Here is a 66,523-nt window from a genome sequence, read left to right on the forward strand (position 1 = left end):
CATACTAGGATTAATTGTAATCTTGCTTGCCTAGCAAAAAGAGTATTAGCTTTGCAATTAGCGTAGTTAACTTTGGGAGACTGTGTTGAATAGCATTTACTGCTAGTTTTGCTCCCTATAGCAACTATACTAACGGATTACAGTAGGAAGAATCCATAAGAAGCTTGAATAAACTGTAGTAGATGTTTGAAAAGTGAGCTGTTTTTAAGCTAACGTTTTCTATTATCTAGGCATTAATAATAGTTTTCAATAATAACACTTTCAAGCATTATCCAAGTAGGAAAAAAATAAATTAATACAATTACTCGATAGATAATAAGACAACAAAGGATAATTTAGATCTTCTTGGCAACTTTATCTTTCAGTCTACTTAAGATGATGTTTTCGTATCGCACTACTATAGCAAAATCGTTAAAGGAAAAATTGATTTAGGGATTTTTTTTATTGAATTGAGCTTGTGCTTAATCGGAAGCGGATAAGGAAGACAAGTATAATTAAGTATAACTTATTTTATAGACTCAACTAATCTAGATTAATTGATGAATGCCGATAGAGTACCATCACACTCATTACGTCAAATAACTTTTTATTTCATGTCATATCGACAATTTCAACGACAAACTGTTGCTTTAACAACTTAGTTAGACTAACATTGAAAATTCCTAGAAATGTTGATCCTAATTATTATTTCGCTACTCATTGCTGATGATGACGTATAAAGATAAATGTATATAATTATAATACTATTGACCGATTACAATAATCCTATTTTAACCAGGATAACAAAGCAGTCTTTTAGTAGGATAATAGTGAGTGAGATTTGTGTTACATTTTGAAATACTAATCAGACGTTATAAATAACTCTGTTCAACTGCTCGTTGTTACTACTATACACGTATAACAATAATTGTATCTCAACTGAAAGGTGGCAGCATTGCTAGTAGTACATCATTGCTGTTGCGCCAATGTTCAATTTATTTAATAGAATGTTTGTTGTGATCTCCAAGTAGTGCTAAACTTAAAATAATCCTCTAGGAAAATTAGATCAGACCAATGCTTTGCTTACTGGCCTTATGGTAGGCATGAATGGATAAACGTATTTATTTCTGTTTAAATTTTTCAGAATTTAAAAATTTAGTAACTTTCTATTTATCTTCCGCTTTATGATCGTTAGCCACGGTATACACAAATACTGTATGAATGGTATTTTTGTAATGTACAGTATGTCGTTCCGTTATTATCTTGATCGATTAGACATTAATTTTAAATTTATAAAATCATGCTATCTAGCTCGATTTTAAATGTGAAATCACTCGCTGATATTTCTACTAATTTATTCTTGCTAGATATTGTAAGATAGGACGGAACAGTCAATTATATCGGTTTCGAGGTCTACGCTGTTACTGTAATAGGATAGCCAACTATACCGTTAATTAGTTCGATATATCACGTAATAAATAGTAATAATAAATGAAATGTACGATCATGATTAAATTTTTTATCTTAGCGATCAATTAAAGCTAAGATTTAATTTCATTATAGTAATGTTTCGCTATTATTCAGGGTTATTGAAAAGTTATTTATTCAAAATTATAAATTAAATCTGGATATAATTCGATATAATCAACTAGAATTATTCGGCGTAATATACCGGTACTGTAAATATTCCTTACAGTAAGTACCGTAAAATACAAATACAGTAGTACAAAATAGTTATGTGTTATTATTGTTGTTTTCATATTACGTAGTGAGTCAACAAAACATGCAGCATCAAACTGATATACGAGTATTTACACGTAACCTATGCATTTTACAAAGTCACAGGTAGTAGAATGAATCTGATCCGGCCTAATATATAGCTGTATCATAGACTGTTAGAAACCAAAAATTTCGAATAGTCTGTGGCTATTCTGTCTTTGTATAACAGTGATTTGTAGATAGGACAGAATAGACCACTGTGCACAATTACCGTATATGAGTTAAAGAATTGTTGTAATTGATAGGCAATTGATATTTTTTAGTCTTTTCATTTATCCAAGAAGGTATAGTTGAATTACTTATTAGAAGTATTAGGTTTAGTAACGCAAATCTAGACACTGTAAAATCTTAAGAGATGCTACTGTATCTTTTAAATTAGGTACATTTACACGATGGGCATTTTTTAAGCGCATTGGTTATTTCCTAGCTATGGAAAGCAAGGAGAATATTATAATTCGTATAGTAACAGCATGCCAGTTTAAAGGCTGATTCCGTTTAAGTGCATGTATTTGTGTACATTAACTTGCATGGTCTAGCACGAAACTTAATATAAGAAAACATACGCATAAGTGATTATAGAAGTTGCGAAACGAATCAACACCGAATTTTGTTTGTAACCGACTATACGATCGTACAGGGTTTCTTTGTCCTTGCGTTACGAAAATTGATAAGTATGTTTTCGTCAGCAGATTCGGTCCGCAGCGACTATTTCATAGTGGCAGCTACAGTGGACAGTATGATAAGTGTATACTTGAAATTTGACGACCATACCTAGCTAGCTGTGCTCTTAACAAAAAATATGCGCTGTTTTTCCCAAATTCGTAGCGTTCATATGCCTCGATATTTGTAAGTCAAATTGCCAAATGTTAAGAACACAACGTAACGAATTTAGTTACAAAAGTTTAGAATAAATGAACAGCGGTGGGAAATAACAAAAATTAAAACAACACTTTAATAGGTTTATTGCCAATTACGTACTTATAAGAAAACGTGACGCAAAGCATCTCTACCAAAGGTTGCTGAAACACAAACGAGAGGCGACAAGTTGGTAGAATTGAATCACAATCAGTTATCCGCAACATTCGTTCATTATGGACTTTAACTTTTTACGATATTTATCACATTAGTATATCATAATGCAGGGCAGGAAAATAAGTGCTATTTATTAATTCCGTCAGTTAATAAAAAGCGCCACACTTTCCCGATTGCAATAGCTAAGCTATTATTCAAGTATATTTTATACATTAAATTTTTATCCTTAACAATATGCATCTATGGACGCCATACAATTAATTTAATCGCCTAGCGGGTAATAATTTTTATCTACGCCATAAAGAGTCTTTAGTAAGTGGTCTACTTTAAGGCTTTCTGATAAATCACTTTCTTTAAATGGTCACTAGAACCAGTACATTAGAGCACAACAGCAAGCATCAGACTCTAAAAACACACCTGCGGTGCAAAAGGCTTTAGAAAGAAAGAATTCAATGCAGAACAGATCCCAAATCTATCACTTAGCACAGTTAGATTGTAAGCATACTTAAAATCAGCAAGCTAAAAATATTTGCGAATCAGTCCAAACAATGGCAGAGTACTATACCATACATTTAATGTCAATGTAGTTATAACTGATTGAAAGTATCCAGCAATGATTTACTAATTTTAGTAATATTACAGTTATTTTGGTGACTAGTGTACATACAATTTTTCTAAAGAATGTAATGCAGAAGCTTAATGTCAATTACATGTTGAGTTACAAAAGTTTTCTATCTTAACGAATCTCAATAACTAATAAAGATAAGCAATCTAAGTGCGAAAATCGCATACCTGCATGTATTGCTAATCTATTAGAGGTAAAGGACACCCTGTTTGAACATACGCGAATGCTCAAGACAGAGTGCTTTTCCATAGAGGTATTTAATAGACGATATAAAGACATGGCAAAGTCTGCTAGTGAAAGTCTTACAGTAAGATTGGCTACTAAAATGCACCACATCAATAAACGCAGTTATGATAAAGGACTACGGAAGTGCAACCACGACTTCAACATAAGTTGTTGGAAAGTAACCAGTTTGTCCATTACATGTACCCTCCATCCAATTTTCGTCGATGCGATTGATTAAGTAAATCAGATCTCCTTCATGGAAGCCAAGTTCACCTTCATTTTCAGGAGAAAAGTCATATAATGCCTTTGCACATGGCTTACCACCTCCAGGTTTGTTTGAGTGATTATTGTATATGGCATAGTCGTTATTTGCTGCCATTGCATAGGTATCATCATCATCATCATCTGGATTTACTTCATCATAACTTGGAGGCAGTGAAGTTGGTTTAATAATTGGTCTTTCAGTACGCGGTTTAGCTACTGCTTCATCCATTCTAATGATTTTAAAGCAATTTAATATTATCTTGCGTGTTATTGCCAAAAAAGTAAAAATATCGTATGCTTTAATAAAGACTAAATAAACTCGTATAAAAAATCTAATTAGATTCACGTTTAAAAATTAATATCGGCGTTAAATTTGCACTAACTTCTGTTGTACAACGTGAGTCAAGTTACCCAGTAACTCTGCGCCTTGGGCATAATATTGCATAAGCCCCTTAATTAATTCCAACAGCTGCCCAATTTGATCACTCTAAGAATAGATTGTATAGGTTAACGCTGTAATTTATCTAAATTATCGTAATGAATCTTGAATGAAACTCTACTACAAATTATAGAATAGTTAAAAGGTTTGAATCCGATAATTATTGTTATAGGCGTAAGTTAATAGCTCACTTCATTATCAAACAGATTAATCATTCCACTTTCAGCAAGTTCTTTCGATTCCAAGAATTTTTCTTCCGCTATTTTCAAATCGTCATCGCTTACGTTACTGCCTGAAAAGCATAAAGTAATAGATGTTTATATAAATTTAACATGGCTACTTGTATCTTAGGCTATTTTACTGTGCTACTCATATTTATATGAAAGGTTCTATAGCGGGGTGCCGCTCAGCAATACCATAAATTTGTATGCTGATATTACCTCTATCCTTTTTTCGTCTTTTGCAGTCATAGTCTAAGCGACGGCCACTAAGCTTCTTACGGTGATGCTGCATGTAGTTATTATTATATAGGGATTGAAGTACAGTATATTAGTCATCTCGGATTATATAACATAGGTAAATCAGTGACGTTACAGTTAAGTTTATTATTGCATCCTAACCATGACTTCCTTTAAATCTTTGGTTTGCAGCAAAGTTAAAGGTTCTAGGAAATTTTGCTTAATATTTGCATCCTAAGAGTAAAGTTTGCCAAAGTTAGCTACAGGTATTATGTAAATTATTATGAAATCAAGTCGAATTTATTAATACTTTAATAATTTATAATTTACAGATGGTATTATTTACCAAAGCATCTTTAGCATCCGCTATCTGTTTCATACATTCACCAACGTCCACTAAAGTTTGACCTATGATCAAATAAATAATTCAATAAATCATTGAAGCAATACGAAGTATAATAATTAAAGTTAAATATTTGAATGTTATCGTCTTACTGAGAATTAGATCTTCTCCAAGTTCAGTAGAAGATTTTATCATAACTTCGCCCAATACAAATTCAGGTTGTGGATATTTAACATTTTTCGCACTACCAGTTATTTTCTGATATGCGCCTTGCGTATGTAGTTTGAATCTGGCAGCAGGATTCGGTTGTAGAACTTCAATAGTCCTGCTTTTTATATTTTCAACCGATGCCGCTAGAGCGTCAGTTTGCTACGTAGAATTAAAAGAATTTAAATCTCAAGTAACTGACTGTAGACATATATGTTACGAGCTATGTATGGTCTAATTAGATCATCATCTGCAAACAATGCCTATAAAAATTGTAATATTACTGTAGCAAAATTAACAGATTAACGTATTCACAATTATTAATTAAATCATCCTTGTTATCAGTAATACGTAGTACTATCTATTGCTATTTAATGATATAGCAAAGTAAATATGTTAAAATACTCTAAACACTTGATTGAACGATTTCTCTCTAATCACAACACAAAATATCATAATTTCGCAGTAGTAGGTTATCTCATTCATTTTCATTGAAAACTACCGTAATACTACAAGTACTTAAAGATGACCTAACTGTTTTTCACAAGTAACTAACTGCAAGAAGTTAGTTGTCTATCACTAAGTAAAATCAGTAAAAATATCTTTTGGTCTAAAAGTAATATCGTTATTAATTTATAATCGATAAAACGGATAGAGATGATGTTCTTGTTTTCAATCATAAGGTTGCCATACTGATAAATATCCCGGTCTTATATCTAGTAAACTGTACGTGTGTTACGGTACATACCTTTTCTAATTCCAAGAATTGATCATCTAACTTGGTCCCTTGGGCGCCACCAACTTTCTCGCTAACATACTATATTAGAAATTAGAAATTAAATTATCAGTAAATTTTACCACGACAAAAAAATACAATAAAAATTTCGAACTGATAAAAATCTAAAAGCGATAACTTGTTTTTAATTAGAATTGGAGAACTACTTATAAGCAATCTATTTATTGATGTATTTTTTTACTATTTTGTCATTCGTAATCTGTTACAAAGTATAACAGCACCGTCTGTCCATCTTGAACAGTGTTGGCAATGGCGTCCTCACTTAACACGTTATAATGTCATAGGTATATTGTATATTCTTTACGTGTATCATTTTATTAGCGTTATAACAACGCACGTATATTCAGAACAAGGGTTACTAGTAGAGAGTTTTTTTACAGTAGTGCTTGATTTAGATCACAATACAGTAATTCAGTAAGCTTCTGTACAAAACTATTAGAATTGATGTAATGCGTACAATGAAGTAACGAATTAACAAGCTGCCTAACTTTATAAACAAGGCACAGAATAGAAATTATGCAGCAAAATGACCCTATGCTGATATATATATTTACAAGTTAAATTAATTAGCTGGAGGAGCTGAGCTGATTCGAAACAAAACGAGTAATGTAGAAATATCGTACCGCACGGATGAAATTGAATATGTCTAGCGAGGAGGAGGTAATAGAAAGCGCCTTCGGTAATATAGAGCACTACTGTATGCTACTAACTAATTCTATGCCTATCTACCAATCTAAAATTATAATTCATTATTAATATAATTAAGTATGAGACCAAAAATCGGATAACTAATTAGTATTACAGTTTCAAAAATAAGTAATTATCAATTGACTACTCGATTATTATCGACAATCAGCTTCCGTCGTTAATGTTAATAGCGATGAATTTGTACTGACAGTGAGAATATTCTTAACATACGTATCACCAATTCACGATAGCAGTTTTTATAACACAGCAACGAACAGTAAACTGAAATTACGATGGCTTATATAATCGTTTATCTAATCAATTTAGTAACGGATTGTACTGTAGGCACGTGGCTATTATAATAAGATATTAGTAATTCAGTATTATAAATTCAAGAAGTTGGATATTTGTAATTAGGCACTAATTACTAAAGTGGTTTAGTTTACCGTACACCAACTAGTTCGGTTAGAGTCATTACGTAAATGTAGTCAACGCCAGTAATAAGGTGTAATTATAACTGTCGCCGCTGATTGTAATTTAAATCTGTGGAAGCGTCAATATTCCATCGCATCATTAAATGCTTTGTATATCTATAATCGAAAAGTGTAAATTGTCCAAACTGTCGGAAGACAGCATCATAGGCACGAAATATTGTTGCACATGTATTTGAATTTTGTCGTTAAGTAAATAGCAAGTCATGGTGTTTAATACACTGTATGATTGCATACTGAGGTATGAAGAGAATTCTATGCCTACAGCTAGTCTACAGGCAATAAATGCTGTTTTAGTCAGTGTATACCGATTACCGTATGCTTCTTAATTGTGGTAATATGACAGTGATTATAATTATTAACATGTACTAAATTCTTAGTTTGCTTACAGGATTTCGATTGTCAATGAAGTATATTCATATTGTACAATGCAGTACAGTGAGGCAATTTAAATTTCTGAGACGATTACTATTTGACATACTATAATATACTATAGGATGAAGTTACCAATACGAATTTTGAATAGAGTACTAGAATCATTCCAGATCATCCACAAACGAGGAGAGACGCAAGCTAGCCTATTCTGCTGCTACCTCACTTGTACAGATGTTTTAAGTATTAAGCCAGTTCTATTATTATTTACTCGTTCACATCAGGTCATTTCTAGGTAATCTAAATATCCATTGCTGAACTGTACTATTGTTGGCTGCTGTAACTATCTTCTACGTTTAGCTTGTGTCGTCAGTACAGTAGGCAAAATTATGGATAATTTATAACATCAGTCATATTTGGATACTGTTTATACAAGATCAAAAATTCGAAAGAGATGCAAACGGTTACGAGTATTTAACAGAAACATACGAGTGTATAGTATCGAATTATATCACAGTTGTTGTTAATTCATTATGTAGTGTAAGATACTGCAATTCCTATGGAAGTATACTATGTATAATTGAATTATTTTATCCGTATACAATAAGATAGTCTAGTAGATAACCCTTAAAATTAGATACATTTTTATTTCATAGCCCAAGATAAGATTAAGATTAATAATGTAATCAATACTAATATGCGTAGAAACAGCTGCGAAAGGATTCCCTATAACGTTAATCAAATACTGTACTAAAAACTTGGAAATTCTATTTCACACGGCAAGGATGGAAATAGAGCAATTTCAATGATGTTATGATTTTGAACAGTATCCAATGAAATAAAGTGTCTTTGGTCCCTTTTCCGCATACCGAGCGGTCGGCAGATAGGTAAGTATACGTACATTGGTGTACAAACATACGGATCGAAAGGATAAAAATTGGCCACGGTATGGAGTATTGAAGAAGTCGCGATCTCTCATGCCATACTGTTGAGCGGCATGAATTGAATACGTAATCGGTGTTGGATGCACTGTCAATCGATCAATGTATGGTTATTGTAAAAATTCGAGTTGTCGAGTTATGTGTGATATATATTACGAGTACAGTATATGTATGTGTCTATGCAGAAGAAAAAAGCTATTAGATGGACGAGTCAATTTTCCCGTTCACCATGACTATTGGAATATACGTGTCTATGCAGTAGAAAAAAGCTATAGATGAACGAGTCAATTTTTCCGTTCCCCATGACTATTGATAAAGGATTCTTTCAAACACAATCTATTATAGGTTGACTAGACTACACGAGTTACTACTCGGTGTCCATGAACACTATGCACACTCATCGTAGTAAATTGATGATGGTGAAAAAACAGCTAAGATTATCTACGCCTAATTGACACAATGTGGTTCATTGCTGCTGGTCAATGCTGAGCCAGTTCAAACCGACTATCCTATAGTGGCTATACATTCACAATTTTCGAACGCTATAAGGCTTTTGCAGTCTTGTTATTAAAAGATTCAACTCTAGACGTTGCTTATTTTTAACACTAGACAAGATTAAATTTACGACGAGCATTAAAATAGCGTTAAAATGTTCAATCAATTCTTCTATCAGACAACTGTGGGCCATTGGGATAACATCGATGGAAGTACAGTACTCTAGTCACTATAGAGTTTCAGTGATCCATCGTCATCGTTGCACTACGGTCAATTGGTACTGCCAACTGCAATACTTACTTGGTTGGCTTTATTGATTTGTTTTTTCAATCCAGCGAAAGACATCTCGTTTAATTTGAAATAATATTAAATGGAGGGAAACGAATCGTCAGTCTCTACGTTCTTCCACAATCCGAATAACGCGATAGTTATTGTACAATATTCACGAGCAGTTACCAAAAGGTGATGCAAAAATAGTCTCCCACTTTGTGAAAGGAACCAACTATAAAAAAGAAGAGCAATGACTTGAGGTACTGAGCGTACTATCAGCAGTGTACTCCGTTTTGTAAGCAGCACGCTGCTCAGCGTTCACTGTACACTGTACACTCTACACTGTGGACAGTACAGTACTATCCACGCTGACCTTTCCATTGGTTTGACTGGGCTTTACAGTACACAGTACTGTACTACTGGATCTCCTGCTAAGTACTGTACTATACTTGGACATCACCAAAATTGGACGACAAAGAAAGAAATTTCATCCTGGCCCATACTATTATATAATTATCTAAAAATAAACAATTACAATGTGCAATGGCTTCTTTTTCCTCTATTTTCTACATACAGTCTACTACACAGTCGGTAAACAGGAGCAAGATGAGAGGAGACAGTCTATTTCGCTCAATGTTCTATTACTGTAGACTGGTGGCTGAGTTTGAAAACTGCTTTTACTGTTCAGAGAGCTAAGGTCTTAATCAAGCAAGCCTGCGTTTATCTGAGACGATCCATTTCAAAATACTTCCTTTTGGTGCTTCATTGATTTCTATGGCTAGAAAGAATGATGGCGATTGATACACAACGGTATACTGTACACTGTACAGTGTACAGTATAGAATTGATGGCAATGTAACATTGAAACATTATACTGTACACAAAAAAGGCAAGATAAAAGTAATGTTTACACTTATACTTGGAGAGAGAGAGAGAGAGTTTCTTCCATGATTGCCAAATATGGTAATCGTTCCAGGACATCTATATTAATGAAGGCAATGGGCTGGACTGAAAGTCGCCGAAAATGATGATGTCATTGGCTTGGAGCGCGTTGCTTACAGTACACTCATACAGTACAGTAAAGGAGGCGTTACCATGCTAAACCCTTTTTTTTCTTGGTACTGTGGCCGTACACGACGGTAGAACTTCAATTATGAAGAACTTAGACTTCCTACGTATATTCTGTCAACGGATTCTTGTAATTTAACTCTTCCTCTATCGATTGACTTGTATTTTATTGAAAATCGACAGAAACTTTATTATTTTATTGTCAAAGTTTTTCGGGAAAATGGACTGTGACAAACGGTACAGCAGAGACCCTCTATGATAGTATCCACAAATCCCGTGATTGTGATTGTCGGAACTGATTACTGTTTTCTGCAACAGGGCTTGTAGCTACTATACAGTGTACACTGTGCAGAACAGTGCACCATATTTGCATATTCTTTTAACATCTCCGATTACAGCTAACCTACTGTATAACTTACTCATATACCAGCACTTGCACGATAAAGATCGATATTATTGTGGCATTGACAATATTAAAACTTCAAAACGTGTAATAAGCATACTGTACCTTACCATTATATCATAAGATACTTGACCCACGCGAATCATTTCTATACTCTACAAGTGTACATGGTGTCGCAATGAGGGATGATTACGTCTGGTGCTATTCTGCAGAGGGATTTCACAAAGTCTACTACCGCCAGTGGGGAGAAAGCAATGGAAATAATGTCATCGTATGTTGTCACGGTGTTATGCGGAATTTACATGATTTCGACTATATTGGAAAGACACTAGCAGATCAAGGCTACTGTGCCGTTTGTCCTGATGTTGTTGGACGAGGCGAAAGCGATCATTTTCGAGATGCTAAAAATTATTCTTATTATCAGTACATCCTAGATATTACTGCAATTGTTGCCAAGGTCGGAGCTAAGACAGTAGATTGGCTGGGTACCTCAATGGGTGGATTGATGGGGATGATGATTGCTTCACAACCAAATACGATCATTCGCCGCCTGATAATGAATGACATCGGTCCAATCGTGTTACTAGCTGCCTTGAAACGGATCCAGGCTTATGCAGGTAAAGAAGCATATTTTAATAATTTCGACGAAGCTTGCCAGGCGATGCGTAAGAACTACGCACCTTTTGGAATAAAGAACGATGAGCACTGGATGCATATTTTCAAGCATACCGTTAAACAGCTACAAGATGGTCGATGGACCATCAAAGCGGATTCTCGTTGTATGACGCAAGGTCTTGATCCTAGCCATCAGGAAAGCGATGCACTACCAGATATTGATGAAGATGGAAATATTATTTTTTGGAAATATTGGGAAAAAATTTCTTGCCCAGTTTTACTGACCCATGGTGCAAACTCTGATTTGGTAACAGCTGAAGTTGTTAAAACAATGAAGCAGTATCCCATACAGCTAGAGTCCTATTCATTTCAAGATGTAGGTCATGCCCCAGCATTAATGGAGCCTGATCAGATCAGTATAATTACTGCTTGGCTTAAGAAAACAACTTTATAGATCCAATCTCTCTAACTTTGAAATATTAACATAGAATAATAATACGTATAATGCTATTCAGTAGTACACAACTGTATAACCGAAAAGGCTATTAATTACTGCTCAAAATTGATATACTGTACATAATTATCCTAGAATAGAACACATATTCCAGCTACATCAATATTTATACCGCCTACTATTTCAATTTTCTGTAATATCAAATTATAGCTGCATGATAATAAGAATTCATTATCATTGGCTAAAGTTGTGCAAACGCTCTGTAATAAATATCATTAATCTATACTGATGCAAGTTATAACCTTCAGCCATTATACATATACTGTACATTGTACAGTATATACCTGTAATTTTGATGACAATTTTAGAGCAAATGAAGGAATCATGAATTGAAAAGAGTGATAAGGAGTGTGTGAATATACAACTTCAGTAGTATTATTTTATTTGGATAGTCATGATAATATTCTAACCGACAGCTCTTGTAAACGATAGCAAAAATCTTCATTTAATTAATTGATTTTAGAGGAGTTTTGTTTATTGTCAATGGTTTTGATATTTTGTTAAAACTATGAAAACTATTGACAAAACACAAAATTCCCTTTAATTTTATTCGATGCACGGTGTACAAGTGATATAATTGCACTGCATTAAATGATGGCTATCCACTACATTTAAAATGGGAAAGATCATAATGTCATCACACTATCGCTCATGACATCGTAGATGTACTAAATCTACAGTATTACAATATCTGTACTTCGATTCGAATGCACAAATCGCTGCGAAAACTGTAGTAATAGCTCAATGCCGGGTGGAAAGCAACCCGAGAACATGTGTAACAACTTTATTACTTTACAGTTATTAATATGTCCTGTATACCGATCTATAATATCAAGTTTGTAGCCTCTCGTTTAACTCTTTTAAATGTAGATTTCACACGTTTCGAATGGCAGCTGCTAACTGTGTTCGGTAGTTCTGTTCAGTACAGTAAAAAGTACTGTAAGCACTGTACTATACACTGTACACTACAGTAGTGTACAACAATTTGCACATTGCCTAAAACCATAGCCTGAAGCTTATACTGTAGATGATAACGGTTTGAACCGAACCGAACCTTTCTCAGGTCTACAGTGAAACCTAACTCAAGGCGTTTTTCTTCGGTATCTAGGCTACGCGCGTATCTACGTTACTGCCCAATCAGCTACTGCACGCAATCATCGACACAGTAATAGCGGTTAAATTCATATTTCATATCTAATGAGATGCGCTTTAGTTTCTTCAGTATCGAGTTTTACAACCTTCATCAGGATTGATAATACAGTAAATTGACGGTAAAGTATAGGGGCATAATTGTGGTAGACAGCTTTCTTGCCCAAATTATTGAACAAATTTCTACTTTGACGTTGAGAAACTGCAAATTTCAACCGGTTATCTGTAAGAGTTTGGAGCCCACGATGACGACAGTACGAGAATGTGTTCTACTTGCCTTTGCCTTTTGCCGCATTGGGTTATATACGGTAGGAAATTTTTTCAAAACCCCTTGAAGTGCATTCTATTCCTATTTTATAGTATTCTATTGATAGCACTCAGCCATATCGTAACCAATGTTCGATCTCGTTCACGCGAAATGAGTTGGTATATTTTCCCATTTATATACACGTATCTACAAAATGGATATTATATAGCTTATTATAAGGTTATTATTTACATTTATCTATGCTCTATTTACAGTACTGTATCTATAATATCTATATTCTAGTATACGTTACTCTTTATAGTGTAAGCGTTGTATTGTGAACTAAAGACTGTTCAGTAAAAGTAGAAAAATGTTATCGCCTATCTACAGTATATAAGATTGGTAGCAGTTTAGTATGCCATTCTCCTGTATGGAAATGATTTTACTGGATATTCGATGTATTTGCTGTAACATCTATTGAAACCATCTTACAGATAACCTCCTTGACTATGCTTGGCAAAAGTTAGTTACTTTATATCACTCTAGTCGCATATAAAATTGCAATAATCCAGAGTAATTTTATTAATGGTTCATAAAATATTTCACCAAATAATAATTAACAGATAATTAATAACTTGACAGTCCAATTTTAAATACGCACATGTGGCGGTTAAGTATACACACTGATCATGATAACACCATCATAATTCATTAAATCGCATTTACTAATTTAGTTTAGATGGGAACTGACATACAATATACTGTATTATTATACCTTCAGATGCTATTTCGTTAAGATACCTACTCAAATCTATACAATGAGTTGCGTAACTATTGTGGGTTTAGTATTAATTTTTCTACAAAGCCATAATGTAGAAAAGAAGATGTATTGATTTTAAGTATTTATTTAAATCTAAAATGATAACAAATAAGTACTTCTAACTGAATGAGTAAACGACTAATCGTTTGATGAATTGCCAAATGTGTAAGTAATCTTAGCTCGTGGGCCTTTGCGCGCTAACAATCAGTCGGCCAGTGGCTTATCATCTTATAGTTAACAATCTTTATGGTCTAGCATCAATTGCCCAATTTTACTAATGAAAGCAGCATTTTTTAGTAAACAATACTTATTCATCTTTAATTAATGAGATAGCATGTACCACAGCATCTTCGCTACGTAGAGGATAACAATTATAATTATTGTTAAACAATAATATTGCGGTTTATATAAAATTAAGTACGATAAGCCTTTCCATTTTATCTAATAAAAAATTTATAGCTGTTTCCTTTAGAGTGTAGTCAAGTTTTAATTTAATATCTGCAGTGCTACAGGAGAATTTTCTATGGACCTCCCCCTCCCCCAAGGCCGGGCTTTTCAGCAATTTGCATTGGAATAACTGGAGCTGGAAAGTCCAAAGTTCTTGCTGTTTTATGCAGTGAAAAGGATGAAATCATACCTACCCAAGGTAATAATTTCATTCCATCAGGTTAAGCCTTATCAAAAATTGATCTCATAGAAAAATTATAATCATATAAATACTCCAGGGTTTTCAATTAAGGATGTTCCTTTTGAAAATGCCATACTTCATGTAAAAGAAATTGGAGGTAATTTGACAAATTTGTCTATCTAAAAAGGTATACGTGTATATAGCTATATTACCGATAATTCTACACCTTTATCAGCAATGAAATCACCTATATCAGAATTATCGTGTAATAAAATATACCTGCCTAATAATACTCTAGTTCATATTAATTCCATATTAGATGCTCAATTCTATATTTACACATAGCAGTATGCATTCGTAACTACTTATCTGAAGGGTTTGCGTAACTTAATTCATTTTAGGTAGTGAAATGCTTCGAAAATACTGGAAAAAATACTACCGTGGGGTACAAGGAATTGTAAGCAATGCGTAGCTTGTGCATACTGCACAGATAGTTGATATGGTTATTGTTATCTACTCATACAGAAAGCTATTCGGTTAATAAATTCTTGTCATCACATAGATAAACAGTATTGTATATGCTAACACTATTTTTTTAATTTTTTAGATATTTGTTGTAGATAGTTCTTGCGATGAAGACACACTAAAAATAGCGTCGGAAGAATTTTGTAAAGCAATTATGGATCCTGATTTGGCTGGGTTGCCGTTACTCGTTCTTCTTAATTCGATAGACCAATCGAAAGCCCGTAGCATTGAAGAAGTTAGTATTCTGCTGCTTTTAACATAAGATACGACCCTGAGACTATCTCAAATATTGATCAATTAAATTCATTTTATAACGCTGTCATGATATTGACAATATTTCATTTCTAGATAACTGATGCTTTTAACATTAATGAATTGTGCTCTGAGAGAAAGTGGTCCATTCGGAATTGTTATGCCTGTGATGCTGATTCGGCAAGGTCCGCTTTTAAACCTTTCATAGAAAATATGCTGGAACAGTATGGCCATTCTAATGATAATAATAGGCTATAATCACGCTATAGTATCTACTTCCTCTATTTTACCCCTATCAGATAATTGAAGTAACGTAGTAATGCTGCTTTTCAGTATTACAATATAAATTTTCTTCGATTTCCTTGTATAATTACCTGCCATAAGAAAGAGCATCGTCGTTAAGAACATATTTTAGATTTTTTTGAAGATAAAATTGCTAACCCTTCGCCTTATATTATAGGTTTAGTAATCTTTTTAAGTGTAAATTAATAATATACGTGTATAATGAAAAAATATGCATAGGTATCATTAATATATACTGATGATGAAGGTAGTACTACGATGATACTGTATAAAGTGAAGTGCATCAAATTCATGTTTATATTACTATAACTACTCGATAAATGAACTTATGCTAATATGTTGTACATTTGTTATCAAATCTTGCTAGTTAAACTTGATGTAAAAATTTTTACTTCAGTTTTTTAGCTTTAATTCTTGCTAGTTAAATACAGCATAAAATCCAACTTGTAGTTAATTAATACCATGACATGTCATCTATGATTTCAGCAATTTTTACATATTTGCTTCTTCACTCTTTGTTAATTACGTAAAATCTATCACGTCTTCAGTACCGCAGTCGTGAATATAGTTATTTATCCAATTCCCGCTGCCAATGACAACTTGGTAAGAGTAAATCAACGTTATTATCAGATACTAGTTATTTAAGCATATACTATTTCATCAAGCCCGACACGTTTGGATAGTTATAAAAAATTTGAATCTATAGATATACCATTTAAAAATATTGCTTTCACATGATTGTTTTCATACCATGAATAAAAGATAGTAAATCTCTACTTATACATTAAGCTGGAGTATTACGTGACTTCGACTGGATACAAATAATGAGACACTATGATCTGCCAATAGAACTGACAGCGTCAGAAAAATTAATAAGGAGTAACTAGGTCAACAAAATTTGACACAAATAGCAGACATAAATTTATTACGTAATACAAGCTACCTCCAAAATTAGATAAACATTATATACCATACTTTGCAATAGATATCAATTATAGGTGGTAAGTTATAAAATCTACTTTCAACATTCATTAATTTACAGTATCCGTGCCGCTATTCTCGTACTATAGCGATATTTATGCAACGATAGAAATTCTAGCATATCATACAATGGTGCCCAGTTACTTCCGCTGTAGTAACATATTGACAGAAATCATAAATATAAAATATCATTTCAAAGCATTGTCTCTTTGTATATTCTTCAGCTAACAGAATAAGCGAGATGTAAGTAAAAATTGGCACAACGTAAGTATACGCTAGCGACTTGATAATCATATAAACTAGAATTATTTAGTAGACACTCTGGTTTTCTTATTCCATGAGAAGTTTGCACCGTATGTCTTGGGTACCATTGTTGGTAATTGGGGCGAATCAACAGTATAAGTCCAACCTATTACAATGAATGATGATAAGTGTAAAATTAGCACGATTACTGCATATAAAATCACAAATTTCTCGATATTCCATTAATGACATACAGAGCATTATAATGTAGCGTAATATCAATTAATAAAAATAACATCCATTCACACAATTTTATGTAGTAGCATTATAACTTGCAGAAAAGAACCGCATTAATACCAATACGAAATTACTTTGTCTAATAAAATGTGCAAATTTTTAGTTTATTCCTTAGTACAATCATACCGTTTTTCTCTGCGAATGCAATAGCCTCTTCTTTACTATCGAATTGTACATAAACGTTCGACACCGGATCAGCACTGTCAAAAATGAACAATTACATTAATTTTATTCATTATCGTAATCATTCAGTTTTTTCTGTAGTTATTAATATGGTTGGACATAGTTCGCGTTTTCAACTAATTAAATCCTTGGAAGTTCGAAATATTCCAAGATCGACATTTTAATTAACGGACGTAGATTATAGTGTTCTAATACAGTAACAAAAATTGGTTCTAAATAAATCAGTTAAAGTAGTGACAGCTATGGCTTGGATACAGTAACATTAATTGCATGTTATAAATACCAATGTAGTGCCTAGCAATTGAAATTTCTCAGTACTAACATCAAATCCATTAAAAAGAACACAGTATTACCTGGAAGCCCAGCCCATCAGTGGATTTTCCCATCTTTCTTGGTTATCAAAATCTAAGATCCACAGACGTGTAGCATAAGTACCAGACTGCATAGCGTTACGTGCAGGCTTATAGATACGAACTATCCGAGTAGCCATTTCATCCATTGGAACTCCAGTAACTTCAGATATATCTTTCTGTAAGGTCAAAATGTCAATTAGCAAACTCTTGAAATGAGTACAAACAATTTACTGGTACAGCAGTCGACGAATCTACTAGCATAAGTAATATACATAATTCTATGCACACAAGTTTATCCATAGATGATGCGCGTATGATCGCAGTAAAATCTAGGGTATAATGTTGAACGCTTTTTTTCTCGAATATAAGTTCTGCAATAGGATAATATTTACAGCATACGCTTAAAATACCTGCTACGATTGTAGCATTTGTAAGAATAGAGATCAATTTGTAGGTAAAATTAAAAAAAGTATCGCAATAAAAGAGGGAAATCATTTCCCGAACAAACATGTGGTATGATTTTAATATCCCAACACCGAGCGTGAAGCAATGCGATGCTTGGAGGAATGGAAAAGGTTATTGCTGTACTGTACGTGTTGACTCTAGCTACATTGATCACTATACTGTACTTAGTATACTGTTGTACAGTATACTATCTGGAAATGCGAGGCACCGTCAATATACTGTATAGTTAAACGTTTCAAAAATAAGTAGCATATCTTCCAGTTGATCGATTTAAGAGTACTATATCGTGAAAGGTTTTATCGCTTGCAATAAATATACTGTATAATCGGATAAAGGTGATATTACACACCACGCTTTATACTAGTAGTACGAGTTTATTTTATTTTTCCAAGATTAACGGCAAGCTGCTGAAATTAGAATAGTAGTATATGTCTTTTACCTCCACATTTTTATATAAATCAATTTTCTTGTCCTTCTCACCAACTGTTACTTCATTGAACTTTATTGCCGAACTAGAAAGACCACGCCATACAGTTCTATTTCGTCCTAGAGAGACAGTTCTACTAGCGACTCGCATCCAATTCGCCATGTTGAATTTTCTCACCAGCGCAAAAATCTGCTGTGAGAACCAGTGACAACAGTAGCTAGAGTACAGTGTACAGTACGTACTAGCCTACAGTACATGACTACCGTACGAGTACTGTAGTAGTAAGGTAAATGTTGTCTCTATCGCCACTACAGTTGTTAGAGTACAGTATGCAAGCCAGTGTTGTGATTAAAAACTCTATGGAAAAGTAAGGTAGGCAAACCTCAACAGCTTGAGCAGCTTGCCAACCTCGCCGACCTGACAGCTGTAGACTCTAGTAAGAAATCTCTTCACAGCAACACCGACACAACTTGCCTCCATACTGTTTGATGGATATTTAATACCGACATGTTAGCGAATTTATCAAATATCTTCCGTCGAATCTCAACCAACATCATTACGCAAAGACAAAACCTTGTCTTAAGTCTATCACAATGGTAAGAGCTTAGCAAGAGACCAATGTCAAATGATTGAAGGCCTTGACTTAATTATTATTATCGACTAATCGATCGCTCGCTCGTGTACCATGGACTACTAAAAAATGAAATTTTAAATTTTAAAAATAGCTCATGCTTGTACCTTTTACTTGTACTTTACATTATCACCGACTCACTGCACACTAAGCATATTTAATATTTACAATCTAAAACTGGTGCTCATGACTCAATTTTTGTAGAAATGGATGATGTACTGTGCGTGCGTACTTGTTTAGAGTTCTGCATGAAATGACATATACGAGTTGGTATGCTCATAGGTCTTACAAAAGTGACTAATCAATAGACAGCAGCGTTACTATCTATTTAGCCATACACTCCTAAAGTACGTAATTACCATACCAAATAGCATAAAAGTCCTATTTAGATTGCGTCTTTTTAAGTGTCGTAGTTTGGAAATTTTCCTCTGCGATGTCTAGGATTACGGATAAAGATAAACATACGCGTAAATAGGATCATTTTGAGCTCTTGAGAGTACTTCATGTAAAATCTGCGCAAGAATATCAATCCAAGTTGATATAGAAACTATGCCTTTATTGTCTGTTACTTAACTTTACAAATTACTGAAATATGCTCTACTAGTGCTAATGACATTGATCTAATTTGGTTCATCAGCTGTAGAGAAATGGCTACCTATGGTCGTGAATATCAGCCTAATAATTTACAGCGCAAGAGAAAGCATGGATATCTAGCTAGATTGAGAACTGCAGGGGGACGAAAAATTCTGGCTAGAAGACGAAAGAAAGGCCGTAAATACTTAACACATTAGACTCGTTTTAATCAATAACAAGTTGTTAAAATGCAATTTTAATGACATTAAACTGTGGCGCAGCATTTCACATTAGCGTCGTCATCTTATTGATTATATCATTGCAAAGTGCAATACAGTTGCCCATTGAAGTAATCAGAGGTTATGACGCTTCAATATTTAATCTAAATTTTGATTTTTAGATACTGCAATAATACGGTAATCTTCCTGTTTATCTTTGAATTTGTTAATATATAAAAATACTAGTTACTTCTGCAGATATAGCCATGATCAACATGTACAGTATAATATTATTACCATTTTATCGAGGTAGTCATATGGTAGATGTCTTATCTGTACAAGATTTTTTAATGTTATTTTGCATTCAGAAGGCATTGATTTTCGTGAATAAAATTTTACAGTAATAATTCTCTTATGCTATATCAACAAATTTAATAATCGTCAATCTATCTTATAGCATATTTGCCGCTTGTTGCTTACGGTACGGTATACACGGTAATTATTATACTGTACAACTGTACTGTAGTTGTTAGCGAGCTTGCATTCGAAAACATACTGTACGTAGAAATTGAAGATACATCAATGGATATGCGGTCTATCACAATATGTTCAGGCGAAAAATTTCGTCTTGATGCTCTTTATATTCCTATTGACCTATTTACTGTATTACCTCACGTGTTCTATGTTCACTTTTCAACAGCGTTTTGAGTTAAATGATAATTATGTGCTGTACATTGGTTCTATAGAGCCAGTAACACTTCTGATACAGTAGAGTTTAAAGAGAACTGTTTTCCTTCAATTAAAAAGATAATTAACCTGCACGGTACCCCGCCATTTATAGCTCTAAGATTAAGAGTTCGAAAGACATAAGATTTTGCCAAAGTTAGCGGAGACCTCTTTTATTAAAAAAAATTCAAAACCTTTTCTTGAGCACAAGTGCTATCAAACATAGAACCATAATAAACACTAAGTGGCAAACATATAATACTTAAGGCTATAAATTACAAAATATAACAATGTAACGCAATTATTGCTCCATTTCTAAAATATGACAATTATGCTACGATAATAAAAGAATATAAAAGGGTCATTTGCAGAAGTCTACATCACATTTGGGTTACAGTCGAATAGCTAGTTAGGTAAATTGTATCTTATAATATAAAACGTTAATACCTGAATAAAATCGTTTCATACATTTTTACATTTAATCAAATTAGGATAAAATCTATGTAGATTCATATTACAGTCACTAAGTCGTCTGAGTATTAACAATTGTCATTACTTTTAATCAATAATAATTATCACCGAAGTTGGAACGGACTTATCCATTGCTGCTTGAATTACTATTTTCTCGAAGTTGATTCTCTAATTCTGTTTGTACATTGTCTAAGTCTCTCTCGAATTCAGGTGCAACAGCGCTACAGCGAGAGCCAATAAATTGACGCATGTGGATCTTTGTCCATTAATTATAATTAGTGTTCGAGAATATTTATTAGTAAATTTGTACCGTATAATGACAAAGTATTAAAATACTATCTGAAACTAATCCATGTCTTACCTGAATATATAAGTTGACCTCTACGCTACGACTCAAATACGGAAAATTCCCTCCGTCTTTTAAATGAGCCCTTCGGCTGTTAGGATAGCATTTATACATTTCTTCTTTTACATTTTGGGATAGCGCAGACTCATCGAAAACCTAGATTTTTTTGTACAAAAGTCAATAGTTATACCCACATACGTGTATATGGTGTTTTCTCATGTTATAAATGTGATATCATGTAATCAAACTACTCTGTCAATCTTTTTTACGCACATCAATGATTGTAATAATAACATCACTTAATTTCTGCGGTTCTACATAACTATCGGAACAGTTCAGTTTTAATCGTGATGCCAGTTGGGATCTTTTTAAACCTTCCACCTTAAGTAAAAAATGAAATTATTGATAAGTTGTAACAAGTTATCGTCTTGAATATCAAGGAAATAGTAATTACCCGTTCGACCATAAAGTCTACAGAATCTGCCACGTCCTTATCGACAATATCGTCATTGAATCCTTCCAGTATAATTCGCTTCAGTAAGAACGAAGGCATGAGCCAAAAACTAGTAAATTATAGTACAGGAATAGAATCAATGTTTGTATTGGTCATGGTCACAGTAGCCAAGGCTAAATGTCACTATTCACAATTCAACTTATTAACCATAAACGCACCAAGAAAAATGAAACGTTACGTTCGATTACAACTTACGTTGATGCAATCGCATTATGGGTAAACACCGATGTATCAGAAAACGAATTACATAATATTATTGAGTGAATACGAGGGTTTATGTGGGTACTTTCAGCTACTTTCTGAGCTAAGAATCCGCCTAGAGAAGCGCCAAATAAGTGTACCTAGAAATAGAACCGTGATAACTTCAGATGCCACCTTACTGCATATATGGATCGCTTTATAACATTGATTTCGTTCTGTAGAGATTTACGTAAGTACAATCTGCCTTTGCTGATTCAATAAAGCGTTCCATACTTGGAACGTCGAAAGAAACAACATTCACTAAGCTATTATCCTGAAAAATTACCTTATCTAATTGCAGTGTATCTAATAACTTTTTAAATCCTTCAGTCCATTCTGCGTGGGTCCAGTACGAAGGATACTCAACCTTGAAGATAGAATGAAAGTTAAATACTTTGCTTGACAAACTATATGGAGAACTAAATTTATGTAGCAAACACAAGTAGTAAAAGGAGGCAGACTTTATTGTATTGAAAGCATTGTCATTTGATATACTGGAACTCAGGAGGGTACGTACCGATATCACTCTGTATCCAACGGAAGATAAGAATACGATCTGCTTGAAAAATACATCTGCGCTGCCACTTGCTGGAGGCAGAAATATTAATGGCGAACGCACACTTCTAGGACCAGCGTCATAGATAACCCAATTTTCGCTTTTATTGTCAATAGCGACCTACAATAAACGATTTAGCAGTATGAGTTGGTTCAGCTGTTTTACTGTTGTGCAAGTAGCATTGAAAATATTGTCTGTATGTCATGTACATTATATTGTCCTTTGGCCAAGATGCAAATGATATCTGGTATTTGATCATGGTTTTAGAATGATAGTATAATTTGTAGCAATGCTATATTATAATTAGCGTTTTTGGCCATTTCTATCCCAGTCGGAAAAAACAATTCCGAAGGTACAATTTTATTGCCAATGAAAATCAGGGATGACACTATTTGAAGCCCTTGTTCCATTTTAAAATCCAATCTATCGTAAGCATAATAAACAAGTAGACATACACTTGCACGCATCAAGTTGGTCATCATCAAGTCAATCATGTCATCATAATTAGATGTCAAGTTCTGTATGCGCACTGTTATTGTACTGTATTGGCTATAATTTCTTCAATATTAATCGTCTAAATGGTTTTCAATGCAGTCGCTAGAGTGTGGATGAAATACAGTTCTGTTGAAGTCTTTACGCTTCATGATGTCGTGAACTCACTTTCAAAAAGATACAGTCGATAGGTAAGGTTAAAATTATGAAAAGTGTATCAACTTGATTATTAAATATTATTATTGTTCCGTATCCAGCTAGTTATAATGTATAATATCTAAAGTGCAGAATATTATACCATAGACCAATACAGGTCAACAACGCTAATGGATGCTATTTATACATAACTAGTGAACAGCATTGATTTTCAATGTTGACTTGGAGTCTATAACATCACATCAACTTTGATGGGTATTTCTTCTTGAAGAATACTAGCATACTCCTTGAGCTATACATTGAATTATCGATCCCTTCTTACCTTTCGCTGAGCAATGGTAGAACGAAAACTTTGATATTCGGGCGATTTCGCCAAGCAGCCAATTGAACTATTCATCATCCTTCTCACATCCACAGTCAATAGCGATATAGTTAATGGCGCAAGTGCTGAATACTGCAGATATCAAAATAATACGGTGCAGTATTTGGAAAATTGGAAATTTACTGAGTGGATCAAGGTCTCGAAATACTGTACGTCTTATTCTGTTGATGTCGATATCTCGAGACACAAGTTATGCCGGTACGCAGTACTGCAGACTAATCCACTAAAGGAGATGTTGGCAGAGTCTACGTTGCAACCGCACTGCTACTACAAATGACTCATAAAATGTAAAAGTTTGCTCAAGGACTTGCTGTTTAGTTTAGAAAGGCCACGGCAATGCACCCCAACTCGATGAGTTTAAATCAAGTAAATTGTACTGCAAAATGGATACTACAAGTGACGTAAATGTTGGTGAGCTTGGAGCTTGATCGTCATATGATCTAGCCAGTCCAATTCCACTGCAGCGATTGTACAATCTGCAGGACAGTACTGTGCACATGCACTGTAGGTACAGTACTACAGTACTGTACTGTACTGTACACTGTATCCACAACACTTCACGTGAACGTCAAGTCCAAATCAACGTCACACGTTCCCTAGTGCTCAGCAGACAATCCTTTACACTGTACACCGTACAGTACACTGTACTGTACACAGAGTTCTATAGTAAAGCTTTTATTGCAGTCACGGTGCTTTGCAGTCTTACTCTGTCCGACTGTCCGCTCCGGGATGCAGGGCCAAACAAGACTAAACCCTCCTCCAAAACGTTACTAATATTATTATTATTATTATTAATCCATGTACGCGTATTTACCTACTACCAGTCACTACTTTTTAGGAAAGAGAGGGACTGGCAATGGCCGTTCAGTAGACGAAAATGACAGACACAGATGACTATTTTACTGGTTATCTCAAGCGAACTGTATATCGGAAAGGATACACTACACAGTATTTGTTGCATGATTATCATCCAAATGACCTGCTTACTTGGGTGCTGTGCACTGTGATCGACGCTTTCAGTGATAGCGTATAGTAAAACAAGCAGAAAAATGATAGGCCCGGTTATTATTTTGCACTCAAGGTGAAGCGGCAACAACCATAGAACTAAACCCTAATGAAATAAGTTAACCACGAGTGACGGCATTCATAGTCTTTTTAAAATGACCACATTAGACTAATCATTAGCTACTGTAGGACAACAACAAAAAAAAATGATCCAATTACTCCATTCAAAACACTCCATTGATACATAACCATTAGAATAATGAGATGGCCGCGTCGATTTTTATGCATCCCTGATTCCAATGCCTTCATCTTCGCCTCATTTAGGCGAAGGCGATTCCATTTGCAGATTACTGTAACTGCCAAAGAAGAAAATTCACTTACTGTGATTTCCGTGTCAAATAAAAAGTCTAAATAGCTCTTTCGATCTCATAACTATAACGGTACCGTCTATAGGGTACACTAGGGACTACGAAAGACAGAGAGAGAAGGACACGATACACATACAACAGTAGACTAGTCCTATACAGTAGTAATATAATAGTGGAAATGGTGTAGACGGCATGCTTAACATACAGTACTTGGTAATGACGATGATGATGATGGCATAGATACAGTACAGATTGGCCAGCATACGCCCTTAGATTATTAAAACAACAGGTAGTTCTGCCTTATTAATTTGAATCATGTGGTGACTTGTACAATGCTGATGGCCATAGTAGTAGAACACGGTAACTTCCCTAGCAAGAATAGAGAAACTTTGGCGACATAGTGCACGCGTTATTACTGTCATGCTACATTCACATAACAATACATCGATATGTAGTATTACTGTTATGCTAATTTTATGAGTAGTCCTACTTATTTTAATTATTAGACCACACTGAAAGGGCTCCTGGTGTCGGCCACTATCGTGACTCCTTTTTTTTATTACAAAATTATTAACCCAATAACGCCAAGTTATTCGGTTGCGACGTAAGCAACATTACTAACTGCAGCGTGTCGCAATCTGCAATCAATTGCCAATCGGGTTTGCTGTCTGCCGCACTACCGTAGAAATTGATAAGCATATTTATAGTCTAGCATTAATGCTACTGGTTAAGTAAACAAAATAAGCATCTGAATTGATTAGGAAAATAAACACGGAATTCAATATATTAAAGTACAAGATTAACCAGGTATGAGAATTAAAATATTAAATCTTTTTCTAATTGTATATGTGTATGGATAAAGTTAATAGTGTTACATTCGTTCCATTTGTACTTTCAAGTACTTATTCGATGACATGTGCGGAAGTGTGCCGATAATAATTCTAATCGATAGCGATCATCCTATTACGCTAAAAAAAAATGAGACTGTACGTATCAAGTTAACTTTAACGTAGCATGCAACTTCAAATGAATAGCTATCGACAAATTTTAATATCGTATCGTTTAATTTCTAAATATGCGGATTGATTTGAAAGCCATGATTGCAAGTATATCGAATAGTATAGGCCAACATAATTAGGCGTGCTACAATATACACTAGTATATCTGTCATGGCGTGATGGCCTTTCCTCATTTAGCATTAATTTAATAATCATTCCACTAACAAGTACTGTATATACATATCTTCAATAAATGAGTATCAAATGCATTGCCGATATAGTGATAGCAACTGGCTATGGGTTGGACTGATTGATTGCTGTATTCGAATACGATCATCATACATAAACTTAAATACTATTTCATTAAAATCCTAAGAAACTCGTTACAGAAACGGTTGGTGCATAACCTTGTAGTCATTGTAGAATTGAACATATTATAATACAGGGTAGGGTAATTCATTTGTGAACATATCATTTTTACACCAGAACGCATATTTTAATTGTAGTCAGAAGCTTTTAAATAGAGCCTTATCATTTCGTTGAAACGCCTTCTGACATAAGTATACAGTAGCATGCTACTCAAAACTTTTAATCAATAGTGCAATCTCATTGTAGAGTAAAAAAAAATCCAGTTAAATGATCTGTATAGTGTTATTTAGTAAGTCCAAAGGGTTTGTATTGCCCAAAATTTTTCCTCCGATACAAATTGTATTCTTTGACATATCATTTACAATAAGTGTAACCTATTATAAATGGTAACCTTAACATACTGTACATACGATTTCAACCTCACAGTTTATTTTTATACCATCAAAAACTCTTATTACAAATATAAATTACTAAATCATCCCAAAATCTGTATACCAATTAGTGAGCAAACTTTAGTCGTTATTAATATGCGGCCAATTGATCTCTAAATATCTTACAATCCATAACTATCAACAAATATTGTTTATTTAGAATGAGCTTAAATTTAAAGCGTGACTCAAATTCTCCACCCTACACTGAATGCATTTCTTATTTGTAATCTTGAAATTTTTCGAATAATGATGAAACTCTTATCTTTAATCAATTATATTGATTATATGTATCACAATAAGAAATTTCCGATCATGAAGTGTAATAGCATTTCAAGAAAAGTGATACTCTAGCTCATAATTATAGCCAACTATAGTATTTTTAAGCCCGATCACAACACGTCTTCCAAACATTTATGAATATCTTCGTTCTTTTGGACCTAAGTACTTAATTCGTCACATACAGGCTTGACAATAGCAGCTATGAAATAATATATATCAATACTCATGATGGCAGTTTGTTGACTTGATAGAGTGATTAATTTAACTTAATTATAGCTATAACGCTGTTGCACTTCTGTAGTAGTAATGCATCTAAAGTTAAACGCATTCACAATATTTACACAGGTAGTGCACAGCTGTCAAGTCAGCTTCTATATTCATTTAAGTTAATAAATAACTAGAATATTTTTATCTATCCACTAAAGCACATTTGTGACATGAATTAATCTCTTATCGGAAATTGTAGTACTATTACAATTATAATTGTCGTTTATGTAATATAAAAGATCGTATACTTCCCATAAGATACCTTCAAAAAAGTAGCACAAATAGTGGAAGTTACTTGAAATATATTTTACGTGTAATCAGATAAATGGATGTTAGATTCCGCCAACTATCCTAAGCTTTTCTCATAAGTATTATACCAATATTGCAAAAAATAAGCAAAGGGATGGCTAGGAGTCAGTAACAATTATAATTAAAAATGTATACGATATTCATGCATATACGAGTACGTAATCTAAGGCGTATAATTAAATCAATAAATGCATGACGATAGTGGTAAAATCTCAATTAAAAGTATACCCAAACGTATATTATATTATAACTCAGTTTCCAGTAAATTATGCAATCATAACGCAGCATAAACGCTATTTTATAACTTAGTTCTTCAACTATAACTTACAGAGTGGAACAGTTATTAGAATATAGCAGAGCATGCTTCCATTTATCTATTGTAGATAAGCCTGTCATCAATTACAACATTATCGTCATTATGCCTTATATAGATTCTTTATGATTCATTTGATTAAAATATAATCAAAAGGCATAAAAATACTCGTAATAGCTAATATGGACAACAATAATCTAGATGTTCCTCTTCACTATTGTCAATTCCTCTGTTAGACGTATTAATACTAGTACAACACTGTGCTACAGACGACGAAATCATCTAGTCTATTTATAAAAGAAACGCCATAATATATGCAACTAGTTTGATTTTTTCGTTAGATGCCTCTTAATATTGATATAAGTCATTTTGTAACTAGGATAGCTTGATTTTCAAAAAATTAGAATAATTTCTTTGTCATACCGTACGACTGTACGTTAAACAACATTTCTATGTAAGCCCTACTGAGTCACACTGGGTGGTAAACATGGCATTGGTAAAATGTATTGGATATAGCGTTGCTCTGCATTCAGTAAATTATAAGCATTCGGATTGCAGACTATCTGTCTACGCAGTCAATAAAATCGCTTATTGTGTCCAACGTTATTAAATTATTGAGATGAAAATAAAACTAATCTAACATTGTTTCATTGTATGAAACACAACGTGCAATAGTTTTAACCGGTTAGTACACAATCATTCGTACAGGAGATACATATATGTCATACATTTCTCATGAACGAACGACATGGCTAATTTTAACCGATCTCTTAAAACATTTTTAGGTTGTGGATGTAATAATTCAATTATTTAATCATTGCAACAGTTCTGTAGTTTACAATCGATAAATGTGCATAACATACGGACATTATCTTCGGTATACTTACGGGTATAACCTTGCTACTGACTCTATTTTAGACTCTGTAGGCATTAACTGATTTTTACGAGCAGAGATTCGAAATATATTTATACCAGGAGACTGTCCTCAACACTATTCCTATACTGTGAATTATGGAAAATTTCATTAAATAGCAGTTTAGCTTAGATACTTATGATTTGTGATCAGATTATGAAATGATTGATATAGCAGTTAATGGCGACATTGTATGCCGATTAATTATACTTATTAATGGCGTTTCACTAAATTCTAGCCATCAACTTATGCAATCTTCTAATAAACATGCTGCCTATATAGCATAACCCATATACCACACAGTACGAGTACATTGTATAACTTTATACATTCAGTGTACTCGCATACATGCACTATTAAACAACATATTTGAGAACAAGAAAGCCAAGGGCTACACTGCTGCTACAGTGTTATAGAGTCCCGACGGATTTTATTACGAATATACTTGATACGCATAATGTAAAATCAAAGTTAGACATTGAAAAATATCCAAAACAATAGCTGCCCCCTGGGCTCTTGTTGTCGGTGGGGGAGAGAAGGCGCGGTATCATTAATAGAGAAAAGTTACATGTTCTTCAAAGTCGTCCATCATAATTTCAGCCTGCTACCTTTATTAGAATTTGATTTTAGGTCATTAAAATAGAGCCTAATATCTTGCATAAGTAATAACTTGAGTAGCGTCATCTTTATAAATATTTTTATATCCTTTTCATTGTCAGTAAATATACTTTACGAATCACTCTTTAGCTTTATATTTCTCTCAGGGTGACCACGTTGCGCTCTGTAGCTGATTATTCTTCGTAGTAGTATCAGGCGTTTCCGATTATCTATAACCGCCGTTCAACTATTAATATATAAGTCTAATCATGAAACTTTTCCTTGCGAAACTAACTTAGTACCCTTTGTGACGGATGATTAATTATACTGCTTGCTACTACTGCATTCTTTGAAATGAATTGATAATAGAGTCCTTTGAGAGAGCCTACAATTTACCATATTCTATATCTGGTTATCTATGGCGAGTCCATCCATAAAACACCGTGTAGTCAAGGCTCCATTAATGTAATTAGGAAGAAATATAGATGTCATATTGTAGAGCTCCCAAATACATCATTATTACAATTTCTAAACTTTGTATTATTCTTTATGACTCACGCAAAATATAAAATCAAAATTAGGCATTTAGATTAGTGATAAAATATACAAGTCACGTATTATTACAATAGATGGCTAAAGTTCGTGTAATATTCTGTGCTTTCTGTAAAATAAACTCTAATTTAGAGGCGTATTTAGTGTGCGGTCTCGGAGTTGAATAATGTTTAGTAGTGAATTAGTTACTTAACTGTTGCTTCAACTCATTTAATGAAGTTTATGCCTAGTTACAAAATGATTATCATTTTGCCTGGATACATAACACCTTAAATAAGAAAATCGTTGTAGTGACAATTTTATCAACTGATATTTGCTGTTTAGTTATTATTGGTCGCTAACTCGTGATTTCTAGATTTCTTTTTAAAAGAAATTACTAGCCCAGGCTGTTCCGTATTGAGCTCTACCTTACTAATAGTAAATACTTCTGACAAGAGCGACGTATGTATTTTTAGACCATGGTTGGATATAAATAATAATAATATACTGTAAAAGTACGTATCTAATTACCAGAAAATTATACTGTTGTTATTAGTTAATGCTATTAATTAATTAACATGCTCATTAATTTAAGCTGAATACAATCATAGAGTAATAACTATAGATAGCTGTTATCTCTTTGAAAAGACGGGTATATCCAATATCATATCGATATTCGTATAGGGAATGAGTATTCAAATATACCCCATAGTAACTGCTAAATTACCAGCATCCAATATTGTAGTAAAGTATACTGATAAAATCTTGTAATAGTTTCATTCTACAATAACTTATTTCTCGGTTGAAGCCGTGGAGGTAAGAGGTTTCCAATACCTCTAAGACTTCAGACGCTGGCACAGTATAGCAATGCCTACGCAAAATGATGAAAGTTTGTTGATTCACATCTTATTTTTAAAAACTCTACTACAAGATATTAATACAGTAATTTGCTAAAACACTTCAAAAAATATGGACTTGACCTTAAAAGTGTTAAGAAGTCAAAACGGTGCAGTAGTACTTCAAAAGATTTAATTATTATTTACTTGTTAAAATAGTGACATTAAAAACTCGAATTTTAGTTATAAGTTGTAACTATTGTCTTCATTATACCTGGTGACAAGATCATTGCATCAATATAAAATATCTACGAATAATTAAAACTCAAGCCAAAAATTTAATTAGACCTTGATAACTAACTAACATACTGTACTACGTAGTTCCATGATCAGGCATAGTTTGTGTGTAACGTTCGCACCATTTGATGCTTTTTATTCATCAGAATTATTTTAAAATTATCTCCACAATAAAAAGCGCAGTGGAATTGAGCTACGGACTACTAAAACAGAGTGATATGATAAATCAGGAATAGAAGCTCCAATACTTGACGAAATACACGGAATTATAGGTGACGCTAATGTATATCTAAAAGCTAAATGTTAATGTCGAAAGACGGGTCTTCTGAATCACATTTTATGCCGTGCATGTGATTTGGTAATAATTATTCGTCGATAGGATGAGTCATAAATCAATGATTCATAACGTAGTTATGCATTCAAAGTTCTAGGTGAACGGCATAAAATCTGGAAATTCACAAGGGTTCACCAGATTATCACCATCATTATATTAATTGAATACTCGTAAACTAAACGACTGTTATTAAACATTGCTAACTTTCAACTTTTTTTCATTCTTAGCCTTTCTTCTAAGCAACAAAGTTAAATCATCATGACTATTTTTTTTACTACAGCACCATCAACAACAGTTTAAATGCGTTCATGTTGTATTTCTGCTCTAGGTTTTGATAAAATTAAATAAATATAAAATTGTGTTGAGAATTTGACGGGCAGGGTGCATTGTGAACTTCATTATGTATACACTATCCTTAACATGATTGTATACAAGATTTAAAAAGTAGCTAGTAGAAATACCCGCAGCGTTGCTGGCGGTTGGCAACCAATTCCGGCCAGGATTGAAGGATTCTAGTTAAAGTTGAACAGATAGGTCGCATTATCCTAAAATGGCCATGTTGATAACATATAAAATAGCATTAACATTAGCATTTGATCCATTTAAAGTTTTATTGTTGTTAAAGCAGTCTTACTAGATAAATAATCAACCAAGATCTAATCATGTGCAGCACTTGAGTTATTAGAACGCATGTGTTTTATTATAAACAAATCGCAGTTGGAAGATAAGACAACCGTTGAGCAGGTATTTTTAATATCCGCCCTTTTGGCCTTAATAAGTTCATAGGTATATTAAAATACGATTGGACGTAATGTTGTTCCATAGATGTATTTATATCATTACATTGCAAAAATTAAGCCTTTGAAGTACGGGCGTATTCCTACTAGCGGGGTGCGATCGAATTGCAAAGTCTAGGCACGTCTTTCTGAAACACTGAATAAAAGACTTTACTTTTTCGCTTTTATACTAGCTTGACATTGTGACTACTATTTGTTGGTGAGTTACTGACAAGAGTTGATACGGTTACCTTTTTAAAGTTATAATTATTTATATTTTAAAAGTAGAAATGGCCGATAACGCTGTGGTTGAGAGTAACGAAATAGCAGAAGCAGAAGTTAAATCGAACGGTGATGTTAGCCATCAAGAAGAACCCAGTAATGCAACTGGCGAAGATAATGCCAACGTAGAAGTAGAAGCAGAAAAAACTGAAGTTCAACAAGAAGAGGCCGCTGAAACTGCAGATAACACCGGAGAAGCCAAAGAGGAAAATCAAGAAGAAAAAGTTGAACAGGCTGTTGACCCTACCCCAGTAGAAGCTGCTCATAATGAGGCCGGCTCTGAAAGAAATTTTGCGGATCCTAGCTTGCCATTTCGAGTCACCGGTATCGATCAAGAAGTAAGATTGCGTATGGGAGACGATAAACCCCGTAACTACAAGCCTCAAACCATCTTTAGATGGCTTCACAGTATTGTTCAAAAGCATCCTAAAGCTATTGCTTTGGGCGTACACCGGGACAATATGTGGCAGAAATGGACCTACGAAGAATATTACAGAGATATCAGAGCTGCAGCGAAAAGTTTCGTGCATGTATGTTGTGTACATTGCTTTATATTTTACCCTGTGCTACAATTTTAAGTTAAGGTATTCTACTTTTTAATTCCTTCTTATTTCCTTACTTTCATTGTTTTTCCACAATTTTACTTTTGCGATGAATTTTTAAAATACCTTTGATTGACATATTTCGCATAAAAAATCTACATTTCGGTAGTACCTTGTACTCGGTAACTTAAGAATTAGTGTTCGAGTATGAGCGCATTGGTTATGGATGTTAATTACAGGAAGGGATCCCAATTTGATACAGAGTTAGCTGTCATATTTTTATAATAAATACGGCAGAGCTTAAAAAATAAATCTCCTCGGAACATGTATGAGTAAGGTTAGTACTGGGTTGAGAAATAGGTAAAGAAGAATAGTGGTTATGACTCTCGTCGATGTAGCAGTAAAAGGCTGCTGTATTATATAAAAAGCGTTTTTAGGCTACCATATACGCCATGATACTATTAATTTTCCCTCTTATTTATTATCCATCTTTTGTTAGCCATTTAACTAAGGTATTATCTTAGCAGGCTCTGTTAGTATTAAATAGTATTTAATATTGTAAAAGTAATGTAAGCTAAAGCAACCAGAGTTGGAAACGATAAACGGTGTTAAATTTTAGTGCAAATATGCGAATTGCTTAATACCATTAAAGACCAATTCGCATAATGTACGAGCATCCGTGGCTTTAAATTAAAATATGCAAGTTGAGACACGCCCATCTACAGTAGCTAACTTACACTATTTCCTAAAGTCGGTAGGAAAGTTGGGCGATATCATAAAAATAGGCAGAAGTTCGAATTTTAAATCAATGACCCAAGTCAATTCGGATATCAAATATTTAATGGCCTACCTCCGTTACTATAGAAAATAATGTAATCTCTACCTAATGTATCAAGTCCGTGTACTGTACTTATACCTATTCTCACCAAGTTCCCTCTAATTATATTGCAATTAGACACTTGAAGGTTCCTCTAATCTACATAACAAATTATGTGACGCTCAATCCTAGAATTGTGGTATAATGTAATAATTCGGTTTCACGCTTTGTCTTATAATCAAGAGTAAATTCTTATTTTTAAGGTTGTATATATCCTCGCTTTTAAGCTTAAAATTACATTTGAAGAGTTAAAGAACGGATGTTTTTAGATACCGTTATACAGTAGGAAATATCTGTCGTGAGCACGCCGTGTCTACTCTTAACTGGCTAATATTACAATAATTATTAAAAACGTTAAATAGGAGTAACAATTATTGTTTATCTCATATGAAGACTGCTTTTCGGATTTATTATCCGAATTGAAGCCAAATCACTACTACTACTTGTAAAAACAGCTTTCTAAGTTATTAAATCTATTTTTTAAACTTTTTAAGCTTGGCCTGCAAAAATACAATGCTGTAGCCATCTTTGGTTTTAATTCTCCTGAATGGTATATATCTAATTTTGGTAGCATGTTTGCTGGGTAAGATTTTTATTGCTGTGCGATCTCCTATATATGTTAATGTAATGATAGTTATATATAGAGAGAGATGTGACTCATATATAGTATGTATGGAAGGACAGTCAATTAGAATTTGTAAATTTCATTTTATTATTTTAGATTTTATTACTTAGATTTAAATAATAGCATCCATCAGAGAATTAAATTATAGATCGCAATAAGAATGCGATAAAATGACTAACAATTTAATTTCTCTACTATAGAGGTGTATCTCTTGGTATCTATACGACTAGCTCTCCTGAGGCTATTAAATATATCTTGGAGGATAGTAACACTGCTATAGCAGTTGTTGAAAATACTGCTTCTTTGAAAAGGGTTTTAAAGGTATATATATATATATATATACATCATCGGATATAATAAGAATTAGATCTCATAAATTCGACGCTTAACGATATCATGCTGAATATTCCATAAAGGCAGCAGAAGGCTCATTAAGGATTAAGGCCATTATTCAATATACTGGAGAAATTGAGGAGCAACAGCCAAATATCTATACTGTAAGCCATGAAATCAATCCATATAATTTGCTAAAATATCGCCTGTGAAGGAGTACAAAACTCTAACGATATTGATAAGAATATTAATTAAATCGATATGGTGAAAAGGAGATAAATTAATATCAATAGATTCTAATTTTATAGTGGAAAGATTTCATTAAACTTGGAAAAGATATGTCAGATGAAGAGCTTGATAGCCGTACTGCTGATATCACACCGAATAAATGTTGTTCTCTTATTTACACGGTATATTTTTTAGATAAATGTATTTAACTTACAATGTAATAGAACAAATTATCTAAATATAATCTTCTACCATTTTGTATTAGTCCGGTACGACAGGAAATCCAAAGGGTGCCATGTTGAGTCATGACAATGTTAGAACTTTATGATTGCTATTGTTCAACCTCCTTGTCAATTGATAATCAAGTTAACTGCTGGAATTATTTTTACGACTATAGCTGGTTTGGACTGCCCATGTTACCTGGGATAGGTTGTATAGTGAATTACCACCAACCGGTCCGGAACGATTTGTTAGCTATTTACCACTTAGCCATATTGCTGCACAGGTAAATGCGAATTGTACATTTAAGCCCGTATGGAATGCTTTATACGCAGAATAGATAATATGTATATAATGCTAGTGAACTAAAATTATAATTATCGTTTTAAAGTTAGTTGAAGTTTATATGCCAACCACTGTCCACGGTAGCGTTTACTTTGCAAGGCCCGATGCACTGAAGGTACGATTACCTATAGAATTTAAATTCATTAACATAAACTGAAATGTTAAGAATTATCTTATATTTAATAGGGGACTCTAGTGGATACATTGAAAGATGTACGCCCAACCTTTATGATGGGTGTACCAAGGTAGTCAATGTATAGTGGTAAAAATTTTTTTGGAATATGCAGGATAGGTGAGCTAATGGGCAACCTTAAAATTGATTAATTGACTGATGTCAATCTAATAGAGTTTGGGAAAAAATAGCTGAAAAACTTCAAGCACTCGCACGGCAAAATCATGGATTGAAGAAGAAGATTGGTAATTGGGCTAAAGGAGTTGGTCTGAGAGGTAATCTCAGTGTAAATGAAGGGTAAGTACTGGATTGAATTCAATCCATAAGGTGCATCCATGCAAATTATAGCAAAGGTTATATTTTAGCTGAAAATTTTACGTATGTTGAAATATCTCATTACTTTTAGTGGTTCTGTTCCATTTGGCTGGGGTATTGCCAAGGCTTTAGTCTTCAAAAAGGTATATAAACACAGTAGAAATTGTAACATTTGTTAGCCATAATTTAAGACGTACGAATTTGAATAACCATCATCGTTAACCTATTAAAAGATTAAAGTCGGTTTGGGCTTGGATAAATGTAAACGACGTTACGTTGGTGCCGCTCCGATTAGTAAAGACGCCATGAAATATTATATGAGTATTGATTTGTCTTTACAAGAAGTATTTGGATTAACCGAATCCAGTGGACCGTTCACCCTCAGCCCAGTTGGCGGTATTAAATTAGGATCCTGCGGTATTGCAATCGGAGGATTAGATTCAAAGATAGACCAACCAGACGAAGATGGAGTTGGTGAGGTCAGTAACTTCATCTTACGATGTTAATAAGCTTATTTACATTCAAGATTAACTTGGAACATGCGCTCATTTTGTAATAAAGCTCTGTGGATTTGGTCGAAATGTCTTTATGGGATATCTTAATAATGAAGCTAAAACTAACGAGGCCATTGATGAAAATGGCTGGTTACATACTGGTGATCTTGCAAAACAAGATAAGGTATTAATTGCTTTCTACTACCGGTACATTATCGACTTCAGAATTTGTACATCACTGGTTTATGTCTAATACAAGTAATCTAATGTTCTGATTAATTGTTCTAGAATGGTTATGTGTATATTACCGGTCGTCAAAAAGGTAAATTATTAATATAAGTTCTTTAGATGTATGTATTTTTATTCAGGAATTAATCTTGTAGATTTTAATTCGTGCTTGTTTTCAACAATTTAGAGATCATTATAACCTCGGGCGGTGAAAATGTTGCACCAGTACCAATTGAAGAAGACATTAAGAAGGAGCTCCCCATGCTCAGCAGTGTTATGCTTGTTGGAGATCAAAGAAAGTATCTAACTTGCCTCGTTGCATTCAAGGTATGTAATATATTTTAATATTATTCAGTAATTGTATCGATAAACTTGCTTTATTAAAATTGTATAATTTCTGAACTAGGTGGAAGTAGACCCTAACACTACAGCTCCTACAAATAAGTTAACTCCAGAAGCTGTAGAAATTTGTCACAAGTTAGGAGTTGAAGTAAGAACCGTTGAAGAGGTAATAGAAGATAAAACAGATACTATCAAGAAAGCGATACAAGCTGGTTTGGATAGGGTCAATGAGCGATCAAAAAGTAGGGCTCAAAAGGTACAAAAAGCTCATATTATAGAGAAAGATTTTTCCGTACCTGGCGGTGAATTAGGTTAGAATCGATCAATCATTTTTTTGGTTCTTGAATTATGCTCAGTAAATGATTGACTGAAATATATACAATAATCACTCATTCTAATGAGCTAATTTCTTGTGCAAATAGGTCCAACATTAAAATTAAAGAGGCCTGTGGTTCTAAAATTGTACGCTGATGTTATAGACAAAGTGTATGCCGAAGAATAAGTCTTAAATTGAAAGAATCATGGTTATAATGAAGTAAAATATTTTGCTGTCCGCTATTGGAATGTTCTCTATTACGATGATAGTTTAAATCTTTATAATTCAACGGATACTATTGCTGTAGTGCTTTACTAATTTTCTGCTTTACACAATAGTAAAGCAACCAAGCAGCATCTATATTTTATGCTATGTTGTAATACACTATATAAGGTATAATTTTTCAAGCTGTTGTCAATTATGGTTAGGCTATAATTTGCAGTTTCACATCTCATATTCATTAAGTTGATTGAATGATGGTATTAAAAAAATCTGGTATTACAAGACTATGATTTAGGTGATTAGTTTAACTTTCAATATCAGTTATCACTTACGATTTATACAGGATATATAATCGCTAACAATGATCGCTATACAGTTTTTACTATGAAATTATCTACAATCGAATATGCCACAAAGAGAAAATACAATTGGTTGGTTACATACATGCATTACTTCTGGTTAATTCTATTAAGTAAATCGTATACCATTTTATTTTCTTTGCTTAATTGATCGATAAATAGACTACATGGCTATGCATGTGATATCGCGTGTTAGAACTATATTGCAGTACTCCGAAATAGTAATAAAGTTAACACGGTTTACGAGTTTAATAAGAAAGCGAAAATATACGAACTTATGCTTGATGACATACTACCAGAATCTAGTGTCAATAGCAAGTTATACCAAAGAGGAAATGCAGATCGCATTGCTAGGATAGTATTTCAAAGTCTTTTTTGTCTCATAAGAAAATAATTGCAATATGCTATCAAAGACAATTGTAAAATATTGACTAGATTTAGAGTTAATCTCTAATTATACATTATTGGCCCGAGAATCCAAATCAGTCACTAACTTTCATTATATGATAATAATACGAATTTTATTTGCATTCTGTGACACACTTCTTAAAAAGAATGGATTAATGAACAGAATCAAATTCATTCCATTTGAATAGTAAGATTGTGTACAAGTCTCTGTACGATAAAAGGAAATAGAATCGAAATTCTAAGGATTATAATCTACCGTATAATTTAGGTCTAAATTACAGTACTATTTCACTAACGTGAACTCTAAAAAAAATATGTATGGAACGATTATGAATTTGAAACTGCTTCAACATTGATTTTACGCAATAGCTTATGTTAATATACATTCGAAGATAATAAAAATTTGACAATCTGTAGGGTGAGATTTTTTACCTGATAACAAATAGAATTTACCATATACCTGCAGTGTGTATAATTATAATGTTATCAAAAATAGATTCGGTTAGATATTAAGTTGTTGGAATGTTAAAGTAAGTTAATAAGATCGCTCATAAATTTGCTGACAGTATAAACATCACTGCAAGAGCAGGAGAGACTACAATACATTTTCGATTGATAGAACAATCGTGTCAATGGATTTTATTCACCAGAAAGATTAAAAATATAAGTTTGTATTGAATCTTTTGGAACCTCCATGTCGATGTAAATATTTCCAACCTTAAGGCTAAATTTTTCTACCATAGGATTACTATAAATAGAATAAATTGGGTAGCTTAGAAAGGTTGATATAAGATGGTTTATGAGACAACTAGCAACCAGCAATAAACTTAAAAGTTCTTTACGTACGGATTGAGAATGACAACAACGCCCCGGCCAGAGTCAATAACTCCAACAATCTTCGTGTTATTAGTGTCACCTTTAATTCCAACTCTTACGGAGCCCGGGTTGATGTACTTGCTAAAATGAGCCAAGTGATAAAACATGGGCTGCAAAAAAACATTTCAGCATACATTGTTAGCATAATTGATACACAAAAAATTATGTTTATAGAGATAAAAATATGAATTAAATTAGTGTACCTGTTTATAAATCACATCTTGTTTAGAGTCTATAATAATTGGAGAATCCGCAAAGTTCTTAACCCAATTTGGCCCTCCTTTTAAATCTAATACCAGATTCCAATCTAACCATCCAACCACAAAGTTATTCAAGTCCTTCATTGATATGGGAAGAATAGTTTAGCACGCATTAACTTAAAATCGATATCAGATTTGCAGGCTACTTACATCGATAATGCTGGTACTGTATCGTACACCCCTTGCCCAACTTCCTAAAAGTGGTCCAGGGGTGTCGAAAAGTGAAGTGCCAGTACAGGCTTCCGTTGCTAGAATGAAAACATCCGGAAACCTAATTTCGTAAGATGGCAATTGAATTGTGAGGACACACTAATCGATAATTAATACACTTCAGTACTTTTAATTAGGGTAAGTGGCTTAATAAAATATACTACATGAAGCATTACTAAAGTAATTATCAGTTGGAAATACAACTAAAATGTTTCCGAAAAACGTAAAATGTATCTATGATAAAATGTCGTCTATTTCAAAATGTAATCTTGTATGGAGAACAATTTCATAGGCATGTAGTAAAATTCTATAATAGTTATAATATCATAAAAGACTATAACATAGCAGATAGAACGGATGGTGTTTAACTTACAAATAATGAGTGACATTTAGTACCGTAACAGGTACAAGAACATCTAAATACCAATGGATTCCTATGCCTTTGACATATTTTCGGGCGTCCTTGTCTTTTAAAATCTAATTAAACAAAGTAGAATAGTTAATATTAGGCTACAAACATATAGTAGTCGCGCTTTAAGTTATATATAATCTCTTCAATGACGCTAACCTTGATGGCCCATTCCGGTAATAATGGTCGGTTGTCGTCTAGTATTATAAGGTTGACATGGCTGTAATTATGTTTGGCAAGTGTAGGCCCAAGATCTGCATTGATTTTGAAAAAAGTAATTAGAAAACCATTAGATACCTATGGATTTAAACATAGGTGAACAAATCAGTTATAAATTTCTAGCACTCTAGATGGAGATTATTTCTGCAACTTAATGCTAGAGGTTGATATAAGTGGTAATGAATCTTATGCTGTATAATAATATGCTTTTTGATACAGCAAATCGGGCGATATAGTAATATCTAATCTGATAAAAGGTAGACCGTATCGTTGGTCAATATACTTAAGTTTACTACATTATATATTATCTTTACCTTTTTTAATGAAATCTCTTTCTGCGTCTGGCTTAAATCCCATACATTGAAACGAGAAACTAAAGAATGATTAAAAAGTGGCGTGATGAGAAATTATATCAGCACACTCCAACATTAACATAAACATGTTATGATGATGAGTCCTTTCAATTATTAACAGTGATGTATGATAACAAGAACAAAAATTGACTATTATTCTTTATTTAGTATCAATAGTCTACAATAATTATATATAATCAGTGACATCTGATAACTTTTGTAATATCCTTATTGTTTAGGTTGTAAAATTTTCTCCATTTGAAATAGGTTAAATGTAAGTGGCTTTTAGCTGTCAATAAATACGTATTAACTTCATGTGGATATGCAGTAAAGAAACGGGTTTACCTATTAATCATAAAACTTACTTTGGTGTATTACCATCCGTGGGCTCATTTTGTGCAGTAATTCCCCAAAATGTTATGCCTCGCTTGGAATAGGAATCTAAAAATCTAATCCAATAACTAAAATTAATTTACTACTCTTATTAAATATTAACTATTAGTCAAGAATCTTGATTGCTATAGGATATAATCTAATATAATTTAATTCAGTTTTTATTTAAATTGGTCAATTATCGCTATCTACCGTAATACATATGCGCGTATATATGTATCTCTGTAGATAAATATACGCGTAGAGATCAACAGTACAGCATGTACACATACTGTCTATAATATGCAATAAAATTGAGAGTATATAAATACAAGTAATTAATTAGCAATTACATTTAAAACAGGCAATCGATTAAAAGTTTAATGACAGTATGAATGTTGATCTTTCGAATGGCTAGGCTTTTAAGGCAATTTCAAGAGAAATTTTTCCAATTCTGACTACAATATATTATTATTACTACGGTAGTGATTATCATGTGATTCTGGTGGGAACTGGCGTCAAGGTTTTAATTAATTAAAGTGTTCATATTGAGATACAACAAATCGTGTCCAATTATCATCGGCATTCTAGAGAGTGAAAATAAGTATGACAATTTCAGTAGGTCTCATTTATAAGGAGAAGGAAAATATCAAACTTTACGGAAAGGAGCTGTTAATCATTCCATCCTCGTATCTGCAGCATACCTAATGCTGTCAGCAATATTTAGGTACTGTCTACAGTAGGATGATTCTGCTGCAGTACAATACCTATAGCGCTTGTTTAGCGTTGGATTTGCATGTAGCGATTGATCTTGTTGATATTATACACTGTACACTAGTGTACAGTATACAGTAATGATAAAAATAATCCTAAGCATGATTAATGACCCTCTCCCATATAATAGCTACGGATTTAAATATTCCATTCTCAACTTGATGTACTTGCATCAATGATGTCAATACGATCAATTAGCAATAAGGAAAATACATCTTTGTTGTAGAATAAATAAATATCATATACAGTGTACCATGGGTCGGATGATGATGGTCACTACCGATCGTTTTTCAATCTACTGTAGAACTATCGTCAACGATAGGACTGTACTGTAATCAAAGTTGAGTATACTGTACGAGTATAAGGAGGCAGTTTTAATTGAATGTAGAGTCTCTCTTTGTAAACATCATTATCATAACCAAGTTGTCTTACTTGACAAAATAGTTGGCCCAAGTAGTATGATAATTATCGCCAGCTTGACCTTTTAAACTACCCATTCCGATCAGTTTGTTATTGGTTTTCATCCATGCAGGGGCAGTCCATGGAGTAGCAACTAACTTAAGGGGTTTGTCAGCGATTTTATTAGCTAACTTGATGATAGGAATTTTATAATGTAAATCTTCCATAGCCAAGGAGAAATTTTTCAAGTCAAAATCAGGCTTATTGTTGTTATCATCATAGGTATAACGATGTGTTGAAAAATCGGTACTGGCAATAGGTACACGGCCCATGGTGTATCGACTGCCATCCTTGGCATAATAAGATCGCATAATCTGCATGCGTAACCGGGCTGATACATTGTTGATTAACATTGTTGCAGAATCGGTAAAAGCACCACCAAAACCAGCAATTTTTTGATATTTTAGATCAGGCCTAAAGGTTAAAATCTTCTTATTGGATGGTTTGTTACTGGTGGAAACGGTCTTTCTGACTAGCCTATCGCCTGAACTTGTACTCTGGATAACAATTACTTTGCCATTATCCACTTTATCGATCGGATCGGAACTATCGCAATAGCTACTATTACAAACACATACGACTCCATTTTTCATCATTTTCTTCCAACATGGTTTACTGCCTGATACTACAGCCACCATAAATAAGCTTGCTAGAAGCCAATTGAATTTCAACCAGATCATCTTGAAACAACTGTACAATCCGATTTATATTGAATTTTCTTCTCGATCGCTATCTAACTTATAACATCTTCTGATGGTATTTTCTAGTTACTAGATAACTAACATTGGACGTATTGTTTATCGATTGATGGGCAAGAGGTCTAGCGAGAGGGTGGTAGCACAGATGACAGTCCCTTAGCGGTAGTAATCGTTTAGCCCTGTTGTCGTGGATGGCTCGTTGGTTATTCAGTCAACGCAGGGCGTGGCGTGATCGTATGATTCTACAGTCTGTCAATGCACTAATGTACTGTAGCAGTGAAAGCGAGCTAACTGAGCAAGCGCATACTGGACAATCTGGATTGGAGACTGTACTATTGAATGCCTCGAGAATGCGCGTGACCGTCACCTGAGGCATATCACTGTCAGTACTGGCATCCGTTATTAAAGCACAACATCGCCATTCATTCCCAAGAAATGGAGTATTGATTGATTGATTTTGTTTGATTTGATTTACAGTTAGGCATACTGACAGCAAAAGCCAAAATAGAATTGCTAGTTTAGATCTAGTTCGTTTGGCGATGTAGAGAAAATAGTCGCATTTTGAATGTATTACCATCAATAACAACACCATCCGCTCTCATTTTGTTTCAAGGCGTACAGTAGAGTCGACGTACAGTAGTAGTATAGAAGATAAATGCACTAAATGCCAATTGACTTCCATTTTCTGAAATTAAAAAGTCGCCAAGTATTGTACGAGCATAATAGAAGGAAGCAGCCCTTACGAATATTCTTATAAGTAGCATTGGATGATAATACGTCATCATCAAATAGAACATAGGAGAAAGTAGGTTTAGAATAGCATTCGCGTCTCAGTAGGTACTCTCTTTAGTAGTCCCTCAACTCATCAACAACAACTTCAGCAGTAACGCATTCTAAATTCACAATACAGCATAGAATGACTTCATCAGCACTCGTAGAGAGAGTATAGATGGACAGTAGTCAAGAATGCATTACTATCGCATTTCATTTCCTTAAATTGCTTTTGCTAAATACCTTGCAGTCAACTATCGTAAGGATATCGTAGAACAGCGTGGATTAACATGCGACATCAACGCAATTATAATCTCAATAATATTGACCTAGATCTCTGCAACAGCCTAGCCTAGCCAGTCAATATAAAAACTATATCCAGGGTCATACATCGATTTCAGATCGCGACAGAATATCCTCGGCAAATGATAAGCTGATCGAATTCTTTGCCACAATGTACCATTTGCAAAAGTGATTTTCAATAATTGAAATATTATACTCGTATTTATTATCATTCATTACTTGTTCAAAATGAATTACCTTTATCTTTCATTTTCCCTGCAGTACAATTATTACTTTGATGGAATAGCTCGATTTTTATCAACAACTGCGTGACTCATTTAATTGAATTGAGCTTATTTTGGATATTACCATAAAAGAGCACTTTCTCATTCTCGTAGTATTACCAACGAGTGTAAAAGAAGAAGAATTTTCTGTTACGTTGTTTCGGGTATTCCTGTGCGTAGGTACAATTCTTGCACCACGTCTATGTGGATACCATTGAGCAAAATATTTATTACTGTTATGGTCAATCCTCGAAGTTGGATACTCTTGGAAAGGATGTTCAAATGTTGCAAATTCATTCTATTTATTGATATCATTACATCTAGTAGAGGAAGTTGAATTTGAACGATACAAGTTTCAATACACAGTATATAAAAATAGCTGCCGCCAAATAATATTCAAGATATTCTCTATAATGTCTAGTATAATTATAATCCTACAACGATATCAATTAGCAATTTTTCAGAAAGAAGTGTTGTTCGAGTCACAACAATCTATCAGCGATTTCATGAATATTGTTCATTTTGTCATGATTACAAATCTCGATTTTAATATCAAACTCATGCAGATTTTAAAGATGAAAGTAATATCATTGGCGAAAACTCTAGCTGCTACGGTACTCTACAGCTCATTCCTATGATCAAATGTAAATGAGAGTTGTACAGTACTGTATTCAGCGACAGAGCTTGCTCATGTTCGTAGAGAATCCCGTCGTTCAATCGTGAACATCTGTGCCTAATTAAATGGATTAGTTCGTAGACCAGACCACTGTACAGTATAAAAACTCCACTACCAGTGTCCTTCAAAGTCAAGCCCCGACTTGAACCCGACTCGAGGGGGGATTGGGCTTAAAAATTTCCATGGTGATACAGTGTTTGTATAGCAATTGCTCTCATTTCGGGTTAGAAAATCAATCATTGGATTGGGTTCGAGTTGTGTTTTTACTCCATTTAATTGCTCTCGCCATCACTCTACTTCGTATATCAACGCCATTTCAGTATCGGTGTTCATTAGGCCATACGAGAATATTACAATACTCTATACTATATCGCAGTTTCAGTTTACTGTATACAGTACAGTATGTCGAAGGTATTTTAGCCGATAAATTTTAACCAGAAAAATCAATGATTCCCTTTATCCTGCACAAACTATACATCAATCGGTAGAGAAAGATCGAAATAACATAGTTCATCAATTAAAATCGGCATGCGATGTCTATTTTCTTCATAATAACTAGTTAAAGTAGGCAAACTGGATGTATATCATTGTATTGCGATCTAGTCAGTCAGTCAGTACGTCTATGATATCTGATTCAAATTGATCGCGATCCAGTCCGCCTGTCAGTCAGTCAGTACATCTCTGATACCAAACTATACTGTACCAGGATCCACTCAAAGAGAATAGGTTTTGACTGAACTGCGCTGCACTGCATTGCTCGCCACGGTGTTTATACTGTACTATACCGCTTTTACGCACCAAATTCAAATTTATTTAACCAGGATTCAATTTTAAAATTAGAGCAAAAACACAAGCGAGCAGCTGTAAAACATTCTATCAACAGGATCCAAGCCATGAAATTGCTATTCGCTATCGGTTTATGATTCTTGGTGAACAGTAATGATGAAGATCATTTGATATAACTATAATACAGTCTACCGGTAGTTGCTATTAAGTTGATTGTCGACGTAATAGTACGAATTCCATTTTTACCGTTGAAGACGCCAAATGACCAGAACGACTTTTGCAAATTTCTTGTTTTGAATGCTTTTATTAGTATACGCGTAATTAGAATTAATTATTATTGTTATGCAGAAGATATTAACGTTATGACATCAATACATACTTTATTTTTACATTAGCTATGGCAGTAGCCAATACTGATACAAGTATTACAATTTTCATGTTAGTCAAATAATGCTGTACACCTTGTCATACTTTAGATAGGACGTTGAATTATTATTATTATTATTTATTATACATGATCATGGCCAGACTGAGCTACAGTTTACAGTCATAATTTTGAACCTTATTCAATTCTACTGTAGTTAAGTAAACGTAGCGATAGATTGACATCAGTAAAAAATTTCAAAATGGCGGAAGATCATTTACAACATAAATTGATTAGAGCAATTGAAAAAGAAGATTTAAGGTATAGTAGTCAACATTTGCTGTATCCCTTTTGATATCACGTCGTTCATAATAAAATACGCAGAGTATACAGTACAGTACAGTAAAGTGTTCACTTGGTAAGATCCTACTTTGCAAAGATTCATTATTTCAACGCTATCGACTGTAAAATAATAAGAAATGTTAGATCGGCAGTATTAGCTGTCCCCGTTAGCATTTGAAAATCATCTAGCCAATCATAAAATGCATGTACAGTGGATTAGCAATTAGCCGAGGTGATAAACATTGTTGATTAAAAAGCTTGCGTAACCTCCGCTTTTAATTCACTAACTGGGGGTGTTAATAATATTTTAAACGTCAATTATAGAGGTGATGATACTTACTAAACCACTCATATAAACATTGCCAAAATCAATTGCAAAAGTTATATTCCTATGCTGTATTCGGTAGATCGGCACTAGTAGATAAGCCAAGCCGGATTATCGTAACGTCACGACTATGCACTAGGGTCTTATAAGTCTCTGATGGTACAAATATCGATATTACTGCACAGTATACTGTGTTCGTATATCGTCATTGTTCCGGATAAATAAATTGTAATTATAAATTGATGTAATTTATAATTTATCGTGTACTAGATGTAATTATGTAATCGATAACTAAATCCTAAATTATAGATACTAAACTGATCAGATACCTAGTAGTAGGGTTGTAGATTCCCATGCCTTACCACTCTTTCTTTCAATTACTATACTGTACAAAAGTGCTACGATATTTTATAGAAATATCATGGAATAATTGTACACAGCGTGACAAACTGTTAAAGCCTTGCAATGTGTCATGTATTAATATCATATGAGTAATGAAATGATGAAATTGCACTTCATTATAATCCGACAAAAATTTTATAGACAAAGTGAAGATGCTCGTAATTTAGCAAAAATAATTTAACAAGCATAATTTATTAAGCAAACTTCTACGTCTATCAATTACAATATAGATATATGGCGACATTGTTCAAACTCGGTGCAGATCCAAATCATCCAGATGATACGTTCGGAAGTCCATTTCATCTAGCTGTAGCCAACGCTAATCCCCAAAATGCATCGGCTCTCATTGCTACAATGTTGCGAGCAGGTGCTGATCCAAATCTACGTGCAACAGATGAAGGCTTAACTCCTCTACACGTAGCAGCCGCTTGGGCCCGACCTCGATGCCTTCAACAGCTCATTTCTCATGGAGGAGATCCCTCGATAACAACAGCTTGTGGCCAAACTGTATCCGAACTAATTGATGACATTACCAACGACGACGATCGATCGATATGCAAATCAGTTATACAGCGCGCACCATATACTACTGGCTCCTTGTATGGTAAATCAAAGCGTCGAGTATCAGGGAAATTGGATGCTGCATCATTACTCTCTGCTCGACGTAAAATATTTAACGACAATGATGACAAGAAAGAAAATGTCGACATTATAAAATTTACCAGTAGCAGCCAAATTTGCAATGACTTGCCTCAACCAGAAAACAAGCCTAATGAATACGAGAGCAATAGCAAACATTCATTCGCGAAAATGTCGAGGGATAATGGTTACTATCAAACAGCTGGTACTACGCATAAATCCCCATATTCAACGGCGAAGAATAGTAAACTGGACAATTTGACGCTTATTACTAGTAGCCCTCGATTAAATTCGGAGCAAATAGATCAACTTTCTTTAGATAGTTCTGATTCTGTAGTTTACCCAACGGATGTAAGTGAGAATTACGACTCAACATTTTGTGACGTTACTGGGCTGGAAAATTATTCATACTCGTATTTGAATAGCTTTGGAGAAAATAATTCACAAGCTAAACTAAGTAAAATGGTGTCTAATTCCTTTCAATCATCCTCGTCTAGTTTTTATTCCATTTCTTCTATAGAATGTAGCGATGCCGATGACGTAAATCAAATTGATCCTTGCGTTCATAAACATACAGATGATAGCGATGAGATTTCAGATGCTATCAAGAATAAATTGCTTATCAGCACAGATGGTAATATCGCTAACCAAAACAGCAAACAACTATCTATCAATAATAAAGAACACAACTTGAGTACCAAATTTAACAGCTTTAACAAAAGTACGGTCAGTGATGAATCAGAAACAAACGAGCTTTTCTCGTATACACCAGAGATTAAATCACCAAAATATCATCACAATCAAAATTTAGCGCGTATAAATAAAGAAGTTGCAAGTCTGGAAGTCACTAATCTAACTGAAAACGACAGCTACAACGCTACAAGTGAAGCAATTACCTTGCAACAAGAGGGCCCTTCTGACGAAGAAATTTGGTCGAATTATGTATCAGATGGTAATTCTATAGAATCAGAAAGTGATACTATCATATACGATTGGAACGAAATATGCTCTCGTTTATCATTGGCGAGTAGTGATCTGAGTAAAGGAAATTTTGAAGAAGAAGTAGAAATTCCTTCTGTTATGTTATCTTGGTCAAATGACAAAATTCGACAGGAGCTCAAAGATTATGGGGAAATACCGGGACCGATTACCGCAACAACTAAGAAAGTGTATCTTACCTACATCGTCAAATTAAAGCAGCAAATTTATAATCAAGCCGGTTCAAAGTCTACAATAAGTATGAATCTATACCATTTCTAGAAGATTAAAATTTAATAATTAAGCATTAATATCTGAATTCCTATATCTAGTATAAGCTGTAATGCAATTTTCGTAATTAATTACTTTCCACATTATTGGCTATCCTTGTAACTTATGGTGTATTTTACGATAATAGTTAAGTATCCACCAGAAATTTCAACATTACTAAAGACTGGTAACATTACGGAAGATATGGCGAAATTAGAACAAGAATTGAAAGCCGAATTTCAACACCCAGATCCAAATCGAAAGTGGCGAGAGGGAACCGCCAAGCATTCGTTCAATTACCTTTTATTGGACTCACGTATTACAAAGTAACTTAAATAAAGGGACCAGTAATCTTGATTGTACACCATGCATATTCTATAAACATAGCTTAAAATTTACTGTATCTTCTAGAAATCTACCTTCACGAAGCAAGGGATGTAGCGACACCGAGCTGATGAAAGATTTTATACGAGCTGTATTCTACATCGGTAAAGGTCAGAAAGCGCGGCCATTTGCTCATTTTTATGAAGCTATAAAAGCAACAGACTCTCCAGCTAAGGTATTCAATAAATGCTATCAGCTATTTTAGCAATAAATAATAAATTCGTTGTATCGAATTAAATGATTGCAAGTCCCTTGTAAATAACAAAAGTATCATTTGTTGTTAGAAATCTGGAAAGAAAGTTGAGCGAATCCAAGAAATTTGGAATGAAGGACTTGGTATTATATCTCTCCATTGCTTTCAAAGTGTCATACCGGTTGAAGCTTATACAAGAGAGGCAGCAATGATCGACGCTATAGGTAAATTGAAGACTGGATTGAACCAACATCTAGGATGTAATATTTTTAAAATTGCTTGCTTGTCAAAATAGTTGTGATTCTAAGATTATCTTCTCTTTTCAGGTATAAGTAATTTAACTAATGAAAGGAAAGGTGATTATTACGGCGTAGCTAGAACATGGGTACACGTGAAACGGCGTAAATTAGGAGCATATCTCTTGTATCGTGCTATGAAAATATTATTAAATGAAGGCGAGAGACCGCTATTTCAAGGGGATTTTCACAAACGCAATAAGAGTACTAATACCTAAATCTTTCCGTATTAATTAACATAATATCTTTAATCGGTATTGCGGTTGTTTTTAATTAGGATATTCCAGTTATATTACCTACTTTAAATTAAATAATTGTAATCTTTTATGACTCTACCTGCCAAATGAGCCATTTCTAAAAATAGAAATGTGTTTCAGATTTTTATAACGCTTACGAAGGTTAAAAATATGTGCAGTATATAGTTGCAAAGATACTAGGACGATTATGGAAGCTCTGTAACAAATAGAAGCCAAATATCGATTATGTCATTATCAAACGTGACAGATAAATTTATCCTCAGACTCGTATAACTAGTGTATAAATGTGTAATTTTATAGTACATAAAGTAATTAATAAGGTACTGGATTTTGTTCGAAATTCGATAAAATTATGTAAATAGCAATATCTTAAAACTCAAGTTACCGGTTTTAAATAATCTTATATCCTTCAAACTTAAAATAGTATTGTAAAATTTAAAATGATAAAAAAATATCATTTGGATTCTAATTACGAGGGTTTAAGATGCTGTATTTGTTGCTAATGTTTTCAATTTTTTAAGGTAAATAGCATCCAATGAATATAACCATATAAATACATATGGGCATATGTTACAACTATCTTAATTTATATAGCATGTATTACATTCTGTTCCTAGAACATCCTATTCCCGCTGGATTAATCGTTAGCATTAATACATACGACTGATACGAGTACACCTATACAGACTCTCAAGCATTTTTATATTTAAATACTGTCAAGAATTACAAATGTTACGTCACAGCGAATGTCTTGGCCGAGCTTCTCTATTTACGATTTAAGCACCTGTTTTATTTTAGATTTATTAAATTGATGATGTCAAGATGGTATATTATAAAGTATTACTATTGTGCAAAGCCGAATCATATAAATATTGTACGAGTATAACTACGATATGAGCCAGTTCTCTTTAGAGTGCTATCAGGCAAAATAAATTGTAGTAAAGCTGCAAAATTTGCCTAAAATTCTATACATGCAGATAGATGAAAGTTATTCAGCTTTATATTCGTATAATTTTTATTACATTTTTATTCACTCTCGTGATTTTAGGGCACCTTACAGTACTCTGATTCGAACTGGTTCACACTGTACATATCTGTGTACTATTAAATAGAGTCAAAATAAAATTCCAGCTTCTGCTTTAATTGAAGGCTTTACATATTAATAACTTGTTGTCAACACCAACTGTACGCAGCCATCACACACCTGTTGGTCTATGTTAAGACAAATATAAGTATATATCTACAGTAGTATATATGTTACTGTTCATGGCAGTACCTGTCCGCACGTCCGTCTGAACGTAAAAAGCCGGACATCGGACAGCCCATAGACTGGATCAGAGACTGTACCGTATTGTATTCGATCTTTAAGCTCCATCCAATTACGTAAGAGGTTTTGTATGAACTTTAGGTAAGACATGAAATACTATAGCAATCCTTACCAGAGGTTACCATGGATTCCAAGCATTATTTATTTGTGCGCAGTGATTCTATTAAAGCATTATACAGTATAATACTATAACGTTTAAAATATATACAGTAGACTAAAAGCAGACTGTATATGGTTGACAATAATTAATTGAAATTGAAATTGCAAGATTGCTATTTTATAAATACTGTTGTTAACTTAAGTAAGTTTCGTTTTACTGTTCGTTATTGATTCCTTCATATGTGTATTCATGTAATAAGCGATGAACCAGGTGCGTATTCTCAACTATAAGTACTGTACATATAAGACTAAACTACTTGCAAATTTTTGATCCGCTAATCACTTTAAATATTACTAGTTGATATTATGGTTAGATTTTTCAGCTCTAGTCGATATAATATTGTTGAGCAGAAATGAATTAAAGTAGTTATTTGTTAATAACGTTATTTCACATCACTTATTTACATCACCTACTGATATCGTAATTTCCAGGATCGCTGATTGCAAAGTTCGATGGTTGAAACTCAAATCATTTACATAAACTCCAACACTATCCTATATATTGGGACGAATAATATAATAGATCAATAGACTGATAGCATAGTAATTTAACTACCCATCAGATATATCTATAATGTTAAATCAAAGTGGAGACAATACGACTAGTAAAGAAGACGCAGCTACTGCAGATGGTAATCCACCGCATGGCTTAAATCGGACTAAAAAGGTTCGAGATCAAGACCCTGTTAAAACTCTCGATGAATGGATGATTCGAAATAAGCTCACAGTGTGGCCAAAGTCTCGTAGAGGTGAAGACACCTTAGGGATTAATAAAGAGGAAGTATTAAATATTTTGGGAACTCCATCAGAAATTAAAGTTGGTCTCGCGAGTTCAGCTCGTATCCTCTATACGTTCAACTTGATGTGCAAACTACAATTATAATTATATATTACAAAATCATTCTGTTGCTGTCATTAATAAGCGATATATTAAGTTACTAATTATGACATTAAATTCATTCAAAATCGTTGTTCTTAACTGATCAATTATCACTAGCTCTCAATACATTTTTGATTGATAATGTGATTCAAAGGTTAGAAAACATTGAAAGTCGATTAAATACCTATACGTCGCAGATCGTAACAACTAAGGCTCCTCCAAGACCTGATAGTATCGCTACATGGATTATTTCAACTAGCAGCTGTAAGTGGCTTCTGATAAAAGAAACTAGCTAAAATGTCGTTACAAAGTTGTTTATAACATAATAAAAACAATTAGAAGTGCTTGATAGCAGCTATGTTGGCATCTTCACAAAATTTTTAGGCATTCAGGACTTGGTTAGTGAAGATTCTCACGAACTGAAGTCACTGTCTCAAGATAAGGTCTCCTCTATTCATCAACAGGTATAGGAGAATATTATCATTTGCCGAATTTCTTAGATTGAGCCGTTTAGGTTATTATAGTAAGTATTAAGTCGACTATTTATTGTATTATAGGCTAAAGGTCTTAATGGAAGCTATCTAATTAGAATGAGAAATATAAAGGTTAGATTGTATATACTTTGGCTTAAGGGATAGGAAAGTTAAAATTGCAAGTCATATAAGATATTGAATACTATATTATAATAATAATGTTCATTTCACTGGCGATATATAATCTTTTGGGGCTGATAATTTAGTTTGCAGTGTATCCTGGATTTACAGACGGCGAATTAACCCCTCTACCTTGTCAACTGGAACCATTACAAATCCTGTATCGTGTAACTAAATTACAGCATTTTAAAGTAAGATTTGCGTTTTAAAATCTTTATTTATCAAACGAATATAGATGTTTCTATTTACAAAACAATGTAAATGTAATAGTAGTCTAAGTTGAAACTTATTCAATCTGTTTCTATGCCGTTAGCCGGAATTTGAAAAAGAATGGAAAAAGTATTTTATGTCCGATGCTTCAATAGCTATGTTTTTGGTAACAAGTATAGCGATTACTGTATACAATAAAGATATCGTTACATTTTATAGATGATAGTAAAAGTCAATGTTTTAAACTACTTACTGTATAACATTTTTAAAGTGAAATTGGATACTAATTGATTATATCTATAAAATATTTAAATGGCAGGATATCTTCTGGTGGTTTTTTCTCGAGAATGTATCCGTAAGTCTTGTAATTATGACCACTACGTTTGCATCATTTAATTTTAGCGGCATATTTTAATAATATGTTCGTACGTGTGCATTGTCACAACGTTCAATAATGCTTATTCTATAACTTATTCACTTCAATATTAGCCTGATGGCAAAATTCAAGATCGAATTTTTACTCGAATTTCCGATAGTTACGTGGTTTTGATAACAAAGTTAGCCGATTCTATTAAAGATTTTTTTTACAAGGTAGGGAAGCAAAATAGGACTAAACTTTTGTAGATTGGCTTACTTATGATAATTTATCAATTACGATTAGGATCGAATATTCAGATTGTTAAATGTGGTATCTACGGAAATGTTAATTAATTTGTCTATTTCGTTTCTAGTATTTTAGCAACTGTTTAGCACAAGCTGCCCATGCTGTCTTTGTAACAGCCTACCCAGAGTCTTTTAAAATGTTTATAAGTGAAGAGTTTAGAAGTAACCTATTGAATTATGTATCAGAATGGATCGATGGTATACCAGCCATTTAATGCTATTATTTTATAGATTTGTGTTTTCGCACACTCAATCCTTTAAATAATTACTAAATTAAAGTATGTTATTTAAAATAATGTGTTGCCGTATTATTGCAGGTTGCCATCCTCCTCCGCGTACTTGGAGTAAATGGCATATTGATGAACCGAAAAATATTTTAACAAAGCTAGAAAAAGAAAAAAATTTAATGAAAGAAGGATTTAAAGAAGGTAATACAGTATGATAAATCATGTTCGAGTAAGAAACATATCTGATCGAAAATTAGTTAGCAATACCTTGAGAATTATCAATTAGATATATGGTTGTACAATCTTCTTCGATTGTAAGTTTATCTTACCCTTCTTCTAAATATTTTTTATTATCAGTGGTAGCTGCTATTGATTTACCAACAATGGAAAATGCAGCGGTCGATCGTGAAAAACAAATAAAAAGTAGAATTTTGTCCAATACAACTCGTACACAATCTACAAGAACTATAAAAGAGCTGGCAAAAAAAGGAAAATTGAAGCCACTGGTAATCGCTAAAGGCTATTTACATCCATTGAACTTTTAAAGATACTATTGCTATCATTTCTCTATCGAGCTAACAATTATGATAGTATGCTTGCAAGGTTATATTAACATGACTCATTTATTTATTCTGCTATAATTTAGTCCCATGTTATCGGCCAAGGAGAAGAATTTCATAAAGTATCGTTTAATGCTAAAGGCCGTAGCCCATTGATTACACATTTCTTAAGGAAAAATAATGTGGTTCAAGAGGATACTAGAACAGCTATTAAACTAAGTCGAACTCAAATTGCCAAGCTGCCATATCTTTTTTTACCCGTGATGGTTGATTTTTTTTTCTCCTTAGATGTTATTGAATTACTGAAATTTACCGTAATTGATCTAATCAATTTTTAGTCTGTCATTACTGAATTAATGATATATAGAATCGTTCTATTTTTGATTGATGTACCAATTCCTTAACGTAAACACTCCTGAAAATGCATTAACATATCAAGAATTAATTGATGATACCCAAAAGAAAGCAAAAGTTTTGGATGATGAATATCAAAGGTGAGTCAACTTACTTCTTGTTTCATAGGATAGAGTTCCTCAACGATTGATTGACTAGTAGATATAACATATTCTACAACACTCTTACCGTATATAGGCCGATTAGGTATACACTACATAGATTGTGATACTTTTAATTCTGTTAGGCGTTTGTATAAGAAAGATGACCGTTTGCAGCTTGATATACTCGTCAGCTTTGTTGATATCATTTTTAAGCATCTAATAAGTATTATCCAACTCGAAAGCTGCATATCGCATTCATATCTTCCCTATACTGTACGATATGTACAAACATGTATCAATCTATATTATGCCAGGTTACAGTGATACATCTTAATATGTTAATAGCGCTACCTATTTAATATGTCGTTAATTACCATTGTATATATCTATAAATAGATAGCTCATAATTAGTTGTACCATAACGAGTACTCATAAATTATTTATTTACGTTAGATTTTCATACACTTAATTGTTGTTTCATACAAGTTTAATCAGACTGATATTTTAGCTCTGTGATATTCTGGATTTATTTGCAGTATGTAAACGAGCCAGTGATGATCAAAGTATCAAGGCTTTATTTCAACATTACTACTACGGATTAATTTGTTTTAACTTAGATAGGTCATATTTTGTAAAACATCGAATTCTTTCCTTATTTCATTATTCTTATGAGTTATTTTATTCTATACTTGAAATATTCCAAGGGTTGTCTATTCCATCAATCCTTTATTAATTCGACAAGGATTGAGTAAAGTATAAATACCGTACCGTACTTGCAGCTCATTGCATTTATACTGCTAGGGTTTACTTTGTAGACTATACTGAACTTGGTAGATAACCCGAAGTAATATCCTCGATAGTTTATTGTGCTCTTGATTTCCCTTACACAGACACCGTTGGCAGAATATGCTATGGTAGTTCTTAATATTGACAGTTTTGAATGCTTATTGTCAAATTGCATATACATATTAATATATTCTACTTTGTACGTTGTTCAACCATGCCTCCATAATTCGTAATATATTAACTGTAGTTTTAAATCTATAAAAATAATAATGAATTTTGCTTTTGCACAATGATAGATTGTGTGCTGAAACTGATGACGATATAAGAAATATCAATATTGAAAGAAAAGAAATGGTTAAAGATATTTCAAAGTGAGTACGGTATAATCACATTTACTGTAAAGAATTATTTTGACCGTTAACTTTGAAGGATTACTGTTATATTCATCTGTGCTTTAATAACTCTGCTATAATTTTCGCAATCGATTTTGCTCTTTATTTCTGCATAAATAGCTTTTAATTGTTTAACTGATTTGTTTTTCTTTTACTAATAAACTGTGATCAGTCAAAAGAACAATATTTTAAATCAGCCTGGAGAATTAAAGTATTTAAGTGATCAATTAATGGATAAAAAGGTTGGTGTTATTGACAGTAACATTTTATAGTTACCCTATCGTGCAATAAACTGCTTGTTTATAAAATAGATGTCAATAAGTAATGTTTAAATGCTGTGATGAAATCTTTGCATAATAACAGATGGCAAAGAAGAGAGAAAGCTAATATCTGCCGTTAAAATCTGCTTTGATTTTTAGCAAATGCAAAATTATTAAAGTCCGAAATTAGAAAATATTGAGAGCAATGAGTAGACTTTGATAGTAAATTATCGGGGATACTTAAAGAGGAGGTATTGGCATGATCTCATCCTACCTGCCTGCCTGTTTAGAAATTTGGAAGCATCTTGACAGAAAATGGATGAATGGTTAGATGGATATCATTAACAAGATCAACTCATTGATATCGAATCTATGATTATTTATAATATATTTATGCTGATAGTATAATATGAATGAATATTGATATCAAGTACGATAACTCTTTTCTTAAAAATGCTGAAAGTTGTTGGCCCAAATTCGTTCTTATATAATTTTGTAATAATTCAAAATAACTATGTTATAATGTTGCGTTATGATAATAAATTGGAGAATCTTAACTTATTGATACCACTATTGAAGTGATGATAGTTCGAATATCGAAAAGAAGAGCGTAAATTAGTGTTGGTAAAGGAGTAACTATCAGAATTGATTTTCTCACTACTTGATATTCTGCAGTAGCTAGAGAGCTACGTCTGCAATCTGTTTTCAATATTTGCTTCAATACATAGAGGACAATTGAACATCCTTTTACAGAATTAATTATAAGTATACTGTATACTCGTATGCATTATCTTCCTCAATTTTTACTTTTACTCTATTATTACCGTCGCTTTTGCCCTATACTATGACTATTGCATATACATTGTATACAGAATTTGTTCTTCATTTTACATATTATAGTTATACGTACATGCATTATGTTTCAAAATTCTTACTTTTACATCATTAAGGTACTACAGCAGATGTCCTATACTATGACTATCGCATATTGCGTACGGCATTCATTTTTCATGATTTACCTTCACTACATTCCTTTGCACCCTATATTAGGACTATTGCGTACTTGTTTTCATGACTTATGAGATCGTAATTTACTTTCACTACATTATTTTGCGCTGTATATTAGGATTATTGCTTACTTGTTGTATACGGTAGTTGTTTTCATGACTTATGTGATCATAATTTACTTTCACTACATTACTTTGCGCCCTACAGTATATTAGGACTATTGCTTACTTGTTGTATAAGGTAGTTATTTTATGACTTATGTGATCATAATTTACTTTCACTACATTGCTTTGCACCCTATGTTAAAACTATTGCATACTTGTTGTATATGGTAGTTGTTTTCATGACTTACGTGATCATAATTTACTTTTACGACATTATTTTGTATCCTATCTTAGGACTATTGCGTACTGCTTATACGCAACATTCATTTTTATAGTTTACGTGGCCATAATTTACTTTCACTACTTTACTTTAGGTATATTATGACTACTGTCGCTTATGATATTCGTTTTCATGATTTATAGGGTTGCAGGTTACTTTTACTCGATTACCTTCTGTCCTCTATTATGATTATTGCATACTTGCTGTATACGCATACGCTATCAGTTTTCATGATTTAGAGGGTCTTCATCGCCTACCATGCCAAATTTATTCTATAATACAGGTTCTACTCGTATTCATAATCGCAATCATCCTGTCTTTCGGCAGGAATAGTCTATATTATTAATCGAAGGCGGTTATGAAGAAGGAATGCCGATTATAGATTTTGTAGTTACAACTTGATCAAAGACTTTTGCATGCGGGATAAGGCAGTCTAATTTAATGGATAAAAAGGAAGACCGAGCTATATAATATATAACTGGATCAAGGTCGAAAGCAGATGAAGGAGTATACTATAGTTGATTGGAGTATGAGATTACTTTCGTAAGAATTTATTGCACTACACAAATAGATTGAACTGAAGAATAGTATTATAAAATTCGTGATGAGCTCTTACGAGAAAGAATCTCGCCCGGGCGATGCAGACGTCATCGAGTAAAGTCGAAAGATCACAAGATCGCAAGATCATAACGAAAAGCTCTTAAAAAAAATTAGCAGAGCGCAAATCTATTTTCATCGTAAATACTAATTATACAGGCTAATCGCAATTTTTGGAATACTATTTTTCAGTTCACTCTATTACACAGTTATCAAGATAACTTCTTTTTCCTTTACTATCAGCCAGTACAGTGCAGTATGAGGTTTGCTTCTATTCGAATTTGTACTGCTGTACAGGATCTTAAGGGTAAAGTTATCTTTCCTTAACTTCGACAACTACAGTATAAGGTTTGCTTCGAATTTATTGTCCTACACAATTATCAGGTAAAGCTATCTTTCCTTTAGCCTCGATAACTACAGCATGAGGTTGCATCTATACGAATTTAACATCGTATGTTGTTGACTTTTGACTGTAATTGCTGTCGCAAAGCATCAGGTGTCCAATGCCTATTAATAGTATTTCACATCACTCTATCGGCAATCAAAGTTGCTAAGAGAAAGCATGTCATAGTAAATCATGTTATTACAGGATTAGGTGCCCATTCATTGAGTGTCATTCCATCCTCTAGGCAACTTGATGAAAGAAACAGATGCTATAGTCGAGAACAATGTTCTACCGTACCTAATTCACGAGAGATTTGGATCGATACTATTGACTGTACTCTATGATTCAGATCAATCAAGTTCGATCTCTATGCGGCATTTTTGATGAAAGCTGCTGCCAGAAGTTACCGTCGTTGATTCTATCTATCAATTCTCCATTCATGCATGCTAGTTCAGCCCTCAAGCAAAGTTATGGAAAGAAATGGATGCCATAGTCGATAATAGTGTTGTACCGCATCGAATTCACAAGAGATTTGGATGGATGCTATCGACTGTATTCTATTCTTGAGGTCAAGTTTGATCTTTACTGGCTATTTTTGATGAAAGCAGCTATACTGTACTATGGACTGTATTCTATTCTCGAGGTCAAGTTTGATCTTTACTGGCTATTTTTGATGAAAGTAGCTATACTATCGACTGTATTCTATTCTCGAGGTCAAGTTTGATCTTTACAGGCTATTTTTGATGAAAGCAGCTAAACTATCGACTGTATTCTATTCTCGAGGTCAAGCTTGATCTTTACTGGCTATGATTGATGAAAGCAGCTATACTATCGACTGTATTCTATTCTCGAGGTCAAGTTTGATCTTTACTGGCTATTTTTGATGAAAGCAGCTATACTATGGACTGTATTCTATTATATTCTCGAGGTCAAGCTTGATCTTTACTGGCCATCTTTGATGAAAGCAGCTGTGAGAATAGAACGTGGTTGATTGCATCGATCAATCCATTACCATTCAACTTGATAGCTTAACCGCTCAAGTCAAGTTGTGGCTAGAAATGGATGCCGCCGCGGTAAACAATCACTTCTTGTGGCCTAGTGGATCAAGATGTGGATCGATATAAATTCCATAGGATTGGAAAGGAAAGAAGAGTAGGATCCATCTTGACCCATGGAAATGCCCTAGCAACGGATTCTCCAGGGACTGGAGGTGAGCTGATAGAAGAGATGAATTGCTTGAGGTGACGTCTTGTTGTACACTCGTAACGCACAGCCACTTCAACTTTAGTCAAGACAAAGGTTTTCTTTTCTCGAGTCCATGATGTCCCTTTTGGGCCACCGTACGCATAGGAGCTTTAGGTTGATTTTCTACAGTAGTGTACATCATTGTCGGCATTTTGTACAGACATGTTGTCCATGTATTCTTTTACAATTTTCCTCCTATTTTCGATTCAGTCCTACAAGATGTACGTATTGGTACTGACTGTGTAGTATACAGTACTGCAGAGAAGATTGAGCAAAGACGTCTGTACAGTGTACAGTACACTGTACTGTACTATACGTTAGTCCAGTGTACTGTACAAGGTTACAGTAGAATGTACAGTACAGTAGCGTCCAGTACTGTACGGTACAAGGATTGAAGTGACTGTGCAAAAATTGTCTGTCACCGTTTTGCATTGGCAGTCCGTACGTCCGTATTGAAGTGATTTTGATACAGTAAATAAACGAATGATGTCCAATCCAACGTCTTGAAATAAGTTGCGTCCTTTGCGATACAGTCTATACAGTCCAGTCTATCCAAAAATGGGCTGAAACGGCTGTACACTGTCCAGGACTGTACCGTGTGTAGTCTCCATTTGACCATTGGTTTCATGTTGGTTGATTTTCCAACTGGCAGCGGCCGATATGTTTAGACAAGTTTATTGAAGGGGCTGTGACCCGGTTGTCCTTGCTGGCCTAAATTGTAGAGTACAGTAGTCGAGTACTGTACACTGTACACACTCTCCGCCTTTTACAGTACAGTACGTACTGCATCTTGTGTTACAGTACTTTATACTGACCATTGGTTTCATGTTGGTTGATTTTCCAACTGGCAGCGGCCGATATGTTTAGACAAGTTTATTGAAGGGGCTGTGACCCGGGTGTCCTTGCTGGCCTAAATTGTACTTGTAGAGTACTGTACAGTGTACTGTAGAGTACAGTCGCCTACTGTACAGTACTGCACACTGTACTGTACTGTACAGTACTCCATCTTTGGCAGTACAGTACTTTGTACAGTACTGTCCAATGGGCCTACAGTGTACAGTACTCTCGCCTACAGTAGTCGAGTGCTGTACTGTACAGTACACTGTGCGCACACTGCCTTTCGTAGTACAGTACATGATACTGTACAGTACAGTGACTTACAGTACATACTCCATCTTTGGCAGTACTTTGTACTGTCCCCGGAGTCTACAGTGTACAGTACTCTCGCCTACAGTAGTCGAGTACTGTACACTGTACACACTCTCCGCCTTTTACAGTACGTACTGCATCTTGTGTTACAGTACTTTATACTGTACCTGCAGTCTACAGTCCGCAACGGCAGGCTGGCAGGCATACTGTACAGTAGGTTGAAGGCGAGCCGTGCCAACACAGTGACTGGACTGTAGAGACGGAGGCGAAAGGAGCTCCAGGCAAAGTGGATGTGGTGCGCGTTAAGTTGGATAACAACGCGCAATTTTCCCCTCCAATTCCTCGTCTTGTCTTGTATCTCTAGCGTAGTCTGCCCATTTGCTCATTCAATCCAATTGATTCTCTCAAGGCGGTAATATGGCGATCATCGTGTAGCGCATTTTGATAGCAATATGGCGGTCGATGGTACCGAAAGTGATGAAGAATGTCGGGTAAGTTGCAAGTTGTCCATGGAGTCATTGGGTCATGGCCAATGGCTTGTCTAGTGTCTTGCTTCTCATTTGTTGTCTCATTCTTGGCAAGATTGCCAATGTTGTCATCATCATTTCCTGGTCATAGACAGCAGATTGGAATGGCTTTAAAAGAGAGTAGGGGGGGATAATGCCAATTAGGGCAATAGAGTCGAGTCGATACGATGGAGAAATGCACTTTCTTCATGCCTTGTCTTTCAACTGTAATGCATGCTGTAGTCGATCCAACGCCAGCACTCTCTCCACTCCATGTTGATCATGGACCGCTGTCAACAGTGGAAAGGACAAGGGATAAAAATCACTTTCGATCTATCCTTCATACTGATCATCCAATACAGTCGATCGATCAGATCGATATCCTACCCATGCCAGTTCTCCAACTTGAGCTACAAAGGACAGACTATCTTTAACGCAAGTAGAATAACCTATCCCATATCGTTACACAACGTCAATACTGCCAATGATAGTCCACATAACCAAGGACCTCTTGATTGAACGCCAAAGTGGATAACCTAAACGACAAGCAATCCAAACAAATAGTTTACCTACTGGATAAGGTAGTGGCAATCCAAAGGATGGATTGGCCTCTACTTGTCCAACCACATTATCCAATCTCTTCTTGTTGCATGACAATTTCATACTACATGAACCATCGTCATCCTATCCACTCCATCATAAGGGATCCAATCAACGACTGCATTAGACTCCTCATGATGACTTATTTCACTATAAAAAATCATCCATCACCTTATTTCACCATGACATAAAAGTTACAATGTAGCAATAGAGACAAGAAGAAGAATTTTCCAGTTGTTTCATTCCAACTTGTCAATCACGACGTTGCTTTTACACAAACATAGTACAATCATGAACAGCATGAAGGAGAGAGAGCGTTCAATTACTTGTTGCCTAGAAAGACGGTCAACTTTGTCTACAATTTTAGAGTCTTACTTTACTAAAAATGAGTGCAAAGATTGCGTCGTAGACATAGGAGTAAAGAACAACATGAATCCCTTGCTGATTCTTTCTCTCCCTTGAACCTGTTGGACTTGAAAACTTGACGTGATACAGACAACCAGGGGCCACTTTGCGATCGTCGCTACAACTTGTACTGTACTAAACTACCAAAGCAGGACTCCTATGGTGATGCATATTATTTTAATTTCCACCCAATCTTCAATTAGAGGACAACATACGGATTCAAACCAATTCAAAAGAATCATTTACTTACACTCTCGATCCTTTGACAACTCGCCACTAGTGAAACAATCATGCTTACTTGACGAACAGTAAGGAATAGTAGAATAAAAATCCCTCCACTCAGGAAATCACTGTTTCTTGCTGGATTCCTGTTGTTATCACGCTACTATACAACAGTCTGAAAGAAGTGTATTTCGGTCCAAATTCCCACAAGTAGTCAACAGTAGCGAATAGAAATTCAAGATGGACTTGTTTAGTTGATCTCTTTTTTAAGATGGAAGGAGAGACTTTTTAGCCGGAGGGAATAACAATGTATATATACTTTTCTCCCATGATTGCAGTCAAAAGTCTGCCTACGTCGATAAAGTAGGACAAGCGTTGAATTAAACTATCGTCAAAATGGGGAAATAGAAATTGAATGGCCACAATCAATCATCCATCAATTTCTTATCAACAACAATTCCCTACAGATGGAAGATTGCTTAGCCAGATATTTTCAAGTCTGATTTTAACGCCGATACCGCATATTGAAATGGCTTCGGCCAAGGCGGAACATCGAAAACAATCGGACTTTTTTTTTTTTTTTTTTTCATACTATCCTGTTTATTATACGGAAAGCATTCAATTTCCCCAACTTTGGACTTGTATATACACGTTTCGTAATTTATCCCATCCAATTATTGTTGCTAATCCAGTATATACTCGTAGTCGATTATTAAAATTACAATTTTGATCCCATTGCCTATCAATAAAGTGATCACTTTACAGTGATTCCGGTATACCATAGTGCAATGGCTATCACGAGAAGGGAAAATATTACAACGCCTCAATCCCTTTCCTAATACAAATCAACCTACAACGAATAGGACGCCGATTCCAATCCATCAAATAGTATACATTAAAATGAATTATTTGTTTGTAATAGAGTAGATCGGGAGATAAACCAATCCATACAGTGATAGTTGTACTATCGAGGTTGGCTATCATCATTGTCGTTAACGTCAAACAGTAGTAGTCGATTTCTTGACAGCAATTTGTAAATGCAGTCCATTGGATTCCAACCACAGCAATAACAGCCACTACACTTAGTAGATATTGAAAAAGAAAGGACGATGGAGTGCAATCGATCATCCGCTCAATAAGTACACCATGGTATCTATCAAAATAAACCTGGGACAAATTTCTCCGATCATTCCTTGTATATACTGTAGGTAGTAAAGTAGACTACATGGTGTTCTCCATGAAATTACCTTGGGAAATGAGAGTTCTAGTCCATACTCCTTGCTGTCCAATCCTAAAACACACTTTTTATCACTTGTATCCTTTCTGATCGCTATCAATCATTCTTATCTCCTATCTCGCTATCTTTACTTCATTTTGATCCGTAATCCATCCGATTGTGTTAAACCTTGCAGCCTTGAATCTGGTATTCATCTCCTGACGAAAGTTGATTGCACGAAAAGTGTTGTATATCATCACCATTAAACAAGTTTGTTATTGAATGATATGACTAGAAACAATCAACAGCATGACTAACAATATGGCAAGCGATGGATGGCATCAATTGTACAAATACTGCCATTTGAAGTAGTGTCGTTTTATTGCAATTTTAAACTGATTAACATTATGGCTAATAGCAACATTGCTAGCTGATCATCGTCTCATTTGAAGAAATACTGCAATCTTGCATCGTATAGTTTTACCGCAGTTCACATTGATCAACAACCTAGCTAGTCGAAGATGGCATCACTTAAACGAATGCTGCGATCTTGCGTGGTATAGTTTAATCGCAGTTTAGACTAATCAACATTGCTGGCCGATCATTGTATCATTTGAAGAAATACTGCGATCTTGCATCATGTAGTTTTATCGCAATGGACATTTAATCAACAACCTAGCTAGTCGAAGATGGCATCACTTAAACGAATGCTGCGATCTTGCGTGGTATAGTTTAATCGCAGTTTAGACTAATCAACATTGCTGGCCGATCATTATATCCTTTGAAGAAATACTGCGATCTTGCATCGTATAGTTTTACCGCAATTCACATTGATCAACAACCAATGCTACGATCTTGCGTAGTATAATTTGATCGTAGTAACGACTGATCAACATCATAGCTCACAACATAGCTAGCCGATAAGAGCAACGTTGAATAAATGAAATACTACAATCTTGGGTAGTGGAGTATTATCGCAATAAATCCTGTAAACTAATCAATATCATAGTTAACCCTATGATGGCATAGTGTAGAGAAATACTACACTACCTTCTTATAGCTAGCCGATGGTGATTGCATCAATCTGAAGAAATGCGTCATGATACGTTCTTGTGTAGTGTAGTTTTATCGCAATGAATCCTGTAAGCTAATCAACACCATAGCTAGACGATGGTGATAGCATCAATCTGAAGAGAAGTTGA

The 66,523-nt window shown here is 34.0% G+C and overlaps 9 protein-coding genes across 9 annotated transcripts; 5 read left to right on the forward strand and 4 right to left on the reverse strand.

Moving 5' to 3' along the window:
- Positions 1–3,776: 3,776 nt before the first annotated feature.
- Positions 3,777–9,478, reverse strand: TRIADDRAFT_22026 (uncharacterized protein; the record flags this gene model as incomplete). Its single annotated transcript, XM_002110873.1, has 9 exons — positions 3,777–4,134; positions 4,288–4,391; positions 4,535–4,635; positions 4,784–4,850; positions 4,964–5,035; positions 5,148–5,209; positions 5,297–5,513; positions 6,100–6,168; positions 9,434–9,478. 9 exons carry the CDS (start codon positions 9,476–9,478, stop codon positions 3,777–3,779), a joined length of 1,095 nt encoding a protein of 364 aa, XP_002110909.1.
- A 1,574-nt stretch (positions 9,479–11,052) lies between these two features.
- TRIADDRAFT_54331 (uncharacterized protein) lies at positions 11,053–11,943 on the forward strand (the record flags this gene model as incomplete). The annotated part of the gene is made up of 1 exon (XM_002110353.1): positions 11,053–11,943. The coding sequence occupies one exon, from the start codon at positions 11,053–11,055 to the stop codon at positions 11,941–11,943; it is 891 nt and encodes a 296-aa protein (XP_002110389.1).
- Positions 11,944–13,397: 1,454 nt separating this feature from the next.
- TRIADDRAFT_54332 (uncharacterized protein) lies at positions 13,398–16,352 on the forward strand (the record flags this gene model as incomplete). Its single annotated transcript, XM_002110354.1, has 7 exons — positions 13,398–13,460; positions 14,724–14,865; positions 14,945–15,004; positions 15,249–15,304; positions 15,455–15,607; positions 15,721–15,809; positions 16,325–16,352. 7 exons carry the CDS (start codon positions 13,398–13,400, stop codon positions 16,350–16,352), a joined length of 591 nt encoding a protein of 196 aa, XP_002110390.1.
- An 861-nt stretch (positions 16,353–17,213) lies between these two features.
- Positions 17,214–18,157, reverse strand: TRIADDRAFT_22290 (uncharacterized protein; the record flags this gene model as incomplete). The annotated part of the gene is made up of 3 exons (XM_002110874.1): positions 17,214–17,317; positions 17,575–17,648; positions 17,985–18,157. Coding segments are annotated over 3 exons (351 nt in total), but the record flags the coding sequence as incomplete, so codon positions are not given.
- Positions 18,158–21,619: 3,462 nt separating this feature from the next.
- Positions 21,620–24,196, reverse strand: TRIADDRAFT_22848 (uncharacterized protein; the record flags this gene model as incomplete). The annotated part of the gene is made up of 8 exons (XM_002110875.1): positions 21,620–21,751; positions 21,857–21,997; positions 22,115–22,222; positions 22,296–22,404; positions 22,551–22,696; positions 22,882–22,962; positions 23,113–23,271; positions 24,122–24,196. The coding sequence occupies 8 exons, from the start codon at positions 24,194–24,196 to the stop codon at positions 21,620–21,622; spliced, it is 951 nt and encodes a 316-aa protein (XP_002110911.1).
- A 9,351-nt stretch (positions 24,197–33,547) lies between these two features.
- Positions 33,548–38,308, forward strand: TRIADDRAFT_49993 (uncharacterized protein; the record flags this gene model as incomplete). Its single annotated transcript, XM_002110355.1, has 17 exons — positions 33,548–33,616; positions 35,000–35,088; positions 35,331–35,451; positions 35,547–35,627; positions 35,772–35,873; positions 35,957–36,004; positions 36,089–36,196; positions 36,302–36,370; positions 36,442–36,500; positions 36,602–36,724; positions 36,834–36,885; positions 36,976–37,221; positions 37,304–37,420; positions 37,525–37,558; positions 37,652–37,791; positions 37,871–38,117; positions 38,229–38,308. 17 exons carry the CDS (start codon positions 33,548–33,550, stop codon positions 38,306–38,308), a joined length of 1,785 nt encoding a protein of 594 aa, XP_002110391.1.
- A 1,630-nt stretch (positions 38,309–39,938) lies between these two features.
- Positions 39,939–43,723, reverse strand: TRIADDRAFT_22822 (uncharacterized protein; the record flags this gene model as incomplete). Its single annotated transcript, XM_002110876.1, has 8 exons — positions 39,939–40,097; positions 40,191–40,325; positions 40,398–40,518; positions 40,831–40,934; positions 41,026–41,120; positions 41,400–41,458; positions 41,804–41,887; positions 43,017–43,723. 8 exons carry the CDS (start codon positions 43,721–43,723, stop codon positions 39,939–39,941), a joined length of 1,464 nt encoding a protein of 487 aa, XP_002110912.1.
- Positions 43,724–48,231: 4,508 nt separating this feature from the next.
- TRIADDRAFT_2710 (uncharacterized protein) lies at positions 48,232–50,906 on the forward strand (the record flags this gene model as incomplete). Its single annotated transcript, XM_002110356.1, has 6 exons — positions 48,232–48,537; positions 49,366–49,831; positions 50,111–50,186; positions 50,272–50,419; positions 50,529–50,661; positions 50,764–50,906. Coding segments are annotated over 6 exons (1,272 nt in total), but the record flags the coding sequence as incomplete, so codon positions are not given.
- Positions 50,907–53,050: 2,144 nt separating this feature from the next.
- TRIADDRAFT_54338 (uncharacterized protein) lies at positions 53,051–57,616 on the forward strand (the record flags this gene model as incomplete). Its single annotated transcript, XM_002110357.1, has 14 exons — positions 53,051–53,340; positions 53,511–53,620; positions 53,741–53,820; positions 53,914–53,961; positions 54,096–54,200; positions 54,539–54,574; positions 54,709–54,810; positions 54,951–55,080; positions 55,200–55,310; positions 55,467–55,615; positions 55,756–55,888; positions 56,109–56,163; positions 57,249–57,323; positions 57,517–57,616. The coding sequence occupies 14 exons, from the start codon at positions 53,051–53,053 to the stop codon at positions 57,614–57,616; spliced, it is 1,524 nt and encodes a 507-aa protein (XP_002110393.1).
- Positions 57,617–66,523: the final 8,907 nt, after the last annotated feature.

The sequence above is a fragment of the Trichoplax adhaerens genome, genomic scaffold, assembly GCF_000150275.1.
Source record: "Trichoplax adhaerens TRIADscaffold_3 genomic scaffold, whole genome shotgun sequence".
Lineage (NCBI taxonomy): Eukaryota > Metazoa > Placozoa > Uniplacotomia > Trichoplacea > Trichoplacidae > Trichoplax > Trichoplax adhaerens.